Source organism: Myodes glareolus, chromosome 17, assembly GCF_982192425.1.
Source record: "Myodes glareolus chromosome 17, mMyoGla1.1, whole genome shotgun sequence".
Lineage (NCBI taxonomy): Eukaryota > Metazoa > Chordata > Mammalia > Rodentia > Cricetidae > Myodes > Myodes glareolus.
The window spans coordinates 56364326-56436414 of record NC_142042.1 but is presented as its reverse complement, the minus strand read 5'-3'; positions in this window follow the sequence as shown (position 1 = coordinate 56436414).

Genomic DNA, 72089 nt, shown 5'->3' with positions numbered 1-72089 from the left:
AGAAATGGAAGAGGAAAATAAGATCCGGATTGAGAATACAACCAAATAAAATAAGATGATATAACATGAGTGAGAAGAATTCAACAAAGAGAAAGAAGCGCCGGGGATAAAACAATCTGAAATGTTGGTAATGGAAACCATAAATAAATAAAAAAGATCTGTGAAAAGTCTCTCCGACAGAAAGGATCGAGGAAATGGCAGGGTTGTTGTGCCTGAGGACAAGGTGGAGGGACTGTGACAATCAAGCATGAATGAAGATGAAATAATACAAGGACCCACCGTGAATTTCAAAGAGATCCTCTGAAGAGACCAAGTCTATGGGCTGCTGGCCCTCCTTGTAAAGGCTGAGGAAATATTTTTAAAAGAATCGTAACAGAAAAATTACCAGAATTAGAAAAAAAAATATGCCAATGCAGGTACAGCAGGTTTTCATGACTTCAAAGAGAAAAACTGGGAAAGAACGGCTCTTATCGTATTATAAAAAAAGTGCTAAATATGCAAATCATATGCAAATCAAAGAAAGTGCATTGGAGGGGGGGGGGGTGCTGACCTGCCTAGAGAGGCCTCTGTGCCAGTAACAGCCGATTATTCAAGCGAAACTCTGAAAGCCAGAAGGTCCTGAAATGATGTATTTCAGTTTCTAAAAGGTAACAGCTGCCAGCCCAGACTACTATACCCAGCAAAGCTACCTATCATAATTGGAGAAAAAATTCAAACTTTCCATGATAAAAATAATGGAATTTATAACTAGCAAGGCAACTCTACAGAAGATGCTAGGAATCCTTCAGTCTGAAGAGAAAAACAAATCCTTCCATGAAGTCACGAAAAAAAAAATGCTAAAAAAAACCCACAAACAAGAGAAGAGAAAAAAAGACAAATACTACAAAACAGCAAATGGCAGGAAGTAATACATATCTGTCAATAATAACTATGAATATTAATAGTCTGAGTCTCTCAGCCAAAGGCACTGACTAGGAGATTAGATTTAAAAAAAAAAAAGGAGCAACTATCTATTTGCTCTCTAAGAAACCCACCTTATGACAAAAGATGGGTGCTACCTTAGGGCGAGAGGATGGGAAAAGGTCCCCCGAGACCCTAAGAGAGACATACATGGATCCATTCTACATGGGAAGTAGAAAAAGACAAGATCTCCTGAGTAAACTGGGAGCATGGGAACCTTGGGGAGAGGGTTGAAGGGGAGGGGAGAGGCAGGAAGGGGAGTGGAGAAAAATGTAGAACGTAATAAAAATCAATAAAGCAAGTAAATAAATAAACAAAAGTCCTCTGAGCAAATGGAAAGGAGAAGAGCAGGCTGTAGTATCTGACAAGATAAACAAAACCTGATGAGAAAGGATAAGGAAGTCTGCTTCATGCTTGCAGGGAGCAACCCATCATGAGCATGTTCCAAAGCTAAACCGATACATCACACACCCGGGCGTCTCCAGATTCATAAAACAAGTGCAGGTTAATCACAACACGATTCTGTTGCTGTGAAGAGACACATGACCAATGCAACGTACAAAAGAAAGTATTTAACTGGGGACTTACAGTTTCAGAGGGTGAGTCCCTGACAATCACAGTGGGAAGCTTGGCAGCAGGCAGGTGTTGGTGCAGTAGCTGAGAACTTAGATCTTATTCGACAAATTGGAGGCAGGAGGCAGAAAGCTAACTGGGAATGGCGCTTTATTTGTAAATTTTTCTCCATTTTTTTGAGACAGTGTCTCTCTACATAGCCCAGGCTATCTTGGAACTCACTATGTAGATCAGGCTGGCCTTGAACTCACTGAGATCTGCCTGCCTCTGCCTCCTGAGAGCTGGGACTACCATGTGCCACAAAGGCATGTGCCACCATGCCATGGCCAGGAGGTATGGGCTTTTGAAATCTCAGTGACACACCTGCTTCAACAAGGACCAACCTCCTAAACTTTTGCAATCAGTTTCACCAATGGTAGACCAAACATTCAAATATGAGTCTATGGGATCATTCTCATTCACAAACCCCTACAATTGGTAACTGAAATACCCAACTCTCATCAATTGACATGTCATAAAATAAACAGAAATATACACAAATTAAGTGACATCATAGATCAAATGAATCGAACAGACAGCTAAGAATATTCCATCCAAACACTACAGAATATACATTCTTCTCAAGAACCCACTGAACATTCTGTAAAATAGATCATACAATAGGATACAAAGCAAGTCTTAACAAATACAGGGCAATTGAAACAATGCCTTGTATTCTATCTTATTACAATGTATCAAGACTACACATAAATACCAAGAGAACCCTCCAAATGTATACAACCTCTTGGAGGTTAAATAATAATCCATTGAGCAATGAATGGGTCTTTGAAGAAATCAAAAAGAAAATAAGAAAAGAACCTTATGGAATCAAATAAATACACATCATATAAAAACATATTTGGGACAATTAAAGGAGTCCAAGGAGGGGAGTATATAACTCTAAACACCTACATTATGAAATCATAGAAATCTGAAATCAATAACAATAAACCTTAGGGGCCTGAGAAAAGAAAAAACAAATCTCTAATCAATATATGGAAGGAAAGCAAATTCATATTAAAAATTAATGGGATGATGGAAACAAGAAAAACAATAATAATACAAAAAATAAATGACAGAGTTGGTTTTTAAGAAAATAAATAAGATCGACAAACCTTTAGCCAAAATAACAAGAGCGAAAACTCAAGTTAATTCAATTAGAGATGAAAATGGAGCCATCAAAACAAATGTCACTGAAATACAAAAAAATCATTGTGTATTACCTTAGAACATATATTGCAGTAAATTGGAAATCTAAAAGAAATAAGTGAATTTCTAGATGCATATGGCCTACCAAAATTAAAGCAGGACAAGATATTCTATTTAAACAGATCTTGTAGCAAGCAGTGAGATTGAAATAGTGATTAAAAAGCTTCCAACTAAAAAAAGAACAGCTCCAGATGGACTCCCTGGTGAATTTTACCAAATCTTTAAAGAAATAACCCTGATGCTTCTCAAATCATTACACAGAATCAAAAAGAACGGGCACCACCAAACTCTCTCATGAAGCTAGTTTTGCCCTGATGCCAAAAGCAGATAAAGATACAGCAAAACACTTATAGACCGACCTCCTGGATGAACAAGACACAAAAATCCTCAACGATAGACTTGCCAACAAAATTCAAGAACATATCAAAAAACTCATTCATCACGGTCAAATTGGATTTATTCCAGAGATGCATGGATGGCTGAATATATATAAATCAACAAATATGAAACATTACAAAAATGGAATTGAGGACAGAAATCATTTTTAATAGATGCAGAAAATGCTTTCGAAAGAATCCAACACTCTTTCATGTTAAAAGTCCCGAAGAAACTCAGAACAGGGAGAACATATCTCACCATAATGAAGGCCATATATGACAAACATAACGAACGTTATGCTAAACTGGGGAAAACACAAAGCATATCCAATAAAATGAGGAATAAGACAAGGATGTTCACCTTCTCTACTCGTATTCAATATAGTGCTGGAATTCCTATAATTCCAGCAGTAAGAGAAGCAAATACAAAATATATAAATGGGAAGGACAAAATAAAAATATCTGCATTTCTACATATGATTCTATACATAAAAGACCTTAGGGACTCCACAAGAAAACTCTAATTCAGCAAATTGTCAAGACACAAAGTTACCATACAAAAACCATTCCATTTGCTAAGGACAAACCTACTGAGAGAGAAACCAGGCAAACAATGCCAGTTCACAATAGCCAAACAACATCAACAACAGCAAAACAAAAGACTTCAGAATAGAACTCACTAAAGGCTTCCATGGAAACTCTAAAACACTAAAGAGAGAGATGGAGGAAGACATGAGGGGATGGAAAGAGCTTCAGTGTTCATGCATCAGAAGAATTCAAAAGCAAGGCACAAATTCAACACAATCCCAATTGAAATTTTAGTGACTTTCACAGAAAGAAAAGGCAAGCACTAAAGAAACTGGATAGCCAAAACAATTCTGAATAAGAGACATACTGCTTGAGTTACTTCATACATGACTTCAAGTTGTGCTACAGAGCCATAGTAATACAGCAGCACGGTATTGACATAATAAAAAATAAAAAAAATAGATGGATGGGATAGAAAAGAGGATACAAAGCCACATAATTGCAATCACCTGATCTTTTACCAAAAATGCCAAAAATACACATTGAAGGGAAAAAAGCCTTTAACAAGTGGGTCTGGTTTCCTGGATATCTATGTTTAGAAGAATGAAAATAAAGTTTCATCTTTCCTCTGCACAATCATCAGTGCCAAGTGGATAAAGGACCTCGACATAAAACTTGAAAATCTTGGCCAGAGGAAAAGATAGGGAGAGCCCTTCAAAACGTTAGCAGAGGTAAGGACCTTTGTGAATTGGATGCTGTTGGGTCAGGAAAGAATGATGACAACAGCAACTGACACCTCATAAAATCAAATGCTTCGGTACAGAAAAGGAAACCACCAATAGAGTGACGAGGCGGCCTACAGAGTGGAAGAAAATCTGCCAGCTACACAGAGGACCGGTACCCAGAACATCCAGAGAACTTAGGGAACTAACATCAAGGAAGCAAATGACCCAATCAAAAAATGGACTACAGAAATGAACAGAGACTTCCCAAAAGAAAATATACAAATAACTAATAAACATTTTTACAAAGTGCCCAACATAGTTAGCCATCAGGAAAGTGATGGCGGAAGATACAAAATAATCCCACATTAGTTCAGAATTACGTATAATAAAGGGTTATTTATTTAGGAGAGATTCACAGATCGCTGTCCTAGATCACAATCCTCTGCACGAACAGGAAACAGGAACAGAGTCTAGAAGCCAGAAGTGATAGCTGGAAGCAAGAGAGTGAACTCAGGCTTTACAGCTGCATTTATAGTGTAAGAGACCATGTTCAAGTGGGCTGGTAACTTAAAGGGTATTGGCTGATGGAGCAGAAGAAACTCCCACAGCACCTCCCCCTTTGGTTTAAACGAAAGGGTTCCAAACCCAATACAAAACTATATACACTAGCAACAGATATCAAGTATAAGGCTAGAATTACAACCAGCATAAACAATTTTAAGCAAGAAATGTATGCTAAATGTTTTAATAAGCATTCTATCCTAAGGAGTCTAAGTCTTTTATTGGAAATGGCTTGGCTAGATCATAAGAGGACGGTAACTAAGACGATCTAATCTTCAATCCCATCAAAAGCCTGAGAAGGGAGATAATATTACTGAAGTAGGCAGGAAGTGCAAGTAAGCAGCTTCCAAAATGTGCAGTAGATGACAGAGACAACTGGCTGCCTGAGCAATCACCCAAAGTGCTGATGTAAAGCATGCATCGGTCCCCTTTTCTAGCTGCAGAATTCGGTTGCTGTTTCCCCCGTTCCAGCAGAGGATTGTGATCTGTGAGTCTACCCCTAAATAAATAACCCTCTGTTATACTCAGTTCTGAGCTAGTGCGGGATTTCTTTTAAGTGACCATCTTTATCTGGTACCCACGTGGATCTAGACTCCACACTTACCGGGTGGGACTGGCTTAAAAGCCTAACTGGTCCACAGCCCAGAAAGTCTTCCAACCCTACCTGCTTGACTTGCTTTTACCGAAGCAGGTTTTTTATAAAACCCTGTAGAGGACCGCAGCCACATTTTCCATTATAAGATGGCGTTGACATCCGGCTTCACCGCCAGGTGAACGCGTATGTGCTCGGTAACTTTCCACTGAGTTCCCGCCTACTCCCGAGGCATCATCTGGAATAATGGACAGTTGACCAATCCAAGAGTGACACGTCTGAAACAAGGACTGTTTTCCTATATAAGGGATGGGTTCTTTCATATCTGGGTCTCCGCCATGTTGGCTGATGCTCTCTCTCCCAAGGGGCATTAAAGCTATTTCTGCAGAAGGATCCTGTGTCCCGCGTGGTTCTTGCTGGCAAGATAGGGCGTGGGACATTTGGTGCTGATACCCGGGAAGAAAAACTCTGCACCGCCGGAGACCAGGAGGGATTCAGAACTGCAGGTATGCATGCTCAGAGAGGTATAGCATATCAGAAACTGAGCAGCAGTGGGAGGTTGTGCGCGCGCACCCAGATAAGTTAAAAAGGACCCCGTAGTGATTCTAAGAAAGTAAAAATGGGGGAGAAGACTGATCTACAAGGTCAAAAGCTTTATGTTATGTTGTTCATATTGTCTTTTGTGTACCGGACAGGAGAAAGATATTTAAATTTAGGAACTGCTAAGGATATGATGTTTTGGAAAAGAGGTTCTGTTTTCGTCTCCACAGAAAATAAGAGCCTAAAGGTGTACTTGGGATTTATGTGGTTTGAATCACCGAGACCTCCTGAAATGTTGTATTTTATCCCTAAAATGCAACGTCCCAATTCAGCAGGAAATAGCCAGAGAGACTGACGACGCCCAAATTCCCTAAAAGATTAAATGAGGTCCTTTCAATGGTTGCAGTGCAGCAAATCTGCTTCTCTGAATTCCGCTTTGCTCCGTACACCGGTTTGGGCTCAGAGTGGGTGCAGCTGCGGCTGGAGGGTGGCTGGAGCAGAGCTTTGCTCGATGGCTATGGTGGGGGGCACGTTGCGCTGGCTCAGTTGGTGCCTGGCCTGGAGGGTGTCACAGCAGTACAGAGAATGAGAGCAGTGCCACAAGCTGCCAGGCCAGAAGGCTTACAATGTACCTAAAACTGTGAGGGTCTCTGAGGCTAAAATGGCTCTGGTTCCACTTGGCTATGCTAAACTATGCTGACTTCAGGCAGGACTGGTCGTAATTATCAAAATAAAAGCGCAATTAAGGTTTAGACGCAGTAAACAGGCAGTACCGTATTACATCTACATAGTGCGACTTAAGTTTTTAAGAACTGCTTAACATTTTAAGAACTCACGTCCTCCTGAAAGATTGCTGTATACACGCTTGGCTTATCTTATGTTTCAGGATCCGCAGGGAGGTAGATACAAAAAGCCCTTGGATTTTAAGGCGATAGGGTCACTGGCTAAATCTGTGACTGTGGCACGGATGTTGAGAGTCTGCTAATTATCCCATCTGCCCCGTGAGCTGTAATGGCTCCAGCGTGGACCTTGAGATGTTGCTGGCCCATGCCGCCTCGGTCTGGGTGTCGGCTTCCGCCACACTCCCCCACCAACACAGCCGCGAAGGACTGGGTTGGCCCCGCGGGGAAGGCGGGGAGCGCCTGGGGGTGGAGCCGCCACTTCCTGGCCCGGGACACGTGGAGCCAAGCAGCGAGCAGGCCCAGGGCCGTGCGCAGCCCTTGGATGGCGGGGCAGTCTCGGGAGCCCGAGGCCACCGTACCTGGCAAGGAATATGGGAGCCAATAAATCTTAAACCTAATATCAACAAACAGGGCCTGGGTTTTTCCTAGGTGCCACTGGGGCAGCACGGCCTATACCATGAAAAACAGAGACCCTCAATCAGTTATCTACCACAGTGACTACGGCCCTGGATCAGCAGGCTACCATAGATACATCTATTAGAGGTGGGATAATGGTTCTTAATCAAAGAATTAACCTAGTACAAGAACAGATGGATATCTTATGACAGCTTGCCCAATTGGGCTATGAATGAAAAACTCCAGCCTTATGTATGACCAGTGTACCATATGAGAACTTTACAAAAGTGGCTAACTTGTCCCGAGAATTGTCTTTGTATCTTGCAGGAAATTGGACGGAAAATTTTGATGATTTGCTGTCCTCCTTGAGACGGTCCATCGTGACAATCAACTCCACGCAAGTGGACATAAGCTTGGCCGAAGGATTACAGTCCTGCCTGGGTCGTGTCCTTCATCCCCTACTTCAAAGAATGGGTGGGGATGGAAATGTTTTGGAGCAGCCCTATGCTGTGGAATAATGTTTCTCCTCTGGATAGTCTGCTGACTCAAATCCCAAAGTCATAGGGACAAAATGTGGTTATTGCACAAGCGCTGGCTGCCCTGGAACAGGGAGCCTCTATTGATGTGTGGTTATCTATGCTGAAGCAGTAAGGTTTATGCCAACCAGCTCCTGCACACCTAGGACATTGCAGTCCATTGCACAGGGTGGAGTGCTTGGCTTAGCTAGCCCTGAAGGTTGTCGAGCTAAAGAGCATCGCACAGAGAATGGCCCTCTCTGAGAGATAAGTCGCCCTGCATAAGGATTTCCTGCTGTATATTCCCTTTCCCAGAAAAATGGCAGAGGGCAGGCCGGATAAGTTCCAGATGTCATGAACCTAGGGGCAGATTCCATGTAAGCCCATTATAATGTTTCCACTTTGGGAAGTGCGACCTCTATCTTTGCCTTCTGAGGGAGTTGCCTTTCTGCAAAGTAATAATAAAAGGGGGAGATGTAGAGGGCCGCAGCCACATTCTCCATTACAAGATGGCGCTGACATCCGGCTTCACCGCCAGGTGAACGCGTATGTGCTCGGTAACTTTCCACTGAGTCCCCGCCTACTCCCGAGGCATCATCTGGGATAATGGACAGTTGACCAATCCAAGAGTGACACGTTCGAAACAAGGACTGTTTTCCTATATAAGGGATGGGTTCTTTCATATCTGGGTCTCCGCCATGTTGGCTGATGCTCTCTCTCCCAAGGGGCATTAAAGCTATTTCTGCAGAAGGATCCTGTGTCCTGCGTGGTTCTTGCTGGCGAGACGGGGCGTGGGACAAAACCCCACCACAGTAGAGCTAACTGCATGTGGCGACTTGGAAATTCCCCAAGCTCATGAACATCCCCTCCCCCACTGTCGTGTTCCTTCCTACATGGCGACTTGTGCAATTTCAGGTTTGTGCTCCCTGCCCGTGAGTTCTGGGCTTCTTGCTCCATGTATGGAATTGATTTAATTGCTTTTAATTTGTCAAGCAAAGCATATTTCTCAGTATTGAACCAGTACTAAGGCGGGAAACTAAAGCGGCTCAGTACCATTCAGGTCGCCACCAGTTGCATTGCTGCTAGTTGTGACTCTGCAACCATGACACCTGCTGGACAATAAAGATCATTACACCTAAAACAATCTACCGGATTTCATAATTGGTAATTAATAAATCAATAAACTTGAAAGTTGTATAATGGCAGCACCGATCTATTCCCGAGAGAATGTTGAGCACCAGAGACGCTCCACTTGAAGCTTGTTTTCCTCTTGGCACAACTGATCTTTGCCCATGCTTCAACCACTGACAAAATGCATGATGTCCAGACAGGACAAACAGGATACAAGAAAAAAGACTGCCAAATCCTGCCGAGACAGGATAAGACCGTTTTGAAAATTTTCCTGTCTCTGAAAATGGTCTGTCAGTTACCCTAGGCCTTAGCCAAAGTTGGTTGCTCCAACGTTGCTAATGAGACTTTGGGTGATTGCCCAGGTAGCCAGTTGTCCCTGTCATTTGTTGCACATTTTTGGAAGTTGCTTGATTGTACTTCCTGCTTACTCAAGTAATATTATTTCCCTTCTCAGTTCTTTGATAGGGTTGAAGACTAGATAGTTGTAGTTACTTTCCTCTCATGACTTGACCAAGTTATTTATATACAAGACTTAAACTCATTAGGATAGGATAATTATTGAAACATTTATCACATGTTTCTTGCTTGATATTGCTTATGCTGGTTGTAATTCTAATTTTCATATCTGATATTTGTTCTTATTGCATATAACTTTGTATTAGGCTTAAAACTTTTAATTTTAACAATAGAGGGAGGTGCTGTAGGAATTCCTAATACCAGTAGCCTTTGGGCATGGCCTCTTATACTATATATGCTGATGTAAAGCACGCATCTGGCCTCTTTGCTGACTGTGGGAATCAGTTGCTGTTCCCTGTTCCAGCCGAGGATTGTGATCTTTGAGTCTACCCCTAAATAAATGACCCTTTATTATACTCAATTCTGAGCTAGTGTGGGATTTCTTTTAAGTGCCCTTCTTCATTTCTTTTTAACAACAAATACAGGAGAATTCCAAGGGCTAGTTGATTCTTCAATACAGTGAGCATCTAATTGCTCCTGTACCAGCTGTTCTTAAGCCTGCAGTTTGTCTTCCATTAAAGGCCATTGTTTAACCCATATGGGTTTCTCAGTTAACCATTTTAAAGACAAGGCCATTAGTACCTCTGAAGGTTTGCTAGTTGCTTTGTGTTCTTTTACAGCCTAAATAACTGGTGAGCTTTTTTTTTTAAAATAATACTTCATAATATCCTTCACAGAAACATGAATTTTGGGGACTGCAGGAATGTTAGCCTGGGTATTCTGTTGCTGCAATAGGTCACAACCCCATAAATTCACTGCAATATTAGCTACATAAGGCCTCAGCCTTTCTTTCTGTCCTTCTGTCCCTGTGCATTCAATCCACCTCAAGCTTTATTTTACTTTAGATAGGGTTCAAATTCCTAGAAATTGAATATATGCCTCTTGAAGAGGTCAATCTGGATGCCAAGATACTGGAGTAATGATAATCATATTTATACCTGTGCCTAGTAATCTCTCTATTACAATGTCATTTATACACACTCTTAGCTTTGGTCTTTGATCATTTATAGGAGCCTGCCAAAATATATGTTTTCTATTTCCTACTGGAGTTTTTGACTCATCCTTCAGGTCTATTCCATCATTCAGAACAATATGGTTTTTACAGTAGGCACTGGATTGTTTATTTTTCCTGGTGAGACATGTTCTCCACAGTGACTGGGAATGACTGGGTCTTGTTTGACATCGAGACCTGAGAGAGGCTCTCCAAGGAGTTTCCTGGTGGCATCAGGTTGCCTTGTCTGTCTCTTGTCGAGCTACATTTATTAGTCCAATGTCAGCCTTTGCCACATCTTCTACATAGAGCAGAAGGCTGAGTCCTCCTATTCTTGCCATTCCCAGTGGAGACATTATTTCTAGGAATTCCTCATCTACAGTCCCTTCTTAGATGTCCTATTCTTCCACAATGAAAACATTTGGCATTTTGGTGTCTCCTCATACCACTGGAAATTGCCTCTCCTACCCAAGCTACAGTACTATAGTCAAATGTTTCAACATTCACTGTTTGCAAGAGCCATTCATCTATGGGTGCTGATCTGACCTTTAAAGGCCAAAGGATTTTCTTACATTCTAAGCTGACATTTTCAAAATCCAAGGATTCAATTAGTACACGTATAGCTTCAGGTTCTGTCACTCCTAATTATACAGCCTTAGTTCATCTTTGTAAGAAGTCAGTGAAGGGTTCTCTCTGGCCCTGTAACCCTAATATATGATTCAGTCTTCTTTCCTGGTTCCTGAATCCTAGCCCAAGCATTTAAAGCTGCTGTGCTACATAGGGACAAGGTGTGCTCATCATAGTGAGCCTGTTCCCGAGGATCAGCGTAATAACCCTCACCAAGCATTTGATCTTGGGAAATCTCAAATCCTTTTGCTTTCCCTGTTGCTCTAAAAGTTTTGCCTCTTCTCTCCAATAACAGTTCCAAAGCAACTGAGGTCCATTTTCTAGGACCACTGAGATTAATTGAAGCCAATTGTGTGGGGTAACCCGGGTGCTTGAAGCCCACATTTTCACCATTTCCCTGACAAATGGTGAATGTAGCCCATAAGAAACTATTGCTTGTTTTTGGTTTCTTTTAGATCACTCATATGTATTGGTTCCCATGCATATTATTTGACTACCTTAAGTTACTTTGTGTCAGATGCTCTTTCTGAGGAAATTACAGGATATACAGTTGAAACTCTGTATAAGTCATCCAGGGGTCTGGCACATACTGATGAGGCTAAATCCTGTCCTTGTAGCTTCTGTCCCTGCTTGTCAATTTCAATAAATTCCTCAATCTTTTCAAATCTTTTCACTACTGCCTTTTGTAAAGTCTGATTCTCCTGTCCAGTGTTCTGTTCTAATGTCCTCACTGAGGATTCCAACTCGTTCAGTAAAGATAATGTCTCATCCTTGTATGTATCATAACCTTTCAACAGATTCTGACAGTTAGATTCAACAGCACAAATTCTTTCAGATAATTTTGCCAAATTAATGCTATCCCTCTCCGTAGTAGGGAACCATTTTAATGAGATAATATTGAAAACAAAGATAATTCCTAGAATTAAGTAATAGGGTGGAAAATAGCGTACTTGCACAATACCTTCCATAATATAAGCAAAACAATTATTGAACTCCTGGATGTTATCCGTCATTTTTTTGTAGTTTTTCAGTTCTTACCTGTCGTAAAGTAATTACAATGAATTGGAGTAAGTTTAATAATTGTTATCGGCCAGCAGCTATTGCAGTTACAGCCATGTGGCCAAGAGATGCTATCAGAGTGAAAAAAAGCACATGTTGTGTATACTGAAAAATATGCTTTGTTTAACAAATTAAGAGCAGTTGTTAAGATGATTAAACAATTCTGAGAGTTGGGGTCCAGGATAAAGAGAAAACCCCAAGTATTCCATCAGTGCAAGCTGTAGACTGTGTGCACCACAGGATCACAGGCAGCAGTGTGTGGGCTGGTGTGCAATGCACAGAGAGGCAACATAAGGGAGCACTGAGCAGCAGCCTGCTGCATCTGAGGGCGGGCAGGAGAGTCAGTGCCCAACACACCAAACAACTGGCAGACCCATCCCAAAACGTGTTGACTGATCCCCACGTTCAGGCACCAGATGATGGCAGAAGATACAACATAATCCTATGCTAGTTCAGAATTACATATACTAAAGGGTTATTTATTTAGGGGGTACTTGCAGATCATTGTCCAAGATCACAATCCTCTGCACAAACAGGGAACAGGAACTGAGTCCAGAAGTGAGAGCTGGAAGCAAGAGTAAGCACAGGCTTTACAACTGCATTTATAGTATGAGACCAAGCCCAAGTGGGCTGGTATCTTAAAGGCTATCGGCTGAAGGAGCTGAAGGAGCTTCCACAGCAGGGAAGTGCAAATTAAAACTACCTTGAGGTCCTATCTCACTCCAGTGAGAATGGCTATCCCCCCACAAAAGGAAAGAAAGAAAGAAAGAAAGAAAGAAAGAAAGAAAGAAAGAAAGAAAGAAAGAAAACTCAGATAACAACAAAAGCAAGTAAGGATGTGGAAAAGGAGAATTCTTATCCACTCTTTGTGGAGTGTGAATTGGTATAACCACTATAGACATCAGTGTGGAGGTTTCTCAAAAAGCTGAAGCTAAGGGCTGGCGAGATGGCTCAGTGGTTAAGAGCACTGACTGCTCTTCCAGAGGACCAGGGTTCAATTCCCAGCACCCACAAGGCAGTTCACAGCTGTCTGTAACTCCAGTTCCAGAGAATCTGACATCATTATACCGATGTACATGAAATAAGGTTAAATAAAGTTTTTTTTTAAAAAAAAAGCTGAAGCTAAGACTGCCATATGACCCAACTATACCACTCCTCAACATGTATGCAGAAGACTCCATATCTTAATAAAGGGTGTATGTGTGCATCCATGTTTATGGCTGCTTTATTCACAATATCTACGAAGTGAAATCAGCCTAGATATGTGCCAACTGATGAATGGACAATAAAAATATTCGACCTATATTCAATGAACTTTTATCCACCTGTGAAGAAAAATGAGACTTTGACACTTACAAGGAAATGATTGGAAGTTGAAAATACTAAACTAGGTGAGATAACCCAGCCCAGCAAGACAGTTTGTGTTCTCTCTCATCGGAGCCTAGCTTTGAGTTTTTAGACTTGAGTGTTTAATTTGGACAGATAGCTAGAAGAACCCATGAGGTAGGTGTAGGAGGCCTTTAAGAGAAGGGATAGTGGAATATATGTGATATGAAAGTAGAAGGGGAGGGAGGACTCCTGGAGGTTAAAGGTTAAGCAAGGACAGGAGTGGAGTAAAAAGAGGGTGGGGTGGGTTAACCAAAACTTAGGATATATGAAAAAGCAGTATGGAAACCCACTGTTTTATAAGCAACTTAAAAAACAAACAAACAAACAAAACAAAAATAAAACAGAACAAAACAACAGAAGGAGTTTGAGTGGAGGTACCCTACCCTGCATGGGTATACAGTGATTCTCCAAGCATGGATCATTGAGTAAAAATCTCAGTGTCAGATGTGGGATCCATCTCTAGGAGTTATTGGTTAGAGAGACCCCTGAATGTCCCACCTGTCACCAAAGAGCAAAACAAAACACAGGTTTTGCCATTGTTCTTCACTGTTAACTTTAAATGGTAAGAGCCAATTGCTGAAGACATAATGCTCTTTGCTTGTAGAACATAGAGAAATCAAGCTGTAACTGGCCTGGAAACTTCCTCCTTGATGGCTAGCTTTCAAGGAGCTGGAAGTTGCTTTATTGGCTCCTGGGGAGGGGGTTGAGGAATAATCAATAGATTTACCTAGGATTGGACCCTGTAATCCTGACCTTCCAGGCAACACGCACCTACTGGTATAAATGTAGTATGACTATTATGGGAGTGACCAACCAATTACTAATTGGATTTGAGAACTATTCTCTAGGCAGAAATTCATGGCCAACACTGGAAATCTAGTTCAAAGCACATACCTGTGGAGATCGTAGGTTCTAAAAGGAACCTACCACTATTGCTTTGCTAAATGAACGTCTTTGTCAAACCACATTGTCAACATTTACGTTTGGATCTATAGATTAGTGCTGTTCTCAGCCTTGACCAGGGAAACTTCTTTTTACAGTGGATAGTGGCTAATGCACAGATTCAGAACTCATCAAAGTACTGTGCATATATGACTATTGAGTGTTCAGCCCTACATAGGGCTTCTATACACATGCTCTCCCTGCCAAGGCCCGGGGAATATCACTAAAGTCAGGGTGGAAAGGATGTAAGATCCAGAGGTTGGGGAGGAACACTGTGGAATGTAGTCTTCTGAACATGGTACAGACATTGCGCTCATGAAGTCACAATAGGTACGGTTATCTGCACAAGAACCACACAAGATCAAACCAGTCATGAACAGGAGAGGGACTCATGAGGTTACACCTCTGGCAGAAGAGCTACTGGCCATTGACAATAGCTGGTGTAGGAGTTTTTTTCTTTGGAGGTGTGGCCGCTGATAGGTTGCCAAGTTTTGGTGAATGACCTTACACCCATGCCCACACGATAAGCAAAACTCAGACTCAGTAGATTATTAAAAAAAAAAAAAAACATGAAGAAGGGAGAAGAAGGAAGTATGGGAACAGGGAAATGGGTTGGATATGATCGAGATACATTGTATGTATACATGTACAAAATTGTCAAACAATAATAAAACATGTTCTTAAAAAGCCAAGCAGAACAACATAGAAAAAATTTTAATGTAACATGATTACTGACATAATTTACCCATCACCATGAAAATGTCCTTTAGTCCATATACTTCATATGTAGTCACATTGTGAATAAAAGATTCATAATAGATGTATATGGGCTTCAATTAATATATATATATATTTACATATATTTTATCTGTAGCTCAGATACACATTTGTGCTCTCCCTTGACTGAAGCTTCAGGAGGGAATTTTTAAGTTAACTGAGACCACTGCACACAGCAAGTTCACGCTGTAGAAGCAGCACCACGCCCTCCAACCCTAGACATAAGCACCACACTCATCTACCCATGTCCTGTGTGACCCGACAAACCTAAACAATACCCTCATTAGCCTCTCTTCCATGCACCCACGCATCCATGCACCCACGCACCCACGCACCCACGCACCCATGCAGGTTTCAGAATATTTGAGGCCACTTTCCAGTCATTCTGAATTCTTACCGACATTCTGTTCAGGAGGCATGAGAAAGGTGTGTTTCCCAAGCTTCACAAACTCCTATTAGAATCCCAGGCCAAGTTTGTTCCAGCTTGCAGGCAGACCCACTGTCCCTCGAGACATTCCCTAGGCAGGGGAGGCAGAGCTAGAAATGACTGGGGCCTCGTGCCACAGAGAACCTGTTACAGGGTCGCAGGGACACAAACCTCCAGCTCTCTGTGAGGCAGGTTTCCTCCAATGTCTTCCACATCAGAAAGGCACTGTCTCGTCTTCACTTCTGTCTCCCCAGTGCCCATTGGATGGGTTTCTAGATCTGGTTCCCTGATTTTGTTATGTTGCTGAGGCTAACCATAGCCAGAGAAACTCAGCAGAGTTACCACATTTTGTTATATATTAATCTGCTTATTTATTGTGTGTGTGGTGTGTTCATGTGTGTGCTGTTACATATGCATGTTTGTGCACGTTCATGGAGAGGCTACAGGTTACCCTTACAAGTCATTTCTGGAAGCCATTCTTATTTTTGAAACAGAGTTCCTCACGGAAACCCACGGCTCATGGGTTGATTATCCTAGACTAGACAGCCAGCGAGTCCCCAGAATCCTCCTGCGTCCATCTTCCCAGTGTAAGCCCACACCTCTGTGTCCAGTTTCTAAAGTAGGTGCTAGGGATTGAAAATGCTTGAGCAGCAAGCACTTTATCAGCTGAGCTATCTGTCTGGCCCCTACTTTCCTTTCATTTCATAACATTTTATTCTAACAAGTATTAACCATCAGAAAAAACTGAAAAAGCGTGTAGTGAATATCCATTGCCGTACTCCATGCACAGAGTCTCCACTTGACCTTCTGCTCTGTTTAACCACACACTGAGATGCCAGAGTTTCTGTTTCTCCTTTCTGGGTTCTTCCGTGCTTGAATCCATGCCTTAGTCCTGCACTAGGCACATAACTTTTCTTCCTTCCAGGGCCCACATTAATCACATCCTCTCTGAGTGCCTACAGCAGTTACAGGATCAATTAGATGCACAGTTTTAATAAGCAGAATGACCGCTGGCCCTCCCTGGATTCAACCAAGTGCAATATCTGAAGTGTTCAAACAACAAAAATATTTACATCTGCACTGAACATCTGCAGACCTTCTTGTCAGCACCCCCATGCAATGCATGTTAACAACGATTTACACAGTGTTTGCACTATATCCAGTAGTGTAAAGTTAGAGATGACCTAGTTATACGTGAGGATTGTACATGCTAAAAGCAAATACTGTGTCATATTTTGTTTTTCTTTTGTAGTGCTGGGAATCAAACCTAGGACCTCACACTGGCTGGACAAGTCCTGTACTGCTTAGCTGCATCCCAGATCAGTATCCAAGGGACTTAAACATCTACAGCATCTACAGGCCAGGTTATCTGCAAAAGTCCGATAATTAATCCACTGTGCATTACAAAGGACAATTTCACAGAGATACACAGACAGACAGACAGACAGACACACACACACACACACATGCAGAAAACACTAGAACTTAATATGTACCTTGGATTGGGCCCTGAGCAAAGTACAAAAGACTTTTATAAATATGGCCATATTAAGTTATTTTTGCTTGTTTGCTTGTTGGTTTTGTGCTAGATTGACCTGGAATTTACTATATAACCCATGTTGGGTCTGAGATCATGATCTTCCTGCAGCAACCTCCAAGTGAAAGACAATAGGAGTAAGCCACTAGGCCCAGGTTATTGATTTCTTAATCTGTAAAGTGGATAGTATTATAACCAAGAAAATTAAGACACAGGTAAAGCCATGGAGGCTTATGACAAGGCCTATTACCATAAGTAAAATAATTACAAATGAGCTCTCTTAACTTGCATATTGAAATCAAAATACATAGCTATATTTAGTGCCCCTGTTTGTATTTAAATATACACTGACAGGTTTGTGCTGCCGCCCTTGAATGTTCATTTCAAGGTGCTGTGTGGTGTGGGGAGTTTGCTTGCAGCCTCACTGACATAGCTATTTAGGTATCTACACCCAGTCCCCAAAGAGTTTTTCTATAAGTTGTAGTTGTGGTTTAGTACCAGTCATTTCAGAGTACCATTCGGCCCTCCGCCCCCAGAGAACCTGGAGTGTCTCATTTGCTTTCTGGTGTCACTCAATGAAAATTCATGACTACCAGTGACTCCGTGGAATAATCTAATAGAGGATTCTAGACAACAACAGAAAATATCATATGGTTTCAAACGCATTTTACCAGCCTGAAAAGCCATAAAACTTCCCGTTAATAACAGCTGTCATGGAACCCTTGCTCCCAGAAGCTTCCCAACAGCGCTGTACACCCGCGACACTGGCCAGCACTCAGGTATACCACGGGGAAAGCAGCTTCAGCAACATCAGTAATGCTGATGCAAGAGGTGGGCTGGGGGATGTCAGGAAGTCCACAGAAGTTGATACAGAGCTTCTAAGGGCCTATAGCATCCTCTAGAGCAGCGGTTCTCCACCTTCCTCCTGCTGCGACCCTTCAATACAGTTCCTCACGCTGTGGAGACCCCAACCATAAAATGATTTTCATTGCTACTTCATAACTGGAATTTTGCTACTGTCATGGATCATCGTGTAAATGCCTGAAATGCGGATTATCTGCTATGTGACCACTATAAAAGGGTCATTCGACTTCCGCCCCCTAGGGGTCGTGGCCCACAAGTTGAGAAGCGTGCTCTTAGAGTGACACGCTACCTCCTTCCTTTTCCGTAGCAGCGCGCTTCCTGGCAAACTAGGCAATCTAGGCTGACCTAAATTTAGCAGGCACTTTACAGCTTACAATGCCCTTTCTAGAAACGGTCAGGCCGCGTACCTTTTCTCAAACACCAAGGCAAGATAAGTATCATTGCTGTCATTTTTCGAAAGCTCAGAAGTTAAGTGCCAAGCCGGTCTTATCTGGCTTTTCTTCTACCTCACCAGCTGGAACGAAGGATTTAGAAATCAAAGGCTTGGATTTGAGTCTCATTTTGTATTCAACTAGCTCCCGGCCTTCGAGCCATCGGCTTATTCAGTCTGGAATTATTCCCTACGAAATGAAGATAGTGAGATCCCCCCTGCAGGCGTGAGGTTAGGATTAAATTATGTATGAAAAGGGCTTTGTAAACGGCAGTGTACGACATAATTTGGTTATTATTAATTTGCAGATGAGATGCTGACATGGCATGCATTATTTTGTTAGGTTTTTTATTATGACATTTCTAAACATGTAGTAAAGTGTGTGTGGATATAATGGGTGTCCATACAGTGACCCTTGTATGCCCATTGCCCAGCTTCACCATGGCAACGGTTAATGCTGACTGTCAACATGACAGGATCTTGAATCTCATAGGAGACAGACTTCTGGGCATATCTGGATTAGGTTACCTGAGGGAGAAAGACACACCCAAAGTGTTTGTGAAGGGATTGAAGACTTGGACTGGATAGAAAGGTGAAAGTGAGTTCATTTCTCTCTGCTATGGCTGTGATGTGACCAGCTACCTCACACGCCTGCTGCCGTACCCTCTCTGCCATGATGGAAGAAACTGCCTCAAACTGTGAGCTGGAACAAACCCTTTCTCTCTTAGATTGCTTCTTTTTTGGCTATGTGGTTACAGCCTTGAGAGCAAAGCAAATACAGAAAGTTGCTACCCAGGAATGGCCCATTTGTCTGGTAAACTTGACTGTGTATTCTTACCTCTTTGGAACTGGTTTGTAGGGAAGGAACACAGGACCGTTTCCAACTATGAGCTACAAAAGCCCTAGATCACCATAAGTGGAATTTAATGGGTCACTCTAGTAGGCACCTGGAAGACCAGAATGCAAAGAGAAATGCAGACAGTGGAGGCCTGGCTCCTGAAGTTTCCTAGGGGGATAAAGTCTCTATTGGGAATCGGCTTGCATTCATTCATACTATTCTAGCAAAGGATCTAGCTTCATTCTGCCCATGCCCTAAAGACTTGTATAAAGTTGAATTAAAAAGAAATGGTCTAATCTGTTTGGAGGAGGAAATTAAGGCCTTAGTCCTTGGCATGGTCATTGCTCACTGCTCTCACCTAGGTCTACAGTGTTGAAGGACAGAGCTGTTTGTTGGTTACCAACCACCAGGCTAGCTTAGCCCCAAGATAATCATACAGAAACTGTATTAATTAAAATCACTGCTTGTCCCATTAGCTCTAGCTTCTTATTTACTAACTCTTATATATTAATTTAACCCATTTCCATTAATCTGTGTATCACCATATGGCAGTGGCTTACCAGCAAAGTTTTGGTATGTCTGACTCTGACGATGGCTTCATAGCTTCTCTCTGACTCTGCCCTTCTTCCTCCCAGCATTCAGCTTAGCTTTCCATGCCTACCTAAGTTCTGCCTTGCTATAGGTCCAAAGCAGTTTCTTTATTCATTAACCAATAAAAGCAACACATAGACAGAAGGACCTCCCACACCACTACAGTGAGAGGGGGCAGCAGGTGGGGGGGAAAAGATATGAGAAATGTCAATTTTGGAGGAAAAGTTTAGAGATTTCAAGTTGTGACAAGGCTAAGTAGGTATAGCTGTTATAGATTAAAAATAGAGCAATAGGAGAGGTGCTCTGAGGGCAAGATCCCACCCATGAATGGCTCCATCCCCCAAAAATCATGGAAGGTTTCTGAAGCAGGAGATTCTAAAGAAGTATTTCCTTCTTGAAAACACAGAAGTTGAAGCAGCTGTGGTCCGAGGTACCAGGCTGGACCTTGAGCTGGCAGAGGAAAGTCGGCAGCACTGTCCACAAAGCATGAAAGATGCCACAGTGAGGGTGTCATGGAGGCCTATTAAAAAGCTTCCAGAAGTGTGGAGGGCCGGACCACATTCTCCATTGCTTCTAGGAACAAAGGTAGAGATTGACCTCTGTGACCTCAAGGTGTGGCGGTACACGCCTTTAGTCCTGATGCCTGGGCGGCAGAGGCAGATTGACCTCTGCGACCTCAAGGCGTGGTAGTACACGCCTTTGGTCCCAATGCCCGGGAGGCAGACACAGGCAGATCTCTGTGAGTTCAAGGTGATGTAGCACACGCCTTTAATCCCAGCGCACGTGCTTGGTAACTCTCTACCGCTGCTGCGTCCCTGCCTACTCCCGAGGCATCACCTGGGATAATGGGCAGTGGACCAATTCAAGAGTGACACGTCAGAAGCGAGGACTGTTTCCTTTATAAGGGCTAGGTTCCCCTCATTCTGGGTCTCCGCCATGTAAGCTTATGCTCTCCCTCTCAAGACGCATAAAGCTTTACTGCAGAAGAATCCTAAGTGTCCCGCGTCGTTCTTGCTGGCGAGGCCGAGCGTGGGACACAGAAGATCACTGAGGCAATATGTGGCAGGGTCAGATTCCATGCAAGGAAGCTAAGAGGGTCCATTACATGAAAGCAGGGAGGTGAAGCCTAAACTGAATAGTGCCCCCAGGATGTTGGCTACACCAGAACTATGGAACAATTGCTGAGGAAAAGTGCATTTACAGAGTAGGTTTAGTCTAAGACAGAGGCCATGTGTGTTAGAGACAGCAGAGCAGGAGGGTGGAGATCCCCAAGCCCGTCGGGAGTCCCTCTGAGTCCCACATGCCAGACATGGAGCCGCAAGATTCGGTTTTTGTGCTGCTGGGATTCAGTCTTTCTTTCTTCAGATTGTTTCTTGCTATGTTCCCGCCATCATAAACATTCACTTTTGGAACGGGAATGTGTGCCCTGTGCCATTGTGTGTGCCAGAAAGATGGCATTTTTTCCTCAGTGTTCCAAGGATTCTCTGTTAGGAGAGTGGCTGAGGCTCGGAAGAAATGCTACCTCTATATTTTTGAACGGCATTGGAACTATTTAAGGCGATGGCGATTTTTGGAGTTACACTGAATACATTTGCATTAGAAGATGATTTTGAGGCAACAGGTACAAGGGGTGGCAAGTGGAGGGTAGAGAGTGTTATATCTGGGTGTCAGGCTGTCACCAGACGCACTGGTGATGGCTGATCTTAACTGTCCAATTGACAAGCTCAGAACTTCCTAGAAGACAAACGTCTGAACATGCCTGTAAGAGTCCTTACCAGAGAGAGCAAACAGCTGGGGCCATCTGATCCTGATGTCCAGCCTCCAAAACGATGACGTGAGTTTTCTACCACAGCAATTGTGGTGCTTTGAATGAGTGTGGAGGGCCGCAACCACATTCTCCATTACTTTAAGGGGCAGAGGTAGTTGACCTCTGTGACTTCAGGGTGTGGCAGTACACATCCCAATGCCTGGGAGGCAGAGACAGATCTCTGTGAGTTCAAGGTGTGGTAGCACACACCTTTAATTCCAGCATTGGGGAGGCAGAGACAGTGGGACTATAATGCGCATGTGCTTGGTAACTTTTCACTGCTGCTGTCCCTGCCTACTCCCGAGGCGTCATCTGGGTTATGGGCAGCGGACCAATCCAAGAGTGATGCGTCCGAAGCGAGGACTGTTTCCTATATAAGGGATGGGTTCCCCTCATTCTGGGTCTCCGCTTTGTAAGCTTATGCTCTCTCTCTCAAGACGCATTAAAGCTTTTCTGCAGAAGGATCCTAAGTGTGCCGCGTCGTTCTTGCTGGCGAGATGGTAGCGCGGGACAAATGAGAGCGACCCCCATAGGCTCATGTATTTGAATGCTTGGTCCCCAGTTGGTAGAAGTGTTTGGGAAGGATCTGAAGATGTGGCCCTCTTAGAGAAGGTGTGTGTCGCTGGGGTGAGCTCTGAGGTTTCCAAAGCCCATGACATTCCAGTCAGCTCTGTCTCTCTGCCTCCGAGATGTTGTCTCGTGCCTGTGCCCATTGCCACGTTCCCTGCCGAGACTGTGATGGAAGTCTGTCCTAGTGTGGCTTCCCATTGCTGTGACGAACCACCAGGACCAAAACAAAGGGGAAGAAAAGGGTGTATTTGGCTTACAACTTCAATAGCACTGTTTATTAACAGAAAAAGTCAGGACAGAAGCGCAAGTAGACTTGGAGACAGGAGCTGGTTTAGAGGCCATGAAGAAGGGCTGCTTACTGGCTTGCTCTATGTGACTTGTTCAGCTTGTTTTCTTATAAAACCCAGGGCCACCCCCACCCCCAGCCCCCGCCCCTGCCAGGAAGCTGGGCCTCCCCCATCAGTTACTAATTAAGAAAATGCCTTACAGACTTGCCTGCAGCCCAGTCTTTCAGAGGCATTTTCTCAACGGAGGTTCTCATCTCTCAGATAAATCCAGCCTGTGTGGAGTTGTCATAAAACAAGCCAGGAGCCAGAACAAACTCCAACCCTCTGGAACCATGAGGCCCCAAATTAAATGTTTTGTTTTGTTTTAATAAGCTGCCTTGGTCATGGTGTCTCTTTACAGCAATTTAAAAGTAACAAAGCAACAGAAAACAGCCTAATTCAGTTATTATGTGTCCAAACGGGAAACGAAAACCACAGAGCAAAGAGAACAAGAGATTGGCTATGGGGAACCGTCACTAACTTGCACAGCTGAGACAGAACTCAAGGAGGTGGAGCCTGGAAGGGGCCTCTGCACTCCCAAGGCTTCTGAGACTGACCAGAAGCCACTGGAGAAGTTCCTTGATATTCTTCTGGCCAACGGTGACTAGGGGGAAGCGGGCTCCTGGGAGACTGACAGAACCTAACCAGAAGCTGCTCGCAGCCACGCCCCTGAGCAGCAACCCTGAGGGCATCCTCTACACTGTTGGCCCAGGTCACAGGACAGTCAAGAGGGAAAGCCACCAGAGCAGGAAAGAAAACGTTCTACCATGGCCTCCAGGACTTTCTACTTTAAAAAGCAATGTGAGACGAATGTTCACTGGGTCCAGGACCAGCATCACCAAGATGAGCAGAGTGGGGGACCCAGGTCTCATATTGATAGCTACCATACAGTGACATGTCATATAAGAGCGGAGGGCAGGCACTTTATTTTCTAGTTTCTAGATGACCAGGGCCTAGAAATTTCTGGAGTTGCAGTTATTGTCATTGCTGTTTTGTAAGCATTGCACCACTGTGAACTCGCGTGTATCTGAAGGATTCGGTCTTTGCAGTTCTGATTCTTTTGATTGGTGCCATTTGCACATGCATTAGACTGATGCAACACATAAAGAATACCTGTTTTCTCTCCTTTAATGTCTCGGGAAGATAAGATGATAAACCATCTCAAAGCTTTTGCACACAGAAGCCTTCTAGCAGCCGTATCTATAGTGGGGAGGGAACTGTGCTTGGGGTTTTCTTCCCCCTTGGCTGAAGAGATGCCCTGATGAGCAGGAGATCTTGCTCTTGAATGCGCCCTGGCCTTCTTGGTCCTGGAGAGTTAACTGTCAGAGTTTTCTGGTCGGTGTGTCATCAGCCATACACACATTAAGGCGTGTGCGCTATAAGGTGGCAGACACTGGGAAGCACTGAGTAGATGACAGGCAGATTTGATTCTATTCACAAATAGCTCAAACGATATTTCTCACCCCGGTGCGTTCTTGTACAATGTGACCTTGCCACTCTTCCCGCAGCAGGGGAAGCCTGATTCTTTCCCCTTGAAGGTTGTCTGCTGGTTCAGGTGTGTCCCGGACAATGCAGTGTGACTCTGAAGCAGGTCACAGAGGGTCTTGCCTGGTCCTTTGGGGATGTCTGTGCAAGAGGAGCTGGATCCCCAAGTATAAAGCCATGTGTGTGTTCTTAGCAGACTGCTCATTCAGGCAACATTGGTTGTCAATCAAGTGAACAGGGCTTTCTGCAATAACCAATACGGCTGAGCCTTCAATTCATGGGATCCCCAGCTAACATCTGGCTGTAACCACAAGAAACTCCACATGAAGATAATCCAGCTATACTATTACCAAAGGGTTGACCCACAAAAATAAGGATTAAGCTGCCAGTGTAGTTGCTTCAAGGGGTTGTAAGTCTGGGGTTAGTTTGTAACTCAGAAATAATAACTGGTTTAAAGACCAAGAAAGCTTTTCCTAGCCAGGCAGTGGTGGCTCATGCCTTTAATCTCAACACTCAGAAGGCAGAGGCAGGCGGATCTCTGTAAATTTGAGGCCAGCCTGGTCTACAAGAACTAGTTCCAGGACAAGCTCCAAAGCTACAGAGAAACCTGTTTTTTAAAACCAGGAAAAAAAAGGAAAGAGAGAGGGGGAAAGGAGGGAAGAAGGGAGGGAGGGAGGGAGAAGGAAGGAAGGAGATAAGGGGAAAGAAAGAAAGGAAGGAAGGAAGAAAGAAAGAGGGAGGGAGGGAGGGAGGGAGGGAGGGAGGGAAGGAAAGAAAGAAAGGAAGGAAGGAAGGTAGGTTGGATGCATTCTGCAGAGATTTCAAATTTCTCTGACTCTGATCTGGGGATTTCTCAAATGTGTGGTCGTTCTAGATAAGCACCACGTTCCCTGAGTCACCTGCCTCATCTCGTGTGGCCTAGACTGTCCCATGGTCGCTCACCAGAGTTCATAGCTCTGTCATTCATTCTGGGCACTAGCAGGAGGGGGCTGGTGACTTTCCTTCTCATGGATGCTGTTTTACCATCAGGCGATTATAGTGTTTTGATGAGGAAGTAGGAGCATGGATTCCAGAGTCCAGAGATCGGAGTTCAAGACCAGATTCATTCGCATCCCAATTCTCTGATCTCAAGGAATGAGGCAACATAGGCTTCACTTTGCTCTATCTGAAAATGGGGGTGGGGGGAATAAATCCTGTCCCATGTAAATGTTGGGAGGTTGAGTCTCTCTTATCTGACTGCCTTTATCAGATTAGCCTGTGAAGGTATCTGCAGGAATGGTTTCTTGGTTGCCAATTGCTGCAGGAGGGCTCAGTCCACTGTGGGCGGTGCCATCCTTAGGCAGAATGTCTTGGGCTGTATAGGAAAGCTGCAGAGGTTTGGAGGTAAGCCTGTAAGCATCCCTCTGTGGTCTCTGCTTCATGTTCCTGCCCTGCTGGAATTCCTGCTCTGAGTTCCCTCAACAATAGACTATAACCTGAAAGGTAAAGTAAACCTCCTCCTCCCCGAGTTGCTTTTGGTCATGGCTTTTTCCAGAGCAACAGAAAACCAACTAGGACAGGAGGACTGAGTGCAATCACACTTATGAGGCCCTGGGGACGTCAGCCAGTTGAGCCCCTTATTGCTTTCCTACCTTTTCACTTCATTTTCAAAAACTCATAGAGTATATAAAAGAGAAAAGAACAATCATACATATTCCTACGATTGGGAATTACCACTTTAGCTTGTTTTGTTGTTTTTGAGACAGTTTCATGCAGCCCAGATTGTCCTTGAACTTGCTATGTAGCTGAGGATGGCCTTGAACTTCGGATTCTCCTGGCTTCATCTCTTGAGTTCTGGGATTGCAAGTGTGTGCTACCATGCCTAGGATGCAGTGTTGGGATTAGAACCCAGGGCTTTGTGCATGCTAGGCAAGCCCCCTTCCAACTGAGCCACATCCCTAGGTGCCACATTAATACCTTGACTTATTTATTTTTAGTTCTCAAAATTTTTTAATTTTCTCTCTCTCTCTCTCTCTCTCTCTCTCTCTCTCTCTCTCTCTCTCTCTGTGTGTGTGTGTGTGTGTGTGTGTACACTCCAGAAGTGATATCAAGTGTCTTCTTCATTGTTCTTCACCTTATCTTTTGAGATAGCATCTCTCACTGAACCTGAAGCTCACCGATTCGACTTCACTGAATGGCTAGCGAGCCTTGGGGCCCTCTTGCCTCTGCTTCCCCAGTGCTGGGTTTAAAACATGTGCCTGACTTTGCTGTGGGTGCTGGGACTCTGAATTCAAATCGTTGTGCTTGGTCAGCATGTACTTTATTGATGGAACCCTTTCCCAGCCTCTGGTCCCAGCTTTGTTTTGTTTTATCTTTTTAAATTACTCTTGTTTTTGTAAAGCTGAGAAATATTTCATATTTATTGCATATTATTTCACTGTGTAAAACCAGTACCCCCAAATGTGGAATACTTTGTAAAGAGATAAGCCATTTGATATGGGGCTATGGTACCCATGTCTACATATTTTAGTTTCTTTTCCTGCTGCTGGGCTAACATTCCCTGACAAAAGTGACTTAAGGGAGAAAGGGTCATTTCTCGCTCACAGTTTGTGGGTGGAGTTCATCATATCACGGCAAGTGAAGGTGGCGAAAGCTTGAAGCTTTCTGATGGCATCCACAGCGGAAAGCACAGAGCAATGAATTCATGCTCAGCTCACTTTCTCAACTTTGCACAGTCCAAAATCCCCTGCTGAGGGAAAAAGTACTACCTGCAGTTAAGATGTCTTTCCACATCAATTAACACTGTCAAAATAACCCCCCACAGGAATGCCCAGAGGCCTGACTTCCAGGTGAGTCTAGATTCTGTCAAATTGATATGAACACTTGCCACCATGCTGCAATACTTAGGTATTTCAAGTCTCAACCTAAGCAGACTTTTAAACACTGGGAATCTGTTACACGTGAAGAAAGGTAATTCTATCTGATGCCTTGTCTTTAGATGCTCCCTGCTTGTGGGTCACTTTTGGAGTACAGCCGTCCCTCGCCTTGAGAGGCTAAGGAAGTGATACTCACCATTTCCCTAGTCAAAAGGAGAAACACCTTTGCTGCAGCCCTGCCTGCTACATCAGCTCTCTCCCGCAGCCTGCTGGCTCCCTGGCTCACCTTGTCTTCTGACCTAGGGTGGTTGTTACAGAACATACCGCTGTTTCAGAACCAGATTCTATGCTGTATTTGATGGAGCATCTGTCAAGAGTGTGTGAGGCCCCAGCTTTGCAGCGTTAGAGTAGAAATGTATGTCCCCAACCCTGCAATGTTCCCCCTCTGCACAGAAGGGCCTGGGCTTAATCCCTGAGGTTCTTCACGTTTGCACAAGAACTTTCCCAAGTGTCAGTCATCAAATAGTGTTCAAAAGTGTACACAGAAATCGTGTTCACTTATGCTCCCCTATGTATTCTAAGATATTTGGGGAGTCTGTTTTTCCTAGAACACAGACATAGCCTGCATAGGGATGAAGGGGATGTCCCCGCTCCTGTGTAGGTTTGATTCTGCTGAAAATATAGGCACTCAGTTAACACAAGGAAAGGCATGCAAGTTAGCAACAGCCACGTGCACCTAGGAACCAGGCTTAAGGACAAAATGAGTATCATAAACCCCGAAGGGCTAGATGGTTAACATGTTTAAATGCTCTCTTTGTGGAGGAGAGTGAGACTATGGGCACTTTAGAGGGGCAGTGTTGAAGTTTGCAAGAGAAATGCCCTAATTGCTCACATATTTGAGCCCTTGGTCTCTGGCTAGTGGGCTGTTTGGGGAGGTATATGTCTTTAGGAGATGGGAGCCTGCAGGAAGACATGTGCCATCAAGGACAACTTTGAGAGTGTATAGCCTTGCCCCACCTCCAGTTCTTTCTCTCTGCTTCAAGTTTGCAGCTGAAGACGAGATCTCTCCTCTCCAGTTATAATGCCTGTCTGCTGATATGTCTCCCCCATCATTACAGACTTCCTCTGGAAGCATAAACCAAGACAAGCCCTTCCCTGAGCTGCTTTTGGTGAGCGTCTTAAGGCAGCAACAGAAAAAGAATACAGGTAGGTACTTTGTTTTGTTTTAGGAGAAATGAACGGGCAGCAGGATTAGACCATGGGTTTAGACCCAGCTCTTCCGGCTTGGAGAAGATGGCCCGACAAGTTGCCCAGGCAGAGAACGTCTCTCAGGTCTGGTCCTCAGAGCAGATGTAAAATGTGGAGACCAGTCTAGTCTTGGGTTCTGAGTTCTTCTCTGAGTAAGGAGATGTAAGGAGGAAGTCCAAGACAATTGTGTTTCAGTTGGAAGAATTTCTTCCAGTCACACAAGAGGCTGCTGGGTGAGCATCCCCAACACTTGGGTGACATAGCAGTTAGTTAGCAAGATCCGCACTCCAAGGGGACCGCGAAAAGCTTCCCGACTCTTAATTCAAAGTGGTTAACAAGTCAAAGCATCACGCTGTGGACTCCAAGTTTCTGATCCCAACAGTTTTGTTTCCCAGTATCTCTGTGTTTAAACCGGCTTTGGGATTGAGTTCAAGATCCTAGGCAGAAGTGATGTCATTTGTCCCCAGTCCTGACCTCCTGGAGGTTCGCAGCCATGCTCCCCTTTGGACTGCTTTACTATATTGGGACACCTATCCCAGCCTTCATCCCCAGGGCAAACTTGGGAACTTCCCATTGGCAATGGCAGGGAGGGAGGCTGGATCCCCCGACACTCTGCTAGGAGACAGTCCTCTGTACAAGAACCCACACTGGGTAGTAAAGAGAAACGAAATAAACTCGCATTGTGTGAAATCACTGAGCCTTCAGTCTTGATCTCCTCCTCACACAATGAGCCCACACACTGTGAAGCCCCTGCCCACTTATCTAGAGTTAACTGCTGTTGTCAAATCCAATGCATGGCGAATGTAACCTGACAAATCCTTCATTTGCTTGGCAGCCCTTCAGGTTCTGACATCAACCGTTATTGTGCGGCGTGACAACGAGGCACCAATAATAAACATTTCACAAAGATGCTTGTAATAGCTTTTGCTTTTCAAAGAAAAAGAGGGGGAAAAAACCCAACTAATTCCCTCCTCTTTCTCCCTCCAGTACCTACACTTGGCGTCCATCAATAATTGCTTTTGACACATGCACATTTTTACCCTTCAGCGCACAGGGTAAACCAGCAGCTGAGGTCTACAGATGTGACTTGATGATCCTGTTGCAGTTCAGACTGGTCACATTAGGGCAGTGAAGAGCGCAGGTGTTTCTACCCTCAAAGATACCATACCGGCATGGGGGTTATTCTGCGCCAATGCCAATCGATAAGAAGCAGGACAAGATAATCTCTCTGCCTTCCTCCTCTTTGCCTAAAAAACGGGAAATGGATTTGTGTTTACTGTCTCCCTTCTCCACCATGAGGGGCAGATGTATATGGCAGGGCCTGCTTATTGGGGTATCTGTCCTTCCCAGTACCCCACAGCCGGCAAGCCCCAAAGAAAATCACACACAGGACTCCATAAGATTATAAACTGATTGGCCCATTAGCTCAGGCTTCTTATTAACTCTTACAGCTTATAGTAACCCATTATTCTCATCTATGTTAGCCATGTAGCTCAGTACCTTTTCCAGCAGGGCAGATTACATCTTGCTTCTCTGTGGTCTGGGCAGGAATGGAGGAGGAGCTTCCTGCTTCCCAGAATATTCCTGTTCTCATCGCGCCACCTCTACTTCCTGTCTGGTTGACCCACCTCTACTTCCTGCCTGGCCAATCAGCATTTTATTAAAATACATGATTGACAGATTACAGACAATTCTCCCACACCAGGCAGAAATGAATTACTAGAGTAAACCTTAGCCCTGAGTGGAGTTACTTAACAAACTTAGCTACAATGTGCCACTACTTTACTATTTCATTCCCTATATATTTGTTTTCCTCAGTTTACCAGTACCGGAAGCTCAGCCCTTTACCTCGGCCCTGCCCCTTGCCTTGCCTGCTGCCTCCCTACAAAAGTCATTGTTCTTGTTGAGATCTTGTGTTGGTTTGAGTGTGTCCCTTCTCTGCTTCACCCAAGGGAGGGGTTCATTCGTTGGTTTCATCCTCAGTGTGAGGAGGTGAAGGGGAGTTCTTTTAAGAGTGGAGCCAAGTGCATAGTAATTAGGTCACTGTGGGTACCACTCTCAAGAGGAGTCAGTGTGGGTCTTTTGGGAACCTAGGGAGTTCTATTGAAAACATTGTTATAAAAGGGCAAGGCTGCCACTCATTCCTCATGGAATGGGCAAAAAAAATTCCTAAAATTCATATGGAACCTTGAATGAGCCCAAATAAATGGAGTAAAGCAGTTTGGACAAGAAAAATGAAGCTGGAAGCATCACCATAGCACTGGATCTCCAAGATCTGCTATGAACTATTGGAACCAGGACAGTGCGGTACTAGCAAGAAATCTGACCCATAGACCAATAAAACAAAACACAGAACCTAGAACTAAGCTCGAGTCTACAGTCAACTGCTTCTCAGTGAACACATCCAAAATATACTCTCTTCAGAGGGCATTCTCTTCAATAAGTGGTGCTGGGAGAATTGGATGTACTAAAAAGAACCGACCTCTATCTGTTTCTATATTCAAATGACAACTCAAAAGCCAGTCATGGGCTGGGTGGTGGTGGCGCAGGCCTTTAATCCCAGTATCCAGGAGGCATAGGCAGGCAGATCTCTGTGAGTTCGAGGCCAACCTGGTCTATAAGAGCTAGTTCCAGGACAGGCTCCAAAGCTACAAAGAAACCCTGTCTTGGGAGAAAAAAAAAGTTAATCACAATGACACAGGTTGTTTGATGCAGGAGGGCTGAGATCTCGAAGCCAACTTTGGCTACATAGGGAAACTATGAAACTATTAAAAGAAAATACTTCAAGACATCAGTAGAGGCAATAATTTTTTGATAAGACAGCCTAAAGGCACAGGCAATAAAATATAAGTAGAAAATTGTTTTATATTAGACTAGGAAACTTCTTTTTTTTAACATCAAAGACCTTTTATCAATGTCTCCTCAAGTATTTTATAAACTAGTAACATGACACTCAGTTATACTACACTTAGCCATGAAAAAACCAGAATTCTTAGTGAATTTAACTGTAAAAAAGGGGGGTTCTTTTAAAACTATGTATTTGGTGTAGGAGTTCCCTCTGTTTGTGTGTTGCTTTCATTGGATAATGAATAAAGAAACTGCCTTGGCCTAGCTGATAGGGCAGACTTAGGTAGGCAGAGAAGACAGAACTGAATTCTGGGAGAAAGAAAGCAGATTGAGAAAACCGCCATGGAGCTGCCAGGTCAGACATGCTGAATCTTTCCCGGTAAGCCACAACCTCATGGTGATATACAGATTAATAGAAATGGGTTAAATCAATATGTGAGATTTAGTCAATAAGAAGCTAGAGATAATGGGCCAGGTAGTGATTTAATTAACACAGTTTCTGTGTGGTTATTATTTCAGGTTTAAGCTAGCTGGATGGCCAGGATGGAACAAGGGCCCGCTCTCCATGCAACATGTATTGATATTTGTATATTTCATTTGTACACCATTGCTCCAGAAAAACACCACAACACTGATTTATGAGGAAGAAATGAGAGATAGACTAGACAAATCAGCCTTGGTTTGGTTAAAAAGTATTGTTGAACCTGTGTGTAGTTCAAGGATAGGGCATTAGCCTACCTGCGGAAGGCCCTGAGCATGAAAAGAATGACCATAATTGTTCCTACAGAACGACGTGGTTAAAAGAACAAGCACGCCGGTGTGTATGTGAAGAAAGCATTTCCATAGCCACTAATGCCTTCGATCTTTGAATGGTGTTTGAAAGTCGGGAATTTGATTAATAATATTAAGAAGACAAGGAAGAAATTACTATTGTTTTGAAACTTGCAACTCTCAGGCTTTGTAGCATCATGGACAAGAAGATTTTTTTTCAAGTTAGAGCTGTCCATGAACATGCTTAAATCATGTATTAAAGAAACGTGAACAACATGCATATTGAGTTGGAAATAAGACTATATGATATCCTCTGCATTTTATGTAATTTTAAAAGCACCCCGATATAATGCAGTTTCCAGTAATTTATACCTGTGGTGTTCAAATAATTTCTTCTTATCTAGTAACTAATTCAGGGTTTATTATTGAAAGTGTGAAAAAAGACCTGAATTTTAGATGAAATGTGACCATATCTCAACAAATCTCATATTTTGACATCAACCAGAGTCTGGTGTATATTTTAGAATTCTTTCTCCTTTAATTAAACATGATTTTTTTTATCCTTCTTTATTCCATTTCATCAATAAACCAGAAACCTTCACTACCCATAATTTCTTAAAAGTTTGCTTTAATATAACACAATTTTCTAAAAAGGGGAAGGAAATATAATATTTTCAGGAACTTACAAGCACTTAGTACTCAAAACTAAAACATTTCAATATAGATAAACATATATATAAGTACAAGGTCTCCAAAGGTCATATCAAATTCATCTTAGAGTATTTAATTTTTAGAATATTTTATTGGAATATTTGATGACCATTTAAGATTAATATTTATTACTAAATAATCTATCATATCTTTTAAATAAAGCTACACAGGTCAAAACAAAAAGAATTATCTTTATGACACAAAGTCCTCCTTTGGGGGGCTGGAGAGATGGCTCAGAGGTTAAGAGCACTGACTGCTCTTCCAGAGGTCCTGAGTTCAATACCCAGCAACCACATGGTGGCTCACAACCATCTGTAATGAGATCTGGTGCCCTCTTCTTGCCTGTAGGCATACATGCAGACAGAACACTGTATACATAATAAATAAATAAATAAAAATATTTAAAAAAATAAAAAAGAGGGTTTTTTTTAAAAAAAAACAAAAAAAACAAAGTCCTCCTTTGTGTATTTATGTGGAAATACAGTTTTGGTATTTTCCATCAAATAAATGTCAAGGAAGAGCATCCTAGCAAAACTTTCTCCCTGGCTCCATGAACTGCCCATCTTTAATTAATATTTGAAGTAGCTTTTGATGACAGATCTTACATACAGGACTCCTTTCTTAAAGTGAACAAAAATAGAACTGTGTTTTGTTAACCAAGGCTCTCTTGTTTGCAGGATATTTCCTTAAATTCCATTTATCTATGTGTAAAATTGTAGGGTTTTTTATTATTGATTTTATTGAGCTATATATTTTTCACTGCTCTCCTCCCTTTCTCTCCCCTCACCTTCAACCCTTTCCCTTGGTTCTCATGTTCCCAATTTACTCAGGAAATCTTGTCTTTTTCTACTTCCCAGGTAGACCAGATTCATGTATGTATCTCTTAGGGTCCTCATTGTTGTCTAGGTTCTCTGGGATTGTGACCATAAGTTGAATATGTGCTCAACTATGTTCATAGCAGCATTGTTCGTCATAGCCAGAACATGGAAACAACCTAAATGCTCCTCAACCGAAGAATGGGTAAGGAAAATGTGGTACAAAGAAGCATTACACAGAAGAAAAAAAAATAATGACATCTTGAAATTTGCAGGCAAATGGTTGGAACTAGAAAACATCATATTGAGTGAAGTAACCTAGACCCAGAAAGACAAATATCATATGTACTCATTCATAAGTGGCTCTTGGATATAAAGCAAAGAAAACTAGCCTACAATTCACAATCCTAGGCTAGGGAACTTCTACAAAGCAGAGGAAAAAACTTCTGGAGAAAAAGTCAATGTAATAGGTGAAACTGTTTGTGAACCGTTGTTGAGCAAGGCATTAATAACCAGAATATGTAAAGGGCACATAATGGCTGGGTAGTGGTGGCACATGACTTTAGTCCCAGCATACAGGAAGCAGAGGCAAGTAGATCTCTATGAGATCGAGGCCAGCCTGGTCTACAGAGTGAGTTCCAGGACAGCCAGGGTTGTTACACAGAGAAACCGTGATTTGAAAAACCAGAAATAAAGAAAGAGAGTGGGGGGAAGAGAAGGAGGGAGGGAGAGGGGAGGGAGGAAGGGAGGGAGGGAGGGAGGAAGAAATTAAGGAATTAAGGAAGGAAGAAAGAAGTTCAACAACAAAATACAATCTAACTTTAAAATAGACAATCTGAATATATAATTTTAAAAAGAATATATGCAAATAGTTCACCAGTATATGAAAATACCAGCATCTTGGTCTATCAGACAAGTGCAAATCTCAGTGACTACAAGACAGAAGCTCCCCCCAGTTACAGTGACTACAATTCAAAGGACAAGATAGCAAAGGACATGGAGAAAAGCGGACTTGGGTACTAGTGACAGGGATGTAATTAATGTAGCCATTATGAAGCATTGTGGGAGCTCCTCCAAAAGCTAAGAGATCTACCATAAGATCTAGTTCCCTCATTCCTACAAATATATCCATAGGAAATCAAAGCAGGGGGCTGGGGAGATGGCTCAGTGGTTAAGAGCACTGGCTGCTCTTCCAGAGATCCTGAGTTCAATTCCCAGCAATCACATGGTGGCTCACAACCATCTATAATGAGATTTGATGCCCTTTTTTTCTTTCTGGCATGCAAGTGTACATGCAGACAAAGCATTCATACACAGTAATTAAATAAATAAATAATAAAGAAAGCTAGTACTGAAAAAAAAATCAAAAGAGCACGCCACAGAAATACCTACATTCCCATGTTTATTTAACGACTATTAATTGACTATATAGTTAAGATGCGGACTCAGTTGTGGTGTCCATTGGCAGCAGACGAGTGGGCAAAGAAAGCATAGTGACAGTCTTGACCTCTCCTTCTCCAAGGACAGATATGACCAAGACGGATGCCATAGAGGTTTAGATTCTGACCAGTCCTCTATATTTCTCATCCCATGTTGCTCCCAAGTGGGTACAATGTTACAGATGTCATCCTTAGTCATCAGAGAAATGCAAATCAGAACAACTCTGAGATTCCATCTGATACCTGTAAGAACAACCAAGGTCAAAAACACTGATGACAACTTATGCTGGAGAGGATGTGGGGTAAAGGGAACTCTCCTTCATTGGTGGTGGAAGTGCAAGCTGATACAGCCCCTTTGGAAATCAGTATGGCGATTTCTCAGAATATTAGGAAACAACCTACCTCAAGACCCAGCAATACTACTTTTGAGTATATACCCAAAGGATGCTCAATTGTACCACAAGGGCATGTGCTCAACTATGTTCATAGCAGCATTGTTTGTCATAACCAGAACCTGGAAACAACCTAAATGCCCCTTGACCAAAGAATGGATAAGGAAAATGTGCTACATTTGCACAATGGAGTACTACACAGCAGAAAAAAATGACATCATGAAATTTGCGGGAAAATGAATGGATCTAGAAAACATCATATTGAGTGAGGTAACCCAGACCCAGAAAGACAAATATCATATGCGCTCACTCATATGGCTTTTAGACATAAAACAAAGAAAAATTAGCCGACAATTCACAATCCCAGAGAACCTAGACAACAAGGAGAACCCTAAGAGAGACCTGCATGCATCTCATCTACATGGAAAGTAGAAAAAGACAAGACCTCCTGTCTAAATTGGAAGCATGGGAACCGTGGGGGAGGGTAAAAGAGGAGGGGAGGGGAAGGAAGGGGAGTGGAGAAAAATATATAGCTCAATAAAAACAATAGAAAAATTAACAATAAAAATAAAAAACAATGTTACAGGTGTTAATAAACTTCAATTTGTTTTTCTCTTGTGCATCTGTCTCCTGTCAGTTTAATTTACAGGGCCCCAGACAGTTAACCTGAGACAGGTAGAGAGAAAACAGTTTTCCTCCCCTCCAGCTGGAACTCCACTTCATGCCTGGGTTCTCTCCATATCTACAGGGATGGTGAAGGACTTCAGAATTGCCATCTGGGACGCGGCTGAGAGACTGAGCAAGAGAAAAAAATTCAGCAACTGTCTTAAGCTATTCGGAAGAGTGTCATATTGAAGAGGGATTATATTGTGCTTGCCCTCGAGGGGTATAAGCAGAACCAACTGGCTGGAGGCTCCCTAGGAGAAATACTCAAAGAGAAAGGCAGGGGCAAGAAGAGGTGGCTCTGCAGGGAGGAAACAGGAAAAGGCGGAAGAAGAAAGACAGACAGAGGTGTCTGTGCCCCTTGGTCAACTTCATTTAAAGGTTGGAAGCTCCTCTGTTTTGGGTTAACTTGCAGGCTGACTGTTTCATTGTTCTGGAAAATGGTTTTAAAGGCACCTATAAGGAGCCTTGGTTATGCTAACAGAGAACAATGGGTCTTTCCTAGAGTGACAGGTTTGAAGGCCTGGCACTCAGGAACTAAGCTATATTGCATAATGATGAAAAATGTGTTTCATTCTTTTTGTGGAAAAGTCTCATCTCTGTGTGAATTGGATTTCTGCTAGGGAAAGAAATGTTGTTTTGTTTGGGGTTTTTTTTTTTTTTAAAATGCATGTGAATTTAGCCGACATGTACTATGTATATATTGTGACTTGTCTCTGTGACAGTTTGATGTGCTCAAAAGAGACGCAGAACACGGTGGGAGGGCCTGGCTTCTGAAACAGCTCAGACTATTCATATCCCATTCACTTTCCAGAAATGGGTGACCCAGACTTGGAGAAAGTACTGGTGTGGAATTTTTAGCTTTTGATGGATTCATTTGCAGGCTCGAGGGACGTGTTCCAGAGCCTCTTCCAAAAAGATGTGTTTGCTTCAAAGAATAACTGCAGAACCAATACCCATGCGACCAATCTTTAACCAGACCGGAGCGTGACGGCAACACCAAGGACCGGCAGCCTCTTCCATTCGCCTTTCCAACAGAGATGACACCGTGTGATCATCAGCCTCCTGCTTGTCTTAATCATCTTAATACCTGTATATCCTTTCTCTCTCTCTCTCTCTCTCTCTCTCTCTCTCTCTCTCTCTCTCTCTCTCTCTCTGTGTGTGTGTGTGTGTGTGTGTGTGTGTGTGTGTGTGTTCAGGTGTACTTTTCACCTTTTTTTTTTGAGGCAGTGTCTCTTAATTCATGTTGAGTGGCTGGCCTGTGAGCCCCAGGGATTCACCTACCTTTGCCTTCCATCACACCTGGCTTCTATGTAGATGCCGGGACTCAAACTTGGATCTGCATTATCCATGAGACCAAGTCATGTCCCCAGAATCCCCAAAACCTTTCTGTTTTGCCTCACACTGTTAGCATCCCTCCCTGGGGCACCTAAACAACATCTATCTACCTTCTCTCCACAAAGTCTCAAGGACGAGCCAACTTATGACCACCAAAGTTCATGGGATGGGCAATGAGGTTAGGGGCTCACAGAGCATCCGTGGAGGGTTACTTGCTGCAGCATGAGTGATCCCAGAACAGCTGCACTGGAAAATCTGCACCTCACCCAGAAGATTGCTCCCTGCTGCTGCATAGAGGGAGCCCCTCCTGGTTAATTTGCCCTAGGTTATAAACTCTAGCACTTTCCAAGAGCCTGAGGTCAGTGCACTGAGGCTGGGAGGAGTGGCTAGAAACTCTAGTGGGAATCCAATGACCTACCCCTTCTGGAGCTTTGGTGAGAGGATGCCAACGGCCAACAAGTACTCCCTCTCTCTGTTCTGATGGGTTCCCTCATATGCAGAACCACGACAGATACTGAAAGACCCCCTGTTGGCCCTCATGTTACAACCCCCAGTGGGGAGACTCTCACTCAAGTCTCAGGATACCCGACCGCCTCCCCCCCCAGTAAGTCATGAGAAACTGTCCTTGCTGCAATCACACGAGGTTTAATGACAAGAACCAGTGCGTTTTTGGCTCTATTTTTTTCTGCTAGGGGGATCTGGATTTATCCAGGTTTTTCCAATACCAATGAGATGGTAGCTGTTTCCCTTGGAGGACTGTGGCATTCTAGTATCTTCTCGTGAATCATGCATGTTGATGCTGGTTGCTGTGTCTCATTCCTTCCTAAAGTCAACTGGAGTCCCATAGTCCATGACTTATTGACCCAGTTAGAAACTGATGAACATTTAAGCAGATTCCATTATTCATTATCATGATCAGTATTAAGGTATCAGCACTATGAACTCCACCCCAACCCCCATCATGTAGAAATATTTCTAGGACAATTGTTCACGTGATGGTTTGAATGAGAATGGCTCCCCATAGACTTATATGTCTGGATGCTTGGTCCCCAGTTGGCAGAACTGTTTGGAAAGGATTAGGAGGTGTGGCCTTGTTAAAAGAATTGTTACCTTGTTGGAGGAATTGTGTCACTGGGGGTGGACTTTTTGATTTCAAAAGCCCATGCCATTCCCCATTAGCTCTCTCTGTCTCTCTCTGTTTCTCTCTCTCTGTCTGTCTGTCTGTCTGTCTCTCTCTCTCTCTCTCTCTCTCTCTCCCTCCACCCCTCCCCAACTTTTGGATAAGCTGTAAGCTCTCAGTTTCTTCTCCAGCACCGTGCCTGCTTACTGCCATGGTCTTACCATGATGGTCATAGACTCACCCTCTGAAACTGTAAGCAAGCCCCCAGATTAAACACTTTCTTTTATGGTTGCCTTGGTCATGGTGTCTCTTCACAGTGATAGAAAAATGACTGAGACCGTTCTCTAAATGTCCCAGTATCGGATCACCTGGGAAACATGCAATGTCAACTCTTCCAGCCTTCAGTGGAAGAGGAGAGAGGCCTAACAGTCTGGGTAGGTGTGCTAACGGAAGGCCGAGGGTTTAAAGTCACACCCCCAGCCTGACCAGCATTTGATATTATAGCAATTGTCATCTACAAAGTTCATGCTTGAGAACCGCTCAACAGTCATGAAAAGATTCATACAAAACAGTCTTCTATTTTAAGTAAGTTAATGATTTAAGATTAGTTGCCACACATAGATGGATAACGCTCCCTCCAGAGACCATAGACTATCTAACAAAAAGTCAGTGCTAGACAAGAGAAGCTTCCCTTCAAGTTGTGAGTCACAGGGGATACAAGAGATCATCAGAGCAATACAAGTTTGCCATTTTTTTGGTCAGCCTGCTGGAACTCGAGGGCAGGACCCTATTACTGATCACAATGCCCTCTCTGATCACAGGACTTAGAGGCATCAGGGGGTCCTGGCCTGAAGGACTCCTACCTAAAGGCTGGTTCTCAAAGTGTCAAGAAGAGACTCTGCAAACTGCCGGAGGAGAAAGCGATCACAATCCTCCCCAGCTGTAAATGCTGAGAATTACAATTACAACCAGTCCAGTAAGAGATCCCTGCTGGTGCAATGGTGAAACTAATGTCTTGTGGGTAACCAACAGCTGTCGTCTGATAGGGTTTAAGGCCCACTTAAGGAGGAGGGAACTCATGCCTGGCACCGTAAACCTAGCTGAGAGCCAGTAGCTAGAGAGGTCATACATAGCTCCTGGAGGACACCTTACTACTACCATATTGCTCACTTAATAGAGTTTCCGATCATCTTCCAAATTCTTATCCTTATACAGGTAAGGGCAGCTTTCACCCCTCATCAAAGAAGCTCCTCTTTCCAGCCCCTGGAGACTGCTACAGACAGCTACAGCCGGTCAGAATGCAAAAGTAAATACCATAACGTGCCCAGCCCATATGGGACATCTATAACCCAACCCTACAACTAGGCTTAGGGAACTCTGGGGAAGAGTGACAGAAAGATGTAAGAGTCTGGTGGAGGGGAGGACTCCTGTGAGATCATGTATTATGAGCATAGCAGTTACACCCAAGACCCTCAGTAATATGGCTGCCTTCACAAGACTACACCAGTTAACAGGCCCACATGGATGGAGGAGTCCCCAAGGTCTTATTTCCAGATGAGGAGCTATAGACAGTCAATGGCTGCCGAGAGAGGGAAAACAACTTGGTTTTGGCAATATTCAACATCCTGATGAGTTTCAAATGATGTGTGTGTGTGTGTGAGAGTGCGCGCGCGCGCTTATGTGAATGCATGTGGATGTCAGAAGATAGTATGCAAAAGCTGAATCTCTCCCTCGTCCATGTAGGTTCTTGGGCTAGAACTCAGGTCGCTAGGCTTGGTGGCAGGTGCCTTTATCCACTGAGCCATCTTGCCAATCCTCAAATGAGATTCGTTTTCATTTTACTATGAATTTTTTAAAAGTGGGATTAAGCAATGTGTCAGAACCTGACCAGCCAAAGATGGGGAGTGGGAGGAAGGGGAGAAGGAGTGGGTGAAAGGGGAAGAGGAGGTTTAGTCTAGGCATGGGCTGGTGGAAGGATAACGCCGAACACAGCGCTAGCTGCAAAAATAATGCAGAACTTGGGAGTTAGCTGCAACGAATCGTTCACCGACTTTATGCCAAAAAGACAGAGTCCCAGCGAGCAGACCACTTCCAGAGGAGGGATGAAGACTGTCCAAAGCGGCTCTGCCGAGAAGGTAACTTGGGTGTGGACCTGGCCTCACTCTTCTTGCTCTCTGGGAGTCCTTCAGGCTGAAGATGGTCAGCGAATTTGGAGAAGCAAACCAAAGCCATCTATCCTCATAAAAATCCCTTTCCCACGACATTAGCCACCAGGGTTTCGTATTCCCAGAAATGCTTATTCAAGACTGTATTTATTTTCTATCACATTTCTCCTATTGATTTAGGGTCTTTATGCATCTTGAATTTGTATCTACCCCCCTCCATCTCTCCCTCCTTTCCTTCCTCCCTGTCTCTTTCCTTTTCTTCCTCTACTAGGAATTGAACCCAGGCTCTTCTGCATTTTAGGCAAGTACCACTCAGTTACACCCCACTCAGTCTTCTTTGCACTTTTAATGTAGTCATAGGAGAAATAGAAAAAAATCTCAGTTTTATCTATCATTTCTGGTATGATTATACTTCCTGCATCCACTTAAAGAAAATAATATTTTCCTACCATGAAATTATAATATAAAATCAAGGATATTATTCCTTATTAGTTTCTAGACACCATATATTTGCATTTTACATTTAATGTAGATTGATTATCTTGAGTTTCAACCTTTGCTCCACCAAATGTCCTGTGTCTCTCCTGGGTCATTTTCTGGTCCCTTGTCTGTTTCAGTGTCCTTGTACCAATCTGAAGATGCTCTGACCACTGGAGCATTGCAATCTGCCGTGATTTCAAGGGCACCACACTCCATACTTTCTTCTTCAAAAGGTTCTTGGTTGTCCTTGGGTCTTTATAGTCTCATATAAATTTTAAAATAAGGTGGTCAAATTCCAGGTCTCAAATCTCCAACAAACACTTAGAATTCTTCACTGAGATTGAATTAAATTTATAAATCAGTTTTGGGGGAAATGTGTACATTTACACAAATGAATCTTTCTGTTCATGGGTATAGCATATCCCCAGTCTATTTATTTTGGCATTTAATTTCTCTCAGAGATGTTTTACGGGTTTTCCATAAGCTTACATACATTTTATTTTTATTTTTTTTTCTAGTGCTTGGATTGAACCCAGAGCCTCAAACAAGGTCAATATGTATTCTTCTAGTGAGTTCCACCCTCAAGCCTATTTTAAAAGTTATAATTAGCTGCTGAGTTTGATGTTATATAAATGATAGTCTTAAAATTTCTTCTCTTTCCAGGCATGGCGACACTTGCCTGTAAAAAGGACATAGACTCAAGGCTAAAATGGATGCTGCAGCCAGACTTTATTTCAAAAAACAAGACATTTCCTAACGCTGTTACTGGATTGTGGAACAGTAAATGGGTTTTGTGCATCGATCTTTGGTCTGAACATTGGTGTGCTTTCAAAGCCACTGCTGAAACTGAATCCTCGACATTTAGGAGAACGATTCAGGGGATTCTGTCCTTATTAGTGGGACCAGTGCCATCCTCGGAGGCACAGAGGAAGCAAGCTCAACCTTCCTGCACCTGTGCAAGGAAGGATTCAATCAGGAGAAGACACAGCCAGGGGAGGACACAGCCAGGAGCACCATCTATAAAGCAGGACATTGACCTTCACCAGGTGCTTTGATCTTGAGCTTCTAAGTTTCTCCAAACTACATGGAAAAGAACCCTGTTATTCATGTTTCCCAGGTGTTTTGGTATAGCAGCAGGGATAGACCCTCATAAACTCATTAGCAGCCTTGCTAGGCACTTTTAAAACTTCTGATGGCATATTACTTATTTTGACTTGACTTTGTGTAGTCAGTCACATTATCCATGGGTGGCAGTTTTATTTCTTTGCTTGTTTACTTACATTTTATTAATCCGTTCTCAATTTTTTAAAAATTTGTTTTACTTTCTTAAGGTCCGTTAAAAATCTTTGTCACTTTCTTAAGTTAAATGATAACCTTCCCCCCAAATATATGTATTAAGAATTACAGGAGCTTTGAGAATTGACCAGTAAAAGCAGCTGCTGTGCCAGCATGAGGACCTGAATTAAATCCCGTGCTCACCTAAAAACTTGAGTATGACTGAGCATGTCTGTAACCCCAGTACTGTGGGGGACCAAGCAAGGAAAATTGTTGGAGCTTATTGACAGCCAACCTAACTCCAAAATCAATAAGGAAATCCTCTTTTGGCCTCTACATGTGCACAGTCCCTCCACACATGTACCACACACACACATGTACAACACAGACATACATACAACACAGACGCACACACATATACAACAAAGACACACACTCACATATACAACACAGACACACACACTCACATACACAACACAGGCACACACAGACATACACACAGACACATACACACATGATACACATACACAAATATATCATACAGACACACACATACATATGCCATACACACACATACACAAATATACCACATATACACACACCACACACACATATACCACACATACACACACAGACAAACATAGATACACACATACCACACAGTCATACACATAGGTGCACACACACACATATACAACACTGCCACATACACATATACTACACAGACACGTACACACACATATATCAGACAGACAAACACATACCAAACAGACACACATATACCACACAGACAACACACATATGCATATACCATACAGACACACAGAGACACATACAAATACCCCAATTTTTTTTAAAAAAAGAGAAAATAGAATGGAGTTATAAATATTTTTTAAGAATTGTGTTAGTTGCCTCCCCACAACTCTTGAATTTATTTGTGTGTGTGTGTATATATATATATATTATTATTACTTAGTTCTAAATATTTTTCATTTTCCATTTTGACATCCTCTTTCACCCCCAGTGAGTTGAGAAACAAATTGCTTAACTTCCAAGCATTGCTGGGGGTGGATTCTTCTAGCTATGTTTTTATTTTTGACTTTTTGCTGAAGTGTGTTGTGCCTAGAGAACAGATTCTGCAACATTTCAGTCCATGGAAGCCTGTTGAGGCTTGTCTTATGGCCAAACATATGGTCAATTTTTCTAAATATTTCATGTGCAATTAAAAGAACTGTGTATTCTGCCGAGTTGTGCAATGTTCTCCGTAAGCTAATTGGAGTTTGCAGAGACTGTTCCTCAAATATTCCAAGTTTTCACTATTTTTTAAATCCACTTGTTTATTTTTTATTAATTACTGAAATGGGACTTATTAAATGTTCAATTACCTTCATGAGTTTGTCTATTTCTAGTATATTAATCGGTTTTTTATCTTTTATATTTTAATCTTTTATATTTATAAAGGTTATATTTTGTAACTAGTATTTTTTCCATAACACTGTTGTCTGTTTTTACTATAGCAACACTAACTTTCTTATAGTTTATTTTCTTATGGCACAGTTTCTTGCCTTTTTATTTTACTTTGTGTGTATGTGTGTATGTGCACACATGTAACATGAGGGCCGGCTTGTTGGGGTATCTGTCCCACCTGATACCCCACAGTTGGCATGCCCCAAAGAGAAAATCACACACAGGATTCCATAAGGTTATAAACTGATTGGCCCATTAGGTCAGGCTACTTATTAGTTCTTATAACTTATCTTAACCCATTATTCTGATCTATGTTAGCCACATGGGCTCAGTACCTTTCTCAGTGTGACAGCTTACATGTTACCTCTTCGGTGGTCTGCGCAGGAGTGGCTGAGAGAGAGCTTCTGCTTCCAGAATACTCCCAGTCTCTTTGCTCCACCCCTACTTCCTGTCTGGCTTTCCCACCTATACTGCCTGCCTGGCCAATCAGCTTTTTATTAAAATATGATTGACAGAATACAGATAATTCTCCCGCACCACACACATATGGAACACACATGCATGTGTATGTGTGTGCATGTGGAGGCCTTGAGTTGATGTCAGAAATCCTCTTGGATTCTCTCCCACCTTATTCACTGAGGCAGGGTCTCCCAGTCGAGCTCAGGGCTTGTTTATAGCTAGTCTTAGTAGCCGGCTTGCTCTCGGGTGCTCTGTCTGCGCCTTCTGAGGCTGGAATTAAAAGCAGGCCATTTACATGAGCTCTGGAATTCGGAATCTGCCCTTGCTCTTGCACAGCAAGCCTTACCCACTGGGCTGCCTGCTCAGTCCGGCCCACCTCCTTCTAAGTCTTTCCCTTTACTTCGGTTTTTCTCCAGCATTAACTTTGGGGGGTGTAGTCAAAATAATTGGCTAAATCTTTTTATTATTTCATGTTTCATAATTGGAAATTATTCCCTTTACTTTACAGGCTGGCATATTTTTTTTCCTGCTACACTCTCAGTGTGTTATTAGCTAGTCAATGTGTCTGGATATTATTTGAATGGTGTTTCTTACAATATCATTTGTTCTATGTCCTAGAATTCCTATTCTTGGGTAATTTTACAGAAAAGCTCAAGTGGACAAATCTACAGGGGAGGGACATTGAGACTCCACGCCACTGTTTTGTGGGGAAAAGTAAGTGGAGGTAACGGAGGGATCCAAATTGGGTGTTTGTCTTAATGCTTACTTGAGTGCGCACATCACACCATGCTCCCAGGACTGGATGTCTTCATGCCGAGACAGGCAGCAGGAACAATAGCTCTGTCAAATAATAGGGTAATCTAATTCTCATGCCCCCAGTAAACGAAAGCTTTCGGCGAGTCCCATGCAATTGACGAAAAGGAGCAATTTTATCTCCGCCTGTCGCAATGCTGATGTCTGAACATGGTAATGACCCTCATGGACAGAGTAACCACGGGAGAACAGACACTCTTTCCCACAGGCAGCCCACTGACGGACGCCTGCGAGCACTGGCAGCTCGGTGCATTTTCCTTGACATTCTTCTCGGGCTCTATAGGAAATAGTAGGTCTTCTGACAACGGCCTCCTCTGTGCCTCTTTGGGAGCAGCTGTCCTCCTTCAATTCCAAATGCACTTCTCTGAGTCTCTCACCTCCCCCAGGTCTCCATCACTGGGGAATAAGCAGGTCCAAACAAGGTGGACGTAAGCCACGCTGCATAGCCAACTGCTATAGGAGAAAAGGGGAATGTAGCTCACCATTCATGGGTATTTTAAATGCTATGCTGCATACAAATGCAACCAATAGGACCTTCTGCATTTTTATTTATTTCATCCCCACAGCAATTCTAGATAAGCTTTATGAGGGTGAGAATTTTGTCTGCGTCCTTGGTGCCTGGAACTATGCCTGGCACACAGAAAGCTCTAGTGACATAGCGCATGAATCCTCCTCTTATAAAACTGGAATATAAATATTGTGCATTAAGAAATTTGCTTAAAGTTACCCAGTGGGTAAAGAGCAGAGCTAAGACTCCAGTTTGCATCCTGTAAGCACCCTGTCCCTGAGGCCGGAAGAGCTCCGCATCATTTGTGCCTATTAGAAACGCATACATTCAATAGAACCCACTGTTTTCCAAAAATAATGCGTGTCTGAGAACAAAAGCAACACACATTTGATTGAGTGCTTATGCAGCATGAGGGAGAGGGTCCAGGTGAGAAAAGCCTTTCAAGAAAGGAAGGGTTGCTGAGTGGTGGTGATGCATGACTTTAATCCCAGCACTAGGGAGGCAGAGGCAGAAGGATCTCTGTGAGTTTGAGGCCAGCCTGGTCTACAGAGTGAGTTCCGGGACAGGCTCCAAAGCTACACAGAGAAACCCTGTCTTGAGAAAGGAAAGAAAGAAAGAAAGAAAGAAAGAAAGAAAGAAAGAAAGAAAGAAAGAAAGAAAGAAAGAAAGAGGGAAGGAGGGAGGGACGGAGGGACGGAGGGACGGAGGGACGGAGGAAAGAAGGGTTTGCCTTGGCTCACAGTTCAGGAGGGTGCAGTCGGGCCATCAGGCTGTGAAGAGTTCAGAAGCAGGAGCTAACGGGTCACAGAGCATAGTGGAGTGGATGTGGGTCAGGCTATAAGGTCTCGAGGCCTGCTGCATGACCCACTTCCTCCCACAGGTTCAAACCATACCTGCATGTGGAAGCAATGTTTCCAAAAGGTTTGCTTATGATCGAGAATGGAAAGTGGACAGTAGGTGAAGGAGATTAAGATTCAATGATCTCCTTTTCAAAAACAGAACACCTCAAAAGAGCTCTAACCCATTCATTTAAAGTGAACAACTACGTCGTGTTTGAGTCAGATTTTCTTATTGAAAATTCAAATAATATATTCTGATCATGGTTTCCCCTACCTCATCTCCTCCCAGATCCTCTATCCCCACCTATTCAACTCCATGACTTCTTTTTCTCTCTTTAGCAAACAGCCAAGGGGAAGAAAACCAAAGGAGAATAAAAACAACCAAAAAAAAAAAAGTATAAGAAACACACAGAGAGACAAAACACCCCCCCAAAAGACCCCCAAACCCATAAAACACAAAATTAGAAATCATAATATACACACAAAAGATCAGTAAGTTAAAAGGTACTGAACAAAGCAGTATGGGACAAATCTACAAATCACCACTCCGTTAACTTTGCGTGGGCCATCCTTTGCATGGTGTCTGCCCTTAAGTGTGGTTTACATTCTCAGTGAGACTCCATCAGAGAAAATTAATTTTTCCTTTGTAAGCAGTTGTTGATTGGAGATAGCTTCTTGGTTAGGAACTTGTGTCTGCTTCCCCATCTCAGAGCTGGGACCCCAGGTGACTCGAACCTGTGCAGGGCCTATGCGCGCTGCCGTGAGTGCACGTGCGCAACAGGCCTGCTGTCTGGAAGACCCTGTGTCCTTGCTGCCATCCATCCCCTCTGGCGCTTACAATCTTTATGCCCCTCTTCTGCATAGTTCTCTGGGCCCTGGGGAGAGGGGCTAGATGAAGACATCCCTTTTAGGTCTGAGGGCTTGAAAGTCCCCTTTGCACATTGTCCAGTTGGGGGGTCTCTGTATTTGTCCCCCACTTTCTGCAAGAGGAAGCTTCTCTGATGACGGCTGAGCAGGAAGTCAAGGATCGAGTCCCAGCCTGGTGTGGCTACAGGGGTCCCAGGCAGAAAGTCTGTTTCAGTCATGCTTGGTTTTCTGGTTTTCTTTTCTTTTCTTTTCTTTTCTTTTCTTTCTTTTTTTTTTTTTTTTTTTTTTTTTTTGAGATGGGGTTTACCGTGATGTAGGCCAGGTTAGTCTCAAATCCACAGAGCCCCTGCTCCCCATCTTACCTGCTGGTTACTGAGATCAAAGGCATGCACTACCATGCTTGGCCTGAAAGACCTCCAGAGCGGGGAGACTCTTACTCAAGTCTCGGGATAACACGACCCCCCAGGAATTCACGAGAGACCATTCTTGCTGCAATCACACGAGATTTATTGACAGGACAGGAACCAGTGCACTGGGGCCGAAACTCATTGCCCACGCAGGGGTAGAGAGTTCGACCCCAGTAGCTGAGAGAAGGGGTATTTAAGGGAAGAAACCTTCCAAAGGGGGTAGGGAGGGCGTCATTGGAAAATTCCAAAAAATACCAGTGACCACTGAAAAATTCTGAATATACCAGTGATAATCACAAGGGGGTAACTCTCTGTTTCTCAAGATTATAACTTTATCTTCAGCTAGTTCCTGAAACAGAGTCACTGAACCGGTTAATCTAGATTTCTGATTCTTCTCTCCCTGCTTAGATTTTTGGCTCTATTTTTTCTGCTAGAGGGGTTTGGATTTATCCAGGTCTTTCAAGCCTATTTATTTTTAATTATTATTTCATTGTTTTTTTGTGATATGAGTGTTTTGCCTACATATATATCTGTGCACCATGTGCATGCCTGGTATCCTTGGAGACCAGAAGAGGGTGCTGGATCCCTTGAAACTGGAGTTGTTTGATTGTGGGCCTCCACGGGGTGCTGGGACTCAAACCCAAGTCCTCTAGAAGAGCAGCCAGTGGTCTTGACCACCAAACTACCCCTCCAGTTCCTATTTATTTACTTTAAAGATAAGATCTTACTGAATAGCCCAGGCTGGTCTCCATCTCAACCTCCTGCTTCTGCCTCCTGAGGGCAGAGATTTTGAGCAAGGCTGGCAATGTTTTAAATGCACAGTCACAGGGCCGTAAATCATAGTCAAAATCAAGTTTGACTATCAGAAAGAAACCCTAAACCTAGTAGCTTTCCTTTCTCATCTTCTCCAATTTCCTCATGGTTAGGAAGTCGCTAGTCTGCTTCCTGTCTCTGTAGGGCTGCCTACTATGGATTTTTTTTTATCTATCTATCTATCTATCTATCTATTTTGGGTTTTTGAGACAGGGTTTCTCTGTGTGACAGGTTGTCCTGGAACTCATTTTGAAGACCAGGCTGGTCTCAAACTCACAGAGATCCACCTATCTTGGCCTTCTGAATGCTGGGATTAAAGGTGTGTGCCACCACTGCCCAACTACTGTGAACATTAAAAAAATACAATTAGAACCTGTCTTAGTCAGTGTTCTGTTGCTGCAAAGAGACACCATGACCATGGCAACCCTTATAAAAGAAATCATTTAATTGGAACTGGCCTACAGTTTCAGATGTTCCATTCACAGCGTGATAGCATGCAGACAGACATTGTGCTGGAGAAGCTGAGAATTCTACATCCAGATCTGAAGGCAGCAGAAAGAGAGAGCTTCTGGGCTTGGCATGGGCTTCTGAAACATCAAAGCCCACCTCTAGTGACACACTTCATCCAACAGGGCCACAGCTCCTAATCCTTTCCGATAGTACCGCTTGCTGGTAGTCAAGCATTCAAAGGTATGAGCCTAGGATGGTCATTCTTTTTCAAACCACCACAGATGCTACCAACAGGTATTCCTTTGTGCTGGGCTGTTTTCATTCGGCATGCTTGTCAAGGCTCATTCTTGGTATAGCATCTACCAGTTTATTCTTTTTTTTTTCTTTTTGCAAAATCATATTCATTGCATGGAGACACCATGCTTGGTCTTCCTATCCGTCCGTTTACAGACATTTGAAAGGATTACTCTTTTTGATTAGCATGAGCAACACTACCAAAAACTTCCCTGCCCAGGGCAATGTGTGGACATTTTTCAATTCTTGTTGAGAGATATTTATAATTGCTGACTCCCTATGATTATTTATTTAGGTTTTGCCCCTCTAAGGAGCGATCAGACTGATTTCCAGAACAGCTATGCCGTTTTACATTTAGCAGTAAAGAAGGCTTCCAATTGCTCTACCTTCTCGGTAACTCTTATGATCCGTCCTTCTGATTGTAACTACTGCGCAGGTAGCATGGCCTCTCGCTGGGGTTTTGATGGCAGGTCGCTGATGGGCACTGATGGGGATCATCTTTCTGGGCTTCTTGTTTTTCTGAAAGTGAGTATGTTTGAGAAGTGATGTGCGCCCTGGTATCTACAGTCAGAGCTTGACGGTGCTGGAGGTACTAAATAAAGGCTTGGTTGGTGATTCCTGAAGGAGCCCAGCCTTTACGGAGAAAGATAACCTACAATCTAAGCGAAAAAGAGGCTGGAGGGATGGCTCAGTGGTTAAAGGCACTGGCTGCTTTTACAGAGCGCTAAGATTAGATTCCCGGCGCCCACTCTGTGGTCCACAACCATCTATAACTATAGTTCCAGGGCTTCAGACACCACCTTCTGGCCTCTGTGAGTACTACATGCACATGGTGCACAGACCTACTTGCAGACAGACTGCAGCATCAACACAAAAGAAAATAAAAACAAACATGTGATTAGACACTTCGGGCCACTAAACTGAAGAAGGGGAGGCTGGAGGAATGCTGGCAGGACACCGGGTGGTAATGAGAAGAGGAAGTACTCCTACCTTAATGCCTCTGCTTCCCCCAGGAAGCAGGAAGTGGGAAGCAAGCTCACAGGCTAAAGAGGGAGCTGCTTTAGCCAGCTTTTGCTGTGACAAAAGGCCTGCTATGGAGGACTTAAAGGGCAAAGGCTTATTTTGGCTCCTGGATTCTAAGGGTTTAGTCTATGGTGAGCTGACTCCGTTGCTTCTGGGCCTGCATGAGGCAGAAGGACAGGGCAGGGAGCAGTATACAAAGGCTTACCTCGAGGCAGACAGAAGGCAAATAGAGCAAAATAAGAAGAGACCAGAAGCAAGAAGAACCTGCTGAGGCTTGCCTTTGGACTCACTTCCTCCCACTTGATCCCACTTCCACACCCATTCAGTCACAATCCCGAACCCCTAAATTGGTTAATCATTAGGGAAATGAGTGCTCACATGGTCCAATCCCCTCTCAATGGCTAGAGGCCACTAGCTGTGGGCCAAGCTTTTAGCACAAAAACCTTGGATTCTGAGTGGTGAGGAGGACGGGAGAGCACTTCATATTCAAACCACAATAGGTACAGAGGCAGAAAATGTTGGAAGCTGGGCGTGAGAACGAGAAGATATGAGCTAGCTACCTGTCGAGAGACGAAGAATGGAGAGAGACAGCACTGGGCACCCCAGCCGGGCTTGTGAATGCGAATTCAAAATGTGGAGTCAGTCTGGCATAAATTTTCTCTCGAATTATACCACTGGGCACAGGAGCAGGAAAGCCCCTAGGGTGTGTGGACCCTGCATCCCTTGTTGGGAGCAGGATCCCAACAAGACTGAAGCCAGAGTTTGTCACACACACCCCTGTCCTCCACTGCACAGCTGTCTCCCATCAGAGTGGCATATTTGCATCCGGGACATCAGTGTCACTCAAAGCCTACAGTCTACATTAGGGCTCACATCTGTGTTACATTCCGTGGGCCTTGACAAATACATCACAAAATCTGTCCACAGTTATGAATCATACAAAACAATCCCGCTGCCCTGTTCTCCTCTCCCTCCTTGAACCCTTGGCAACCGCTAATCTTTACTGTCTCTGCTATTGTGTCTTTCCCTGAGTTCGGCAGAGAACAGCAGGTAGCCTGTTCACACTGGCTTCCTTCCTCGAAGGTCCTTTCGCGTCTTGGCATAGCCTCGTGGGATCTCTGAAAGGGAAATTTCAGGCTGGTGCTGTGCACAGCGATAACATACTGAGTCGATGTGAAGGAAAAGGTTGGGAGTGAGCAGATGGAAGGACACAGAAGCCAGGATGGTGGATGAGCCATTCTCAGGGTCCCCACCTGATTGGACCAACCCACTGTCAATCATCTTGGGCAACTATAACCACCTCCCCATAGGAAATGAGACCTAGAGCCCACTCAAAAGAATTGTGGTTTCCCTTACCTGAGTCTTGAGCAGAGAAGCCAGGCTTTGTGCAGCGATATTGAGGCTCTATACTGTCTGTAAGTGAATCCACACTTAGACGTGAGGAGGAGGGCTGGCCTTTTCCTGAGTGACAAGCAGGGAATCAGATATGGTGACCATACACTAAGGATACCTGGGTGTCCACTGGGTCCCCCTTTGTACTAGTTACCTTGTCACGGTGCCCAAACACCTGGCAGAAGCAGATTAAGGGAAGATGGGCTTCTTTTAGAACATAATTTAGAATACAATCCGTTGTTGCAGTGTGGGCAGTTGTGTTGGTAGAAGCAGGAGTTTGTGGTACAACTTGCCATATTGAGGCTGCAAGCAGGGGGCAGAATCTTGGCAGGAAGCAAGGACAGGTTATGACCCTCACCTCTCACAATTGTCATCTGTCCCCTCCACACACACACCCGCAGTGATCCACCTCTGTCAGCATGCCTCTGGCACCAAAGACCCCATGATCTCTCTCACTGATACCACTAGCTGGGGATCGTAAGCCTGTGGGGACATTCCACCTTCAGCCAAGCCTTTTGCTGCTGTGTTATAACAAACACTGGGGACCTCATCTTTGGGGCAAAAATCTTATTAAATATCTTCCTTTTGATATTGGCTTTCATGGTGGGGAGCTAAGGGAAAGGGCCGTTCTCACTTGAGGAATGGGGTCAAATAGCAGGGTGGCCGAGAGGCTGCATTGTGGAGCCCCTAGTAACCAGAGTAGAAGCTCGCCCATGAGGCTGTTTCAACATGGAGGTGGGGCGAAAGGTATCTCAAGAATGTTTGAGAATTAAATGCGAATCTGAAAGAGAGATACAGGTTACTGACATTACAGGAAGTCAGGATAGGTCTGTGAGCTGCTAACTGGGGGTGCAAGGCCACTCACATGCCCCCTCTAGGAAGTTCATTCGTGGGCTTGTCCCCAACAGGTTTTTGAAGTTCAGTATCAGATTTTCTCAGTGGACAAAAGGGACATCAGAGAAAATGCCCCACCTCAGATAGGAATGTTCTGGACACCCTTTCTTCTGGGACTGTCTCCAACAGGCACACACAGAAGGACCAGCCTGGACAGGCTATGGCTCCCAGAGCACCTGGGCATGTGAAGGCCTGGTTGAGGCAGACACCTGGGTGTATGAGGTCCTGGGTCTTTGAGGACCTGGGTGGGGGTGCACTTGAGTGTGGGTGCACCTGGGCGTGGAAGCCCTTAGGCACATGAGGATCTGGGTGTGGGAATGCCAGGATGTGAGGACCAGAGAGAAAGAGCAGCAGGGATCCTTTTGGTCCGGTCAAGTTGACAATGACTCTCAACCACAGTGGGAGGACCTGGGTGTGGGAGGACCCGGGTGTGGGAGTATCTGAGTGTGGGAGGACCCGGGTGTGGGAGGACCTGGGTGTGGGAGGACCTAGGTGTGGGAGGACCTGGGTGTGGGAGGATCCGGATGTGGGAGGACCCAGGTGTGGGAGGATCTGAGTGTGGGAGGACCCTGGTGTGGGAGGACCTGGGTGTGGGAGGACCTGGGTGTGGGAGGACCCGGGTGTGGGAGGAGCCGGGTGTGGGAGGACCTGGGTGTGGGAGGACCCGGATGTGGGAGGACTCGGGTGTGGGAGGATCTGAGTGTGGGAGGACCTGGTGTGGGAGGACCCGGGTGTGGGAGGATCCGGGTGTGGGAGGACCTGGTGTGGGAGGACACAGGTGTGGGAGAATCCGGGTGTGGGAGGACCTGGGTGTGGGAGGACCAGGGTGTGGAAGGATCTGGATATGGGAGGACCTGGGTGTGGGAGGATCTGTGTGTGGGAGGATCCGGGTGTGGGAAGACCTGGGTGTGGGAGGACCCGGATGTGGGAGGACCCGGGTGTGGGAGGACCCTGGTGTGGGAGGACCTGGGTGTGGGAGGACCTGGGTGTGGGAGGATCCGGATGTGGGAAGACCTGGGTGTGGGAGGACCCGGATGTGGGAGGACCCGGGTGTGGGAGGATCCGGGTGTGGGAAGACCTGGGTGTGGGAGGATCCGGATGTGGGAGGACTCAGGTGTGGGAGGATCTGATTGTGGAAGGACCCGGGTGTGGGAAGACCTGGGCCTGGGAGGTCCTGGGCCTGTAAACACCTCAGTGTGGGATAATCTGAGCACCTGCATACGGGAGCATTGAAAGTGTGAGAACCTGTGGGCAGAGTGGTAATTCCACAATCGTGGAGCACCAGGCCCTGTAATAACCAGGATGTGTTAGGACCTAAGCCTTTGAGGACCTGGGTACATGAAAAGGTGGATGTATGAAGATCAGTGTATTTCTAAGGCTTAGGCATTGAGTACCAGGGTACGTGAAGGTGCCCGTGAATGAGGACCCCAGCATATAGACTGTGAGCCTGGCTACCTGTCCACTTGGCACCCCTGTCCAACCACGGGTGAAGGATCTCTGAGCAGAGGGGCTGACAGAACGACTCTGTAAGGAGGGGGCAGAACCAGGGCCAAGGAACTGTGTCTGCCTTTCACCATAAACCATCAAACAGCACTTTGAACGAAGTTTATGGCTTTGGCGAAGCTCCAATCTCCTGAGAGGGCTCAGGCCGTAAATTCTTAAGAAGCCCTAGACCTGCTGGCCACCCTCTGTGGCCTGCGCAGAAGGGAAGATAGGTCACACTGTGGGCTTCTTCCTTCGTTTTCTCTTGGAAGATAAACAACCTGTTCAGCTTGGGTGGGTAATGAGGCCCAGGTGGCAGGGGGACCTGCGGCAGCCTATGTGAGCCCATACATGTGGAAAAGGCAGGAAAGGCCCTAATCCACAGAGCACGGGGAGGCCAGGTCTGTTTTTAGTCCTGGCTGGTGGGGCTACTCCTTCCTCCCCTCCTACACTTGGCTGAATCACTCAGCAGCTGGCCCCCGGGCCGGGGGTGCCTTCCTGTCCCCTCCACCGGCTCCATCTGCGCACAGGCGCCCCTGAGGTTCCCACACCCAGCTGTCCACCACGCTGCCAGTGGGTGTGAGGCCTTTTGGGAAAATGTCTGCTAAAAGCAGAGTGGAGAGAAAGGGAAACATTGAATATTAACGTGGCAGGGAGAAGCCTGCATAAATCTGCATGGCTAATGAAGTCAGGGAAGAAGTCCCTGATCTCAGACCACCAGGAACTGTGAACTTGAGGCTAGGGTTACACAGCCAGCAAGAGATGCTGTCATTTTGCAGGCCAGAGCGAGGGAGCAAAAGGGGGCAGCCCGGGCTCCCTATGCCAGCGAGAAACAATGAGGTCATTGCTGACCAATCAGAGTTGAGGGCGGAATCCCAGCGGACGTTTGGGGATTTTAAAGGACCCTGGGGACTCCCAAGAGCCACGTTCCTATCCCCGGATTGAGAGAACTGGGGAGCTGACCGGCCAGTTGAAGATCGGTGCTTATCTGTTTCTGGATTTTTCTTTGTACTGTTTACAGTACGCTTGGAAGCAGTTCCCCAGGGAAGCAGGCAGCCGCCTCTAGGAAGCAGCTTTTTGTCCCTACAGGCCTCTCTCCATCCCACCCACAAAGGCAGGTCCTCTTCTCTCAGCAGGTGCCCCCACATCCCTCAGCCCAGGATCTCTCGTCACAAAAATGCTGATTCACAGGTGGATGGAAGTCGCCGTCCATAAAGAATCCCACCTCGACAGCTGGCCTGTTAGCTCCAGCATCAGGTCTTCCTCCGTGTGGAGCTCAGTACCCACACAGTGTGGACCTCAGTACCCACAGTGTGCAGCTCAGTACTCCACAGTGTTGACCACAGTACCCACAGTGTGGATCTCAGTACCCCACACAGCCCAGAGCTCAGTACCCACACACAGCCTGGAGCTCAGTACCCCACAGTGTGGACCTCAGTACCCACACACAGCATAGAACTCAGTACCCCCACACAGTGTGGAACTCAGTACCCACACAGCATAGAAGTCAGTATCCACACATCATGGAGCTCAGTACCCCTATACAACATAGAACTCAGTACCCCCACACAACGCGGCACTGAGTAGCCCTGCACAGTGCTCTAATCAGGACAGCTTAGATATTTAGCAAGTCCTGTTTGCCTTCTTTCCCTCCCTCCCTTCCTCCTGTTTCCTCTTTTTTCCCCTCCTTCTTCTCCCTCTCTTCATCTCCCTCTTCTCCTAGTCCTTCCTTCTCCTCTTCCTTCTCCTTCTTGCAGTAGAGACCACATTAAATTCTCAGTGAGTCTTCTGTTTGGTTTTTTGTTTGTTTATTTTAATAGCTTCAGGTCCTTCAGCCTTATGTCACCAGATCAATTTCTTCACTTCCCAGTCTCTGTCTTCCGAATATGCATCCTTTTTTTCACATAGTTATTTGGTGTTTATCTGTTCATATCTCCAACTTACTCCAAAGGAGACTCGAAGGAGCTTGCAAATTATCCAGCAATAGTATAGAAGTAACGGAGGAAATATTAATGAAGAAAAAAGGCAGAAAAATGTTGAGCCATAGTAAATATGCTGCATAAGCACATTCCTCTTAGTTCTGAAGTCAGGTAGGTATAGACCCAAATTTGCCTGGTGAATTCCCTGGACACCAAGACACAAATGGAAAACTGGATAGCTACGCAATCCAGTCTCCATAAGGACAAACAGGAAACACTGCCGTTTCTAGACTGGAAATGGGAGAAAACATCCCTGGGTTTACCCAGAGAAGCCTGCATCCAGCACTTTTCTCACACTGAATTCACACTGTTTATTCAAGCCATTTCTTATAAAGGTGCCTCATACCATAACCCCCAAAGCACAATTTCAATGAAATCGTCCACTCTGCTTTGTTAATGGGCCTCTTAACACACGGCAATAAAGTACTTCAAACTCCCTCTGACGGTAGAAAATGGCAGTGAGCTGTTTCTGCCCGCGATGCTCCTAGCAGCAGGGCCTGGGGTAGCATTAGCTCCTTAGTGCCATGTTAACTCTTGGAGCGGGCTCCTCAAACTTACTGCCGCCTCTGCAACAGGAACTGAATTTAAGCCAATTTGTCTTCATCTTTTACTTGGCCAATTGATTTTTTTTTCTAACTTAAGTGCAGGACTGTATTGTTTATCACCACAATTCCATTTTGTTAACTTCGCTCCTGAGTGTTCTAGCCTGCTGATGCTAATCCTGGATTTGCATTACATCAATTCACATACCGTATTTCCTCAAGTAGAAGACTCCTTTTCTTGCAAGATGTGCTATTTACAAATTGCCACCAAGAAGAAAGGATATTGCTGATTGCATTATTAAGCTGTGTGGGTTTGAATGAGAAATGTCCCTCATAGACTCCTGTATCTTAACTCTCAGTCCCAAGCTGGTGGTACTCTTTGAGGAGGTTGTGACCTTTGGGATATGACCCTGAGCTGGAAGAAGTTTGTCACTGAGGGTGACTTTGAGGTTTTATAGCCCGCTCCACTTCAGTTCACTATATCTGGTTCATGCTTGCAGTTGAAGATATGACCCCCCCCGCTGCCCCCAGCTTCCTGCTCGAATGCCTTCTGCCTCTATACCTCCCCCACCATTATGGACTCTCCCCCTGGAACCATAAGTCCCATATAAACATATAAAATAAACTTTCATTCTTTATGTTACTTTGTATCACGACATTTATCACAGCCACAGAAAGGTCACTGGCATGGCATGGTATGCCCTGGCTTTGGAATTCATCTGGTTTTAGGCATAAAGATAATCTTAAAACCAGAAGTGATAGCTCATGCCTACAATCCCAAACTGAGACAGGAGGATTGTTGAAAGTTCAAAGCTAACTCGGACGTCCTAGTAAGTTCGAGGCCAGTCTGGGCTATATGACCAAACTTTTTTTATAAAAGAATGCAAATCAAGGACTGAAGAGTTGGTTCAATGGTTCAAGAAGCTTGCAGCTTTTTCAAAGGATCCAAGTTCAATTCCTATCACCCACAGCACAACTGTCTAGAATTCCAGCTCCAGGGGCCCTGACACCCTCTTCTGACCTCCGCAGTTGCCTGTGTGCATACAGCCACATAGGCATACACTTTGGTTTGTTGGTTGGCCTCACAATGCACACAAATAGAAATAAAACAAATCTCTTTTTTAAAAAGAATCCAAATTAAACCAAAACAAACAGGAATCTGAGTCTTAGAACCAGTGAGAACCAGTGAAGCCTGCTGTCACCAAATCTCCATAGTCTATCGTTTTAATTTGATTAGTTTGTCCTGCCTCACAATACTGGCAGAGCCAGAGAAGGTCCCTTGGTTTCCCTCTGCGTGTATATGTCTGGCCACCCATCAGGTGTGTGCTAATTTAACCTGGAATGAACAACTACCGCTTCAGGACATGGGAACCCCAGCCTCTTTAACCCCAGTCTCAAATTCACATGTTCATCAGAACCCATACACTCTGGGCCTAATTATTTGGGACCTTTGGACCCCTCTAAACTGAACTATTATCGACAACAGAGCCTGAGGCACATCCAAGAAAGAGTGGAGTGGACTGGGCATCTGATAGATCAGGGGAAAGATGGGGTCTGGCTTGGTCCCAGGGAGGTCACAGTGCCTAAAGGGTGGATGGGCCCAGGTACCACCAGGGCAAAGACTCCAGGGTTTCCTCAGAAAAAGCAAGAAGCCACACAGAGGTGCCGAAGCTTTAGTCTTCAGTGACAGACAGACATCACGGAACAGTCTGAGCATACTGTGGGCCCAGGTCAGGCTCCACAGCCAGATTGCCCCCATGCAGCGGCCCTGCAAAAACTCCTAGGGCATGGAATCCCAGAGGCAGGAGGAAGAACCAGCCTGGGTCAAGACCTAGGTTCTACAGCTGTTAGGTTTCGGAGTATAGAAAGACAGGAGGCAGAAACAGAGGCAAGAGCCTGACCTCTGCACCCCAGACAGTTTATTTCAAACAGCAAAGGACACCCCACCCACAGGAAAAGAGGTGCCTGTGTGGGGAAGACTGGCAGTGGCTCTTTATAGCGGCAGGGTGGGGGTATCATTTGCATCCATAAGGGGTTAAGGTAGTCCCACTGGCTCTTCTTCCTCTCTGCGATGCCCCAGCTGACCCAGCAAGGTCATTTGTAGGCATCCTGTCTTGTGACCAAGGCGGTCTATTAACAACTGCGGCTTGTCCCCTCCACACGATTTCCCTCCTCTAACAGAATACCTGAGATGGTCATGTGTTCATCTTGGGAGATCCAAGATGAGAGCCTGAATCTGCTCTGGGGTCTTCTGTAGCCTGATGCCATGGGAGCGATCACAGAGCACAGAAGGGTGGGTTCCCTTTGGGACACTTAGAAATAAAGACAACAGTCCTTCTATAAAGGCAAAGCACCAAGGCCTCAGCCTCCACATCCCAACCCTGTTTCCATGGGGAGGAAGTTTCTACGGCAGGAGCCTGGGCAGCAACATCCATCCCCTCATAGATTCTGTTCCCAGAGTTCCCTTGTGATGCAGAACCAGATGAAGTGAGGAAGCTTTGGGGAGCCTCCCCAGGAGCAGAGGCCACTCAGGTCAGGCCTCAGTGATGACCAGGAGAGGTTGGATCAGCCAAGACCTTGGGGAGTGGGCACGTAGAGAATGTGGGCAGAGCCTGTGCCTATAATGCCATCTGAAATCATCTTCAAATCTATGCTCCCCTTCCATGGAGCAGAGAGTGCAAAGGTCTTCTTACACCTGGGATCCCAGTAGGGAGCAGGGTGATGGGCTCAGAAGCTAGTGTGGAGTGACTGGTGGGTGCTAGCAGGGACCCCACACTAGGGACACCCCGCTAGCTGTGAGAGGCGGGGGGAAGAAGACGCAGAAGGGATGAGGCCTGTCACTCCAACTTCACGTCTATGATAGAGACCCTCTTTTAGCTTTCTGGAGCACATACGTGCACAAACACACATACACACACAGGCACATAAATACAGGGAGATTCATACATATGTAAATAAAAATAAAAATAAATCTTTAAAAGAAAACACTCCAGGAGAGAGTGGTAGTTTTTCTGTCCGTTTTATAGAGAAAAGGACTCATGAATAACAATTAAAAATAAATGTAGTGCCTAATAAGAAGAGTACGAGGTAAGCTCAATACTTACAATTTTAGGGTTGCCCGTGTCTGAAAGTTTTGAATCCCTGAAAGCCATCTGCCAAAGCATAATCCCTAAGTGGTGGTGTTCAGAGGCGGGGACTTTGGGAGACAATTAGATGCAAGAGTTCTGCCCTCATGCCCTCAAGGCAGAGTGGAGTATCTCCTTTCTGCCATTTGTCGCCATGCCTTTGAAGAAGGAGACCACCCCTATTAATCTTGGATGTCTCGACTTCATTGCCTAAGCAATAATTGTCTGCTTTTGTAAGCCATGTGCATTGTGCTATCTTGTCGCACCCTGGGTTAGTCAGTGTGGGCTACTGTAGTAAAACACCTGAGTGCGGTGAAACTGCACACACCAGAATTTATTGCTTATAACTGTGGGGGCTGGGAAGTCATAAATAAGTTACCAGCAAGTTCGGTGGTCTGGAGAAAGCTAGCTTGCTGTTGGCTTCAAAAATGGAACCTAGATGCTATGTCCACCTATGACAGAAGGGAAAATAGGATCCTTTAAATAAAGTTAGTCCCACTGATAATCTGTCCTCGTGGCTTTATCCTTTCCCAAAGGCAATGCCCTTTAATGACACCATCTTGTTCATCAGTGTCCAACGTACAAGCTAGAGTGGTTGTGGCAGGGCACAGGCATCTGGCCACAAGGAAGCCCAATGGACTAAGACAGAGAATAAGACACACCTAGGGCTGGGTGTGGCTCCATGGGAAAGCCCTTGCCCAGAATGCACAAGGTCCTGAGTTCAAGCCCCAGTACACACAAGAAGAAAACAAAGGGAACAAGGATGTACATCGCTGCAGCACAGAACCTGCTCCTAGCTGCAGTGCAGTGACCCCAGCTTTTCTCACCTCTCTCTCCACAGTCTCCCCTAAATCTGTGCCTGGAGACCCGCGTAACATTTACTTGAGAGCAGAGCAAAAAAGACAGAGAGTTTTCAAAGGCAAATGCCCCGAGTGCTTCAAGACTAATCATGCACCAAACCACAGGGGCCAGGAAGATGACAGACAGGGTCGCTGTTCCCGAGCCCTTTCAATTAGGTAGACTTCTCTCGTGTTTACACCCTTAATGGAGCTGAGAATTATCTTTGTTTAGTAGGATTAAGACATGAGCTCATCACAGCGGCTCAGACCAGCAGCTGTCGATACGGGTCTGCTCTCACTGGCTTCAGCGTAAAACCCTAAGATAACCAAACTCAGGCCAAGGGCAGCTTAGCCGCGAGTGAGGTAAGGTGCCCGAGGATGCATGGGAGCAGCTGACTATTCTTACTTAGGCAGATGTTCTGTGGGTGTCCCCTAGCTTTGGCAGTACCCTCGCTCCCAGGGAAGTCTCCTGCAAACTCCCAGGTCCTTGGGTTTTGTGTTTCCACTTTTAAAAGATAAGAGACACAAATCCTGATGAAAATGTGAATCTAGACACGACTTTGTAATTTTTCTTAAAAATTCATTTTAATTATGTGTATACGTGTATGGATTCATGCATTTGAATGCAGGGCCCACAAAGGCCAGAAAAGGGCATCATCAGATCCCCCCTGGAGCTAGAATTACAAGTGGTTGCGAGGGAGGTGCTGGACCCAGGTGCTGGGAATTGAACTTTGGACCTCTACGAGAGCAGTGTTAACTGCTGAGCTATCTCTCCAGCCCATAGACGCAAAGCTGCAAGATCCGGGATCTATATAATCACGTGAAATCCTTCTATCCCATGATAAGCCAGGAACTCACTAGGCCTTCCCTCTGCTGAGCCAACACAGACCGAGGAGTGGCCCAGGTCTTGATCACCCACTCCCAGTTTTGTGCCCGTCTGAGAGGGTAGGCAGGGGCCTCAGCCCTGGGAGCTTTTCACAAGGCCCTCACAAGCATGACTTAGTCAGTGGGGATAACAGTCATGGAATATATTACGTGCGAGCGTGCACGCACACACATACACACACACACGCACGCACGCACGCACGCATCCAGGCTGGGCACCATGGCAAACCTGCAGAAGGCTGGAATGAGTGACAGCAGACAGTATTTGATCATCAGGCATGGTCCTAAGTGAAGCACAGCTGCATTCAATCCTTCACACCAGCCCTCTCCCCTCCCCACCACAGCTATCCCTTAACAAACAACAGAATGGTAATTTTAAAAAGGAAAATACAGGGCAGGCAGTGGTGGCACACACCTTTAATCTCGGTACTAGGGAGACAGAGGCAGGCAAATCTCTGTGAATTCAAGGCCAGCCTGGTCTTCAGAGTGAGTTCCAGGACTGCTAAGGCTGTTATACAGAGAAACCCTGTCTCAAAAGACCAAAACACAAAAAGTAAATAAATAAAATAAAAAGGAAAATATGAAGCCTGGTGTATCAGTGGTATTATATCCTCAGACAGACTAACTTAGCATGGGCCAGATTACACCCCACCAGGAGGAGAATTCAAGCCCACCCTACTTTAGCACATCCATGGGTGCTGGGGTCTCCTTTGTGTTCATCTTCACATCTGCTAAGTTATTTAGTCATGGGCTGTGGTAGTTTTAATAAAACAGTCTCCACAGAATCATATATTTGAGTGTTTAGTCACCAAGGAGTGGCCTCTGAAAGAATAAGGATTAGGAGGCATGACTCTTTTGGAGTAGGCATGACTTTGGAGAAAGTGTGTCACTGGGGGCGGGCTTTGGGGTTTCAAAAACCTACACCAGCCCCAGGCATTCTCTGCCATCCTGCTGCATGCCACCAGCATGGAGCTCTTAGCTACTGCTCCAGCTCCATGCATGCCGCCATGTTCTCCGTTGTGATGATAATGGACTAAGCTTCTGAAACTGTAAGCAAGCCCCCAATTAAATGCTTTCCTTATAATAGTTGCCTTGATCATGGTGTCTCTTTACAGCAATAGAAACCCTAAGGACGGAATTAAGTATGGGGCAGTCTGCTCTTGGAGGAAGTTTAGGAACTCAGACTTGAAAACCGAGGTCTTGATCATATGTCAGGGATCCACCTTCACCCAAGAGGCCGCCCACCTCCAGTACCAACTTAGTGAATGCGGAGGGTGTGCTGGGTGAGTGGAGGGCTCATCTCTTCATTCCTGTAGAACATTGCCTATGGCATGTGCCACATGTCGCACATAGGATAAAATGACAAATGGCAGCCATGGGAAAGTAGGTCATCGGAAAAGTATGCAGCATCCCAGAGAGTCACATAGTACTTGCCCTCTGACTTGGAATGATGCAAGATTCTGCTGTCCTAGCACGGGGTAGCAAGTGATGATCAGGGGGCATTTAGGTAACTCAGGAATACAGTGACTTGGTCAGGGCCAGCATGGGAAAGCATTGTGTATTATTAATTTAGAATGCAGGGGTTGGGGGCTGGAGGGATGGCTTAGAGGTTCAGAACACTGGCTGATCTTTCAGAGGTCCTGAGTTCAGTTCCCAGCAACCACATGGTGGCTCACAATCACCCATAATGAGATCTAGTGCCCTCTTCTGGCCTGCAGACATACATGCAGTACAGAACACTGTATACATAATACATCTTTTTTAAAAATGCAGGAGCTGAGTGATCTTTGGTATTAAAGTAAATGTACCTGTTTTGCAGACACTAGCTAGGCTGAACCACATTTCAGATAATAAGCAAAAATCGCCAGTCAAAATAGTGACTTTTATTATGATCTTTTTAAAAAATATTTATTTCTGTACTTTATGTATATGAGTGCTCTATTTGCATGTATGCCTGCATGTACACCTGCATGCCAGATCAGGATTCCACTATAGATGACTGTGAGTGTGAGCCAACATGTAGCTGCTAAGAACTGAACTCAGAACCTCTGGAAGAGCAGCTGGTACTCTTAACTGCTGAGCCATCTCTCCAGCCCCTCATTATAATCCTTTAATACCTGTGTATTAAGTGCATTGATCATACTTACTCATCCCTGTTTCCCATTTGTGTCTTCTGTCACCCCTCCCAATGGTCTCCTTATCATGCCTTAGTGACCTCTGATGTGGGAGTCCCCTCTGTATGCTGTGAATACCATTGGTTAATAAAGACTGTCTTGGGCCTGCGCAGGGAATAGAGGTAGGCGGGGAAACTAAACTGAATGCTGGGAGAAAGGAAGCAGAGTCAGAAAGAAGCCATGGAGCCACTGAAGCCAGACATGCTGAAACTTTGCTGGTAGGCCACGATCCTGTGGTAAAATATAAATAGTGGAGATGGGTTAATTCTAGATGTAAGAGCAAGCAAGCAATAAGCTTCAGTAATTGGTCAAGCAGTGATTTAAATAATATGGTTTCTGTGTGATTATTTCAGGTCTGAGCTTCCGGGCAGCTGGGAAACAAGCAGCCTCATTACAACAGACACCCCTTTTTCTTGCTTTCTTCTTTTAGATTCCACACATGAACGAGAACATGCGGTGTGCTTTTTCTGATCCTAGCTCATTTCACTTAACACGTGATCTCTCATCTCACCTATTTTTCCGTTGGTTGCATGATTCTGTTTTTTTAATGGCTGTATAATACTCCATTATATATATATTCATACCATGCTTTTTGCTTATTCATCTGATGGACATCTTGTTCAGTTCCATGTCTTTACTATTGTGGGTAAACTATAATAAGCCTGGGTGTGAAGCTGCCTGTATTGCTTTGTAGCTCTCCTCTTCCTCCTCTTCCTCCTGCCGTCTTTCCAGGCTAGCCCCAACATACAGGAGATGCCCTTGAACTTCTGATTCTGTCTCCTCCATCTCCTAAGTGCTAGGATTACAGATGTGTGCCACCATGCCCAGATGATGAGGCACTAGACACTGAATCCCGGCGGCTTTCATATTCACTAGCCAAACACTGTACCCACTTAGCTACAGTCCTGCCATTTCTGCTGTGTACTGCTTCTTATTCTTTCAGGAATACACCCAGGATCATATGGTGCTTTGACTTAAATTCTTGGTGGATCTTTCATACTGACTTCCACAGTGGCTGCATCAGTTTGCCTCCCCACCCACACTGTATAAGCATCCCACTTTCTCTACATTTTTTAACAGCATCTGCTTTCTTGACGCCAGCCATTCTGACTCAGATGAGACCAAATTTCATTGTAATTTTGACTTTCATGTCCCTGATGACTAAAAACATTGACCAGAAAAAAACAGACTCAACAGGTTGTATTTATACATATTTGTATACACACATGCATACATACACACGCATGTGCATGTAATAATAATAGTGAAAGAAAGGAGGCTATTAATGAGAATGGTGCACATGGGAGTGGTTCAAGAAAGAGCAACTGGAAGGGGTCTGAGGAAGGAAAGGGTAAAGTGATATAATTCTATTTCAATAAAAACATATTAAAATTGTTGAATAAATGTATTTATTGTTTTATGTACTCATTGGACATTTGTATCTCTTGATTTGAATAGTATCTTTTAGTGTTCATTTGTTTATTTATTGATTAGGCTATTTGTTCATTCAGTGTTTTACTATTGTCTTAGGGTTTTTATTGTAATGATGAAACACCATGGCCAGAAAGCAAGCTGGGGAGGAAAGGATTTATTCAGCTTATATTTTATATCACAGTTCCTCATCAAAGAAAGTCAGATCAGGAACTCAAACAGGGCAGGAACCTAAAACCATGAGCTGGTGCAGAGGTCATGGAGGGATGCTGCATACTGGCTTGCTCCACATGGCTTGCTCAGCCTGCTTCCTTATAGAACCCAGGACCAGCAGTCCAGGGATGGAACCACCTTCTGTGAACTGGACCCTCCCCCATCAATCACTAATTTATAAAATACCTGACAGGTTTGTCTACAGACTGATTTTATGAAGGCACATTTGCACCTGAGGTTCCCTTCTTTCAGAAGCTTAGGTCAGGTGACATAAAAGTAGCCAACACAATTGTTTTGAGTTTTTTTAATGTTCTGGATATTAATCCCTTATCAGGCAAATAGCTGGCAAAGATTATTTTCCATTCTATAAAATATAGGCTATTTCTCAACTCTGTCATCTCTACCTTTGCCGCAATGAAACAAATTTAATTTAATGAAGTCCAATTTGTAAATTTTTATTTTGTATTTCATGGACAGACCTTTCCGAAAACCCCTGGTGGTGCCCAAGTCTTGATGTGTTTCCCCGGTGTTTTCCTGTAGTAGTTTCAAAGTTTCAGGTCTTATATTGAAGTCGTTGATGCATTTTGAATGAAAGTTTGCAAAAAGACTATTTTGTATCCAATGTATGAAGTTGGAATCTTTGTCAGAAGTCAGATGACTACAGTTGTGTTTATCCATCTCTTGGTTCTCTGCCCTGTTTCACCCTTGCTCATGGCAGGTTTTGTGCTGGTATATGTCATTTTTGTTACAATAACTCTATAGCAGAATTTGAGAGCAAATATTAAGATACCAGTGGATGACTTCAACATCTCACTCCCACAGGTAGACAAGTTATGCAGAGAAACAAAAACAGTATCAACAACAACAAAAATAAGAATCAAGTGACCTTATAGGTAAAATGCCTACGACAGACATCTCTAGAATATTCCACTCAAACATTATAGAATACACTTTCTTCTCAGCGTCTCACAAGGGTTCCTCTAAAATAGACCACAGTGCAGAATACAAAGCAAGCCTTAACAAACAAGGAAATGGACGAGATTTCCTGTATTCCATCTGATCCCAAAGGGAGTAGAAGCCACAGTGAGATAAACGGCATGAAGTCATGGAAATCAAACAACATTCTATTGATTAACAAAAGGGTCACCAAGTACATCAGAAGACAGATAAGTTTGAAAATTCTGGGGATTGAATGAAAAATGCAAACAAATATACTTACACCTATGATGCAATGAAAGCGGTTCTGGGAGAAGACTTCATAGCTTCAAATGCCTAGATTAAAAAAAAAAAATCCAGAAAATAATGAAGATCAAGTCAGAAATGGTGAAAATGCAAAGGATATTACAGAGAATTAATGAAATATGACTTGGTTCTTTGAAGTGAGACACAATACTGGAAAAACTCATAGCTGAAGGGCGTGGTCCAAAAATAAGAAAGAAAACTCAAGTCAAAAAATTTGTAATAACAGCCTTGCTAATTTTGTTGAAGATAGCTATTCTTTTCTGGCACACACAAAGCTCTAGGTTCAACCCCCAGCAAGAAGCTCATGGGTCTCAAGAAATGATAATGTAAATTATAATAATGTAAGCTCTTTAGAATCTCTTCTGTGCTTTCATAAGAATCTTGGGTTGCTCTTATTTAGTTCGGTAAAGAATGTCATTGGAATTTTGATGCAGATTACATCAAATCTATAGATGGTTTTCAGTAATATCGGCTATTTCTGTAATATCAATTCTGCCAATTCATGAACATAGAATGTTTTTCTACATTCAATTGTCTTCTTCAGTTTTTTTTAACTGAGTGTTCTGTAAATACATTATAGACGTCTTTCTCGTCTTGGGTAAGATTTATTCGTAGGTATTTTTATTTCGGGAGAGATACAGTAAATGCAATTGCTTTCCTGATCAAACATCTCAGTAGATTTCCTAAGTCCAATCCATTTTGTAGGTGAAGAAGCAGCCTGCAGGTGTGGTGTTTTGAGTGAGAAATGACTCCTAAAGGTTCAGGTATTTGGACACTTGGTCCCGAGTTGGTGACACTCTTTGGGGAGGTTCAGGAGGTGTGGCCTTGCTTGAGGGAAGTATGTCACTGAAGAAGAGATTTGAGAGTGTATCACTTGGTCCTGCTTCCAGTTTGTTCTCTCTGCTTCCTGCTTGTGATGGAGGTGGTGAACTCTCAGCTTCCTGTTTGGCCCCCATGCTGCTCCCTACTATGTTCTCCTGTCGTAATGTACTCTCTCCCCTCTGGAACCATAAGCCAAAATAAACTCTTTCCCCCATAATTAACTTTTGGTCATGTTGATTTTATCACTAAGACAGAAAAGCAACTGATACACTAATTACATTGAAAAAGTGTTAATAGAGATAAATGTTGAGCTCTCTTTTCTGATCAGCTACCACCATGATGGTTTACGGTTATGGTGGCTGTGGTTGTTTGAATGAGAATGGCCTCCACAGGCTCAGAGGGAATGCCACTATTAGGAGGTGTGGCTTTGTTGCAGAAGGTATGGCCCTGTTGGAGGAAGTGCATCACTGGGGGGTGGGCTTTGAGGTTTCAAATGCTTGATCCAGGCTCAGCGTCACTCTCTCTTCTTGCTGCCTGCTGATCTGAACGCAGCTACTTCTCCAGCACCTACATGTCACCACGCTTCTCACCATAATGATAATGGACTAAATCTCTGAACTATAAACCAGCCACAATTAAATGCATTCCTTTATAATAGTTGTCATAGTATGGTATTTCTTCACAGCAATAGAAACCCTAACAGGGACTGTCCTGTTCATTGCTTTGGGTCGGGGGCAGTCCTGTGCATTGTTACGAGGGCCTGCCATGCATATTGTAGGACAATTAGTAGTATCTCTGAACTCTGCCAACTAGATGCAATAACTTCTCTTCTCAGTTATGGTTTTATTGCAAAACCTATATGGAAATATTACCAAGTGTTTGCTGAGGGGCAACTTCACCCTGGTTGAGAACCATTGATACATGAGCTGTCTGAGGGCAAGGACTCTCAACATGACCATTGCAGAGCTGTGTTTGGTAGACGAGGCTAGTGGAAGCCACAGCTTGGCGTGCCCCATCCTAGGACACAGAGTAACGGAGGGCAGGCTAGAGGAGCAGCGTGGACGTCAACACCTGCTGGTGACTTGGCATCTTCCTAGAGAACAGGTTGGTTCCTAGCTCACCTTGAAGCCTATTTATCAAGAACTTCGCATGGAACTCTCCAGGAAGATGAGAGCTCCATGGACCGCCTGACAGGATGATGATGCTCTAAATGACTTTTCAGTCTTTTAAATTATGTTTTCAATTAGCATACAAAATAATAGGCTTCATTGTGACATTTTCATACATAGATATTATTGTACTTTGCTCTAATTAAAAAAAATTAAACAATGGAATAGACACTGTTGGAGATGAGTATCTTAAACAACAGCTTAAAAGGTCAGGGGCAGCCAGAGGTGGTGACACACACCTTCAATCCCAGCACTCAGGAGACAGACATACAGATCTCTGTGAGTTTGCTGACAGCCTTGTCTACATATTGAGATCTTGGACAGCCAGAGCTATGTAGAAACTCTGCTCCCCTCCCCAAAAGAGAAAGTCAGGGGTCGCATCAGAGCACAGTGGGCCAGGGGCCTGGTGCTGTTTTCTTTCTTACAAGCTGTTTATTTTATGTGTACGAGTGTTTACCTGGATTCGTGTCCATGCGCCATGTGCAGGTAGGTGCCCGCCCACAGGGACCAGAAGAGGATTCCCTGTAATTGGAGTTACAGACAGTTGTGAGCTGAACTCAGGTCTTCTACAAGAACAGCAAGTGTTCTCTTACCCACGGATCCCTCCCTCCAGCCCAGGGACTGGTGCTTTTCGTGGTGGATTTTGATGACCTTTATTTTAGAAATCACATTTAGGCATTATATCAATTTAAAAAAAAAAGTTAGGACATCTATGAAGCTATTGAAACTAATGAGAAATTGTGCTCTCATTTGTTGCTATGGAAACATAAGGCCTGGCTGGAGCTCAGGGGTAGAGTGTGTTTAGTGTGTGCAAGGCCCAGGTTTGGCCCCCAGCACCACACACGAAGCAGGTATTAAGAACACTTTCTGGAAAAGTGTGGTGGCTTCTGTCTGTTCATGGCTTCCAGACTGCATCCACGGTGGTGGCGGTGGGGGGGAGGTAAAAATGTAGGCCAGAATTTACATTTGAAAACTTCATATTGGAAAAAAAAAGCTTCATATTGTGCTATTTTTAACAGCAAAATTTGGAAACAAATACCAAAAACCCAGAGAGTGGCCAGATGGATAACCAGCTTTCAGAGGAGTTTCTAAAACTCCTCTGTAGAGAAGTGTCTTCAAGATGTAAAGGGGGGGGGGGGGGGCATGGATAGACACAGTTACCTTGAAGATCCCTTGTCACCCACATAACCACAGCCAGAGGCTGGAAGGCCTTATGCACTGGCTCTTATGCACTGGCTACCACCGGGTTGAAGTATTCTTATCCTCTTGTTTTCTCCTCGGTTGCCCAATTTCCCCTCAGTTAGCGTGTGTTACTTCCCTCAACAGAAGAAATAATTAATGTCATTTTTCTCAAAGAATAGAAAAGCACCCTGGATCGTGAAATGTTTTGCTTCGGAATAAAACTTGCCATCGGGCAGTTAAGGCCTGGAGGGTGGGAATCTTGGGTCTTCCTGGAACTCACAAAGGTAGAGACCAGCTTGAGGTTTCACTTCGAAAAATTACCTTAGCTCATCCCAGCCGCGGAACACAGTCGCTGCGCCGCAGTCTAACGGGGGTGGCGGCACGCATCAGTTTCACAGGTCCGGAGGAAGCCAAGAATTCTTAGACTCCGTTCCTTCTGTTTCAAGTAACAAACGCCAGATGAGGGATGGTACTTTAGGTATTTAGGTCAACCAGCTATCCTTACCCGACAGATACCTGCAGCTGTCACCTCTCATCAAAGAACGTCTCTTGACAGAGAATGGAGACCTTTACAGAAAACCGCAACTGGACACAGCGCTGAGATCACAGTACATGAGTTTTCATTAAGTTAAACACTTGAGAAATGGAAAACGGAGGGTTGGAAGTTTCCATTTGAGGCTAACCTGGGTTACATTGGAAACCCTGTCTCAAAACAGAAAAAGAAAAAAAAAGTTACCACGAAAGAGGAGAAAAGATGGTCCTGGAAGAGAGATGCCAGACAAACTTTGGAAGTCATAGCGTGGGTGGGCAGGGGGCCAATGACCGCAGCCGCAAAGAACCCGTGCGAAATGGCGGAGGCCATAGTGAGAAACCAGCTTTCTCAAGAGAGCCCCGGAGAGGCTCAGAGGTCAGAGCTAGCCGTAGGGTAGGGATGCAGGGGAGGGATGAGGTGAGGGGAAATGAGCCAGTTCACATGAGCAGCAGAGAGAACCCGCAGCCATCCGCGCTCCCCACCAGAGGAGGAAGGCTCAGGTTCCAGGGCTGAGCAGAGAGGTTGCAAACTCGGAAGTGGGCCTCAAGCCAGAAAGGGATGTTTGTCTGTTATCGCTGGCTATCGGTGAATTCAGTGACTGGCTCATCCTGAGGTTTCATCCATAAAAAAAGCCCAAGGATCTGAAAAAAGGGACTTGCTGGGCCGCGGTGGTGGTGTGTGATTTGTAACCCTAGTTCTCAGGAACCCAAGACAAGGAGACACCGAGGTCCCGAACAACCAGGGCTCCATGGCAAGATCCCGCCTCTAGCCACTAGAGGAAGGTTACCCGGAACATTTAAAAGGAAGAAAAGAAGGGAGGAAGGGAAAGAAAAAGAAGAGAACAAAGACAAGAAAAAAAAAATAGGGACTAAGTGGAAAAAAAAAATCAGTATCCTTTAAGGTGAAATTCAATTTCTTTCCTTCTCAAACTATCAAAACTCTAGTGTACCCCAGGTAGGAAAATTTCCCGGTGGAGGGACTGACCCAAGAGGACCGGCCTCCCACTGCATGACTGAGTCTCTAACAAAAAGGTCTGTTCTCAAAGCTTTGAGTGGGGCCCCCTTGCTCACACAATTGACTCCCCAGTCCTGGCTGATAACCGACAACAGAGAGCTGACTGGGGCCTGGTGGCATGTCCCTGAAGTGAAGTCCCAGTTATTCGAGGGACCGAGGAAAGAATGACTGGATCCTAGAGGCCTACCTGGGCAACAGAGCGGAAACTCGGTTGGGGAAAAAAAAAAAGTCCGGTTAAGAGTCACTAGGGGCTGGGCAAACGGCAGGAGGCCGGCCTAGTAGGGAGTCCAGAGTTCAGTCCCCAGAACAAAGACAGAGGGAGGGATGGAAGAAGGAGGGAGAAAGGAAAGAGAGGAAGAATCAGTCACCAAGCTTCGAGGTCAATCTCCAGCTCAAAGGCAGGGTTAGTAACACAATTTTAGTAACTACGAGTAACAAGGAAACGCCCGGAGAAATGCCTGAGGTAGGTAGGCGATGTTACAGCCACAGCAAAACCAGGAAACTAGAGGGAGCATTCAGAAAATAACTAGTGCTATTTATTTTAACATATTATAAAATAAAAATTCAATAGAAATTAAAAGACAAATTGAAGAAATTTTTATAAATCAACCCAAAACACAATTATATAGATAAAATGTTAAGAGAAAATTAAATGAGACAGGGTTTTTTTTTCCCTTTTTTTTTAAAATTTTGCTTTCTTGAGGCAAGGTCTCAGTCTGTCCTTGAACTTGTTGTAAACCTACCTCGGTTTCCTAGCTCTGTAATTATTGTTGTGAACCATCACATCTGGCTTAAAATTTCTAAGAACATAATCTTAATAACGAGAGAGAGAGAGAGAGAGAGAGAGAGAGAGAGAGAGAGAGAGAGAGAGAGAGCGCTAGTTTCCAAG